Here is a 69,700-nt window from a genome sequence, read left to right on the forward strand (position 1 = left end):
GAGGTGCATTTGGACCAAGAGTTCCGGGATCTTTTAGCCCCCAGAACTACTTTCCCCTGAACTAAAAGGTTGTCTGCGTTTCGACCGCGGGCTGAAGTCCCGGGTAGATTGTGTAAATCAGGCCAGAGAGGTATGGAGGGAAAAAAAAGTAAATGCACTTCACCACCAGACCAGTAGAGGGCAGTAACACAAAGAGGAATGCCATTCATCACAGATGACACCATAGAAGCAGACGGACAGGCAGGTATCATTCTGAGCAACACAACAGTTAGCCTGTTAGCATGAAGAGACTCAGCTGGTCTGTTTTAGATGGTGCTATATTTCATCACAGATGGATTCACTGAATCAACACGTGAGAGGAGATAAGCGCGAGTAGCAAAGACGTTTCAACACGGCTTTAAAATCCTTTTGAACTCAAAAAGCTGTGATCGCAGAGATCGACCGGTGTTTTGGTTTAAACAGCGACCCTGTTAACTGGAGACTCAAAAGATTGACAAAAAAATTTTTTAAAGATAAAATGGTACAAAAAAAATTGAATTTTTTTTTTACAAAATAAAATTTCAAAAAAAATTATTTCACACAAAAAAAAAATGTGACAAAAAAATAGTTTCCAACAAAGTTTTGAAAAAAAAATTCGAAAATTTTTTTTTGAAAAAAAAGTTTTTTTTTTGTTTTTTTTTATAATTTTGAAAAAAAAACGTTTTTGCAAAAAATTTTTTTACAAAAAACATTGCCTGTCGAAAAAAGTTAATTTTCCTCAAATTTGAAATTGTGCTCCAAAAGCAGAAAAACATGAAAAAAAGTGAAAATTTTGTGCCTACGGTTAAAAACATGTAAAAAGCAATGAATGAATCAACACGTGAGAGGAGATAAGCGCGAGTAGCAAAGACGTTTCAACACGGCTTTAAAATCCTTTGGAACTCAAAAAGCCGTGATCGCAGAGATCGGCCGGTGTTTTGGTTTAAACGGCGACCCTGTTAACTGGAGACTCTCAGCCGGATGCATCCCTCATAAACGTCTTTAGACCATCATTAAATATCTGATGAGGATATTTTGAAATCTTAATAAAAACTAAACTAGTTTGCATTCCCAGGAACTCCCTCTGTGTTTCAACAGCTGTGTAAACTCCACAAACACTGACACGTTCAGCTGAAGGGCTCCAGTTTACAGGGTCACTTTTAAAACCGGAACACCGGGAGGAGAGACGCATTCACGGTGGGCTGAGAGAAGACTACTGTTACAAGCTGCTAAATCAAGAGAATCACAGCTTCTTCTTTTGAAAAGTACACACACATACAAAAAAGATAGAACAAATAAAAACTAATGAAAGAAAGAGAAATCAAGTGAATCACAGGCCCTGCCCCCGGAAAGTCCAGGGACCTTTGAAAAGTACTACCCCCCTAGCAGGGGCTTTTTAGGGGGGAGATTATCTACCCCTGAACTAAATTTAGACCCTGGGTCCACTGGTCCAAACGCACGTAGTTCAGGGTAAAGTTCCTGTGGTCGCTGAACGCCTGGTAAACTCCTGGTGTTTGTAGTCATCCTATGACGTGTCCTTCTGGGTTGTATGATACAGACAGCTCTCCCTCCACTTGCTCGCTCATGTCTCTCAGTGTGAATGAGGAGTGTCTGAATCGTTCCATGTTTGTATTCGCTCTGTGCCAAATTTATAGAAATGTTAAAATTCAGGAAATGTTGAATTAACTTTACTAAATGAATAAATATGTATATGTAAAGTACTAATATCTTTAAAAGAGCTCTGCATTACTTTCACTTTGCATTTAAAGCTGCATAAAACATATCTCAAAGTTAGTGGAGCAACAGGAAGCACATCATTGGACTTATATTTAAAAGATGGACACACAGCACTGCTCTGCCGCCCCCTGGTGGCCTGGAGCATATGTAGCAGCTTTAAATGATCAGAGTTGACTTTGTTTTTGTAAAAGACTTCATGAGGTGGAATAATGACTCTTCTGTGAAAGTTTCTAAGAGGGAAACATTAAATATGAATTTTTAAAATAAATGAAACCTTTAGATAAGCTCTGGTTTGTTTATGATGTAACGCAGCTGTTGTAAACGTTGTTGTTCATAGTTTTGATTTCCTGTTGACTGCACAGCTTTCCAAAAACGGAAATGTGATACTGCACTTATATCTGTACATTTTTTTATTCCCCTGTATTGTATTCATGTCATTAAAGTGTCTGTTTGATAATCATATGCTCTGAAAACTGTGTCAATAAAACCTCAAACCAAGTGTGAACTGGAGTTTTATATCTTTTAGATGTGCAGTTCCTCAAATGACCACTTGAGGCTGTGTCCTAAAGAGAGTCAATCCCCACTGAGCTCCATTCTGAGATGTCCACTACATACATATACTACACACTGCACCTTTAAATACTACACACTGCACCTTTAAATACTACACACAGCACCTTTAAATACTACACACTGCACCTTTAAATACTACACACTGCACCTTTAAACACTACACACTGTACCTTTAAAAACTACACACTGCACCTTTAAATACTACACACTGCACCTTTAAATACTACACACTGCACCTTTAAACACTACACACTGCACCTTTAAATACTACACACTGCACCTTTAAATACTACACACTGCACCTTTAAACACTACACACTGTACCTTTAAATACTACACACTGCACCTTTAAATACTACACACTGCACCTTTAAACACTACACACTGTACCTTTAAATACTACACACTGCACCTTTAAACACTACACACTGTACCTTTAAATACTACACACTGCACCTTTAAACACTACACACTGCACCTTTAAATACTACACACTGCACCTTTAAATACTACACACTGCACCTTTAAATACTACACACTGTACCTTTAAATACTACACACTGCACCTTTAAATACTACACACTGCACCTTTAAACACTACACACTGTACCTTTAAATACTACACACTGTACCTTTAAATACTACACACTGCACCTTTAAATACTACACACTGTACCTTTAAATACTACACACTGTACCTTTAAATACTACACACTGTACCTTTAAATACTACACACTGCACCTTTAAACACTACACACTGTACCTTTAAATACTACACACTGCACCTTTAAATACTACACACTGCACCTTTAAATACTACACACTGCACCTTTGAATACTACACACTGCACCTTTAAACACTACACACTGTACCTTTAAATACTACACACTGCACCTTTAAACACTACACACTGTACCTTTAAATACTACACTGCACCTTTAAACACTACACACTGTACCTTTAAATACTACACTGCACCTTTAAATACTACACACTGCACCTTTAAACACTACACACTGCACCTTTAAACACTACACACTGCACCTTTAAATACTACACACTGCACCTTTAAATACTACACACTGTACCTTTAAATACTGCTATACCTCCTGCCCTGTGTGTGTGTGTGTGTGTGTGTGTGTGTTTGTTTGTTTGTGTGTGTGCGTGTGTGTGTGTGTCCCTCCTCTTTGATTGCATCCTGATTATTTTCAGCTGTTAGATTACCCTCTGTGTCTTTAGTCACTGTGTTTCCTTCCTTGGTTGTCAGTTCATTTTAAGTCTTACCTTTGTCCTCCCATGTCCCCTGTGGTTTCCTGCCTTCAGTGAATTCTGTTGGACTCTGGATTTTCTGAGTAAGTTTTGTTAAGTTTTGCCCTTTTTTAAAATTTGACTACCTTTATTTTGAAGTCTGCATTTTGGGTTCCCTTAGTTTGTTTTTTGCTTCAGCTGTGACACTCACTGTATCTTTAAATACGACACTGTATCTTTAAATGTGTTTAATTAGGGCTGTATTTTCTGACAAATATTCAGTAGACAGAAGAAACACAGCACTTTACACCAGAGAGAAATGAAGCACACTCAACCCACTCGATGCTCATGACTTTATTTTCTGTGGTCACGTACAGATCGTCAAATATCAGTCACAGTTTGAATTCTGAAATCAGAAGACAAGCTGAGACCACAAAAACAATATGACTCCCCCTTCATGTAATAATGGTTTGGCCAATCACAGCGTGTGCATTCAAAAGTTCTACTGGCTAGCCCCGCCCCCCTCCTGTCACTGTGACCATCAGGCAGAAATGTGTTGCCACCATAATAGACTGTAAATAAAATGGACAGCGTTGCTCCGCCTCTTCCACACCCTGAAACTGCCTCTAAAGGGGGTAAGGAGAGAGACGGGGGAGGAGCTAAGTTACAGTGAGGGATGCTTGTACTCATTACTCCCCTCCCCATACTGAGTCCTTCCTGTCTCTCTCTTGTGACTGAGTCAGAACCACACTGGGGATATGATTCAGAGTTTCAGAGGTTAATATTTATGTTCAGTGAAACTTCAGCTGCCGGTGTTTCAGTGTAAATGGTGACCCTGTTAGCTGGCGACTCAGCCGAATGTGTCTCTTGAGTTTTTCCTTTAAAGGTGACATATTCTGCTCTTTTTCATCAACATATATTGGTCTAAGAGGTCCCCAAAACATGTCTTTAAAGTTTATTGCTCATAAAAACTCTTTGAAATCAGATTCTGGTCTGCCTGTAAACCCCTCTTCTTCAGCCCTCCTCAGAACAGGCTATTTTCTGTGTCTGTGCCTTTAAATGAGAATGAGCTCTCTGACCACGCCCCCTCAGGAAGTGGGTGTGGCCTCGGCTGTCCAGCACGTTGATCTAATGTTTACATGTTGGCTGAATATACACGGCTGCTCACAGACCTGCGTTACTTCAACCCTCTGAATCTGATCCAGAATCTGATCCTGATGGAGAGGCGCCTGCAGCAGGACCTTTCTGAACCATTGGTCACAGATTTAGTGTTTCTTGTTGTTTTATTTGTCAGCATGTCCACGTGTGTCTTGGTACACAGCTACCAACATGTAGCTATGTGGCTATGCTAACTAGCGCTAGCTAGATCTTCAAATCTGCAGACGTGGGGAGTCAAACCGACCTTTGTGTTTATTAAGACAGCCTACAACTAGCATGCCTCCCTCCTAAGCTCCTTGTTAGCACACATGTGTGCAGGGAATGAAAAACGGAGGAGGGGTTGAGTTGTATTTTATACAGTCTATGGGCTGAACAAGCTCCGAGCTCTGACTTCCTGTTACAGACCGGATGGCGTTGTGACGTATGAAAAACACTGAAAACTGAAACGGCTGGTTTCAGCACACATTTACAGAAAGGTGGAGAAATCAGAACAGGGGCAGAATGGAGTCTTTGACTTTTCAGGGGGTTTGTAGACAGGGACACAGATTTCAGGGAGAGAACCATTCAAAAGTCCATTTGGCATGATATGTCACCTTTTAAAGACCGATCTGATGAGTTTATGTCGACATAAAAACCAAACCACGATGCGTTCAAGGACTCTTTCTGTGTTTAACCAGATAGTCACCACTTAACAGGGTCACACTTGAAGCCAGAACACCGGCTGCTCAGTCAACGTAGCGATGAAGCTAATCAAAATCAAAACATATAAAAATGTTTACATTTCAAACCACGTCGTAAAAATGTGAAAACAGTCAGATCCTTTCTGGACATGCAGTGGACCTCGAATCCTGAAACCACCAAACACAGAAACCTGAAACCAGGAACTTTGAGATCCTTCATTTACATGTGGACTTCTTTAGGCCCCCATCCTCCCCGATCTCGCGCCGTCACTGAAACGTCGGGGCGAACCGCTTCTCTGCGGCGTGCGCGGTGATGTGGCGCCGCAGGTGGCTGCCGGAGATGAAGGTCTTGCCGCAGTACGAACACCGGAACTGTTTGCAGTCCGTGTGGACGCTCATGTGGACCTTCAGGGATCCCGACTGGGCGAAGCGTTTGCCGCAGTGGACGCAGCCGTAGCGCTTCTCTCCCGTGTGGACGCTCTGATGGCGTTTCAGGTTGCTGGAGTCGGAGAAGCGTTTCCCGCAGAGCACGCAGACGAACGGCTTCTCGCCCGTGTGGACCCTCATGTGGGTCTTCAGGTTCTTCAGGCAGGCCAGGGTTTTCCCGCAGTAGTTGCACACGAACGTCTTCCCCGCGCCGTCCTCCCGACTGTGATGGGACGCCCCATCCTGAGGCCTCCAGCGCTCCCTCCTGGTGAACGGGTTCTGTCTCTCCCTCATCTCTTTCCTGGAGGAAGGCAGCGGCGCCCTCTGCTGGTCGTTCTGTAAACCTGCTGCTACAGGCTGACTCATCTCGCTGACCGGGAAAGAGAAGCCGCTGCTGCTGCCTGAATCAGACGCAGCCGCTACGGTCTCATTTGTGTTTAAGACGTAGGAGCAGCTCGGGTCCTCATGCAAAGGATTCTGGGTAATCATGGAGCCGTTCTGAAGCTGTGGCTCAAACATCATACAGTCATAGCTGCTGCTCTCTGACGCCTGGGCGGTGTTCGCCGTGTTCTGGACGGACACTGAAGTGGAGCTGACTTCCTCACTGGTCCATGCTTGAGTCGAACTGCCGCCCTCGTCTGCTACTTCCTGTTTGGTCAGCGGGGGCGGAGCTTCCTGGTCTGTTTTCTGTCCTTCAACAACAAGGCAGAGATCTTCTAGAGAGAAAAATATACACATTAAACCTGATGTTCTCGTGATTAACGGGTCTCCAGTTACCTGAAATAACAACATCAAGCTCAGACACATTCTGTCATGGTGTCCACTTAAAAACTGTACTCACTGTCCGGACCAGGCAGGGACCAGGACTCATCATCGTCCTCCACTTTGATCACAGCAGCCACCAGTTTGACCGGCTCACCTTCAGCCGGCTGTAATCAGAGCAGAGAGAGAGACCGTCAATGACAGAGTGAGGGAGAGAGGATGGAGTCTGACAGAGGACAGGAAGGACTGTGGGCTCTACTCACAGCCCCCTGTGTGAGGTCTCGTCCAGGGTCTGGGGAGGGACTGATGTCTCCACTCCGCTGAGTCTCCTGGGTAGACACTCTGCACAAGACCGCCTCACCTGGAGGAGGGGGTCACAACAAGACTTCAGAGTCATGCTTTAACCACTCTTATAACGGGACATGTTAACGGTTAATGGACTCTTATAACGGGACATTTTAACGTTAATGGACTCTTATAACGGGACATGTTAACGGTTAATGGACTCTTATAACGGGACATTTTAACGTTAATGGACTCTTATAACGGGACATTTTAACGGTTAATGGACTCTTATAACGGGACATTTTAACGGTTAATGGACTCTTATAACGGGACATTTTAACGGTTAATGGACTCTTATAACGGGACATGTTAACGGTTAATGGACTCTTATAACGGGACATTTTAACGGTTAATGGACTCTTATAACGGGACATGTTAACGTTAATGGACTCTTATAACGGGACATTTTAACGTTAATAGACTCTTATAACGGGACATGTTAACGGTTAATGGACTCTTATAACGGGACATTTTAACGGTTAATGGACTCTTATAACGGGACATTTTAACGGTTAATGGACTCTTATAACGGGACATGTTAACGGTTAATGGACTCTTATAACGGGACATTTTAACGGTTAATGGACTCTTATAACGGGACATTTTAACGGTTAATGGTCTCTTATAACGGGACATGTTAACGGTTAATGGACTCTTATAACGGGACATTTTAACGGTTAATGGTCTCTTATAACGGGACATTTTAACGGTTTATGGTCTCTTATAACGGGACATTTTAACGGTTAATGGTGTCTTATAACGGGACATTTTAACGTTAACGGTTAATGGACTCTTATAACGGGACATTTTAACGGTTAACGGTTAATGGACTCTTATAACGGGACATTTTAACGGTTAATGGTCTCTTATAACGGGACATTTTAACGTTAACGGTTAATGGACTCTTATAACGGGACATTTTAACGGTTAATGGACTCTTATAACGGGACATTTTAACGTTAACGGTTAATGGACTCTTATAACGGGACATTTTAACGGTTAACGGTTAATGGACTCTTATAACGGGACATTTTAACGTTAACGGTTAATGGACTCTTATAACGGGACATTTTAACGGTTAATGGACTCTTATAACGGGACATTTTAACGTTAACGGTTAATGGACTCTTATAACGGGACATTTTAACGGTTAACGGTTAATGGACTCTTATAACGGGACATTTTAACGTTAATGGGCTCTTATAACGGGACATGTTAACGTTAATGGACTCTTATAACGGGACATTTTAACGGTTAACGGACTCTTATAACGGGACATTTTAACGGTTAATGGACTCTTATAACGGGACATGTTAACGGTTAATAGACTCTTATAACGGGACATTTTAACGGTTAATGGACTCTTATAACGGGACATTTTAACGGTTAATGGACTCTCATAACGGGACATTTTAACGTTAACGGTTAATGGACTCTTATAACGGGACATGTTAACGTTAATGGACTCTTATAACGGGACATTTTAACGGTTAATGGACTCTTATAACGGGACATTTTAACGTTAACGGTTAATGGACTCTTATAACGGGACATTTTAACGTTAATGGACTCTTATAACGGGACATTTTAACGGTTAATGGACTCTTATAACGGGACATTTTAACGTTAATGGACTCTTATAACGGGACATTTTAACGGTTAATGGACTCTTATAACGGGACATTTTAACGTTAACGGTTAATGGACTCTTATAACGGGACATTTTAACGTTAATGGACTCTTATAACGGGACATGTTAACGGTTAACGGTTAATGGTCTCTTATAACGGGACATTTTAACGGTTAATGGTCTCTTATAACGGGACATGTTAACGTTAATGGACTCTTATAACGGGACATGTTAACGTTAATGGACTCTTATAACGGGACATTGTAACGGTTAACGGTCTCTTATAACGGGACATGTTAACGGTTAACGGTCTCTTATAACGGGACATGTTAACGTTAACGGTCTCTTATAACGGGACATGTTAATGGTCTCTTATAACGGGACATGTTAACGTTAATGGTCTCTTATAACGGGACATGTTAACGGTTAATGGTCTCTTATAACGGGACATGTTAACGGTTAATGGTCTCTTATAACGGGACATGTTAACGTTAACGGTCTCTTATAACGGGACATGTTAACGTTAACGGTCTCTTATAACGGGACATTTTAACGTTAATGGACTCTTATAACGGGACATTTTAACGTTAATGGTCTCTTATAACGGGACATTTTAACGTTAATGGACGCTTATAACGGGACATTTTAACGTTAATGGACTCTTATAACGGGACATTTTAACGTTAATGGTCTCTTATAACGGGACATTTTAACGTTAATGGACGCTTATAACGGGACATTTTAACGTTAATGGACTCTTATAACGGGACATTTTAACGGTTAACGGACTCTTATAACGGGACATGTTAACGTTAATGGACTCTTATAACGGGACATGTTAACGGTTAACGGTCTCTTATAACGGGACATGTTAACGGTTAATGGACGCTTATAACGGGACATTTTAACGTTAATGGTCTCTTATAACGGGACATTTTAACGTTAATGGACGCTTATAACGGGACATTTTAACGTTAATGGACTCTTATAACGGGACATTGTAACGTTAATGGACTCTTATAACGGGACATTGTAACGGTTAACGGTCTCTTATAACGGGACATGTTAACGGTTAACGGTCTCTTATAACGGGACATGTTAACGGTTAACGGTCTCTTATAACGGGACATGTTAACGTTAACGGTCTCTTATAACGGGACATGTTAACGTTAACGGTCTCTTATAACGGGACATGTTAACGGTTAACGGTCTCTTATAACGGGACATGTTAACGTTAACGGTCTCTTATAACGTGACATGTTAACGGTTAACGGTCTCTTATAACGGGACATGTTAACGTTAACGGTCTCTTATAACGGGACATTTTAACGTTAACGGTCTCTTATAACGGGACATGTTAACGGTTAATGGTCTCTTATAACGGGACATGTTAACGGTTAACGGTCTCTTATAACGGGACATGTTAACGTTAATGGACTCTTATAACGGGACATTTTAACGGTTAACGGACTCTTATAACGGGACATTTTAACGGTTAATGGACTCTTATAACGGGACATGTTAACGGTTAATAGACTCTTATAACGGGACATTTTAACGGTTAATGGACTCTTATAACGGGACATTTTAACGGTTAATGGACTCTCATAACGGGACATTTTAACGTTAACGGTTAATGGACTCTTATAACGGGACATTTTAACGGTTAATGGACTCTTATAACGGGACATTTTAACGTTAACGGTTAATGGACTCTTATAACGGGACATTTTAACCTTAATGGACTCTTATAACGGGACATGTTAACGGTTAACGGTTAATGGTCTCTTATAACGGGACATTTTAACGGTTAATGGTCTCTTATAACGGGACATGTTAACGTTAATGGACTCTTATAACGGGACATGTTAACGTTAATGGACTCTTATAACGGGACATTGTAACGGTTAACGGTCTCTTATAACGGGACATGTTAACGGTTAACGGTCTCTTATAACGGGACATGTTAACGTTAACGGTCTCTTATAACGGGACATGTTAACGGTTAATGGTCTCTTATAACGGGACATGTTAACGTTAATGGTCTCTTATAACGGGACATGTTAACGGTTAATGGTCTCTTATAACGGGACATGTTAACGTTAACGGTCTCTTATAACGGGACATGTTAACGGTTAATGGTCTCTTATAACGGGACATGTTAACGTTAATAGACTCTTATAACGGGACATGTTAACGGTTAATGGTCTCTTATAACGGGACATTTTAACGTTAATGGACTCTTATAACGGGACATTTTAACGTTAATGGTCTCTTATAACGGGACATTTTAACGTTAATGGACGCTTATAACGGGACATTTTAACGTTAATGGACTCTTATAACGGGACATTTTAACGTTAATGGTCTCTTATAACGGGACATGTTAACGTTAACGGTCTCTTATAACGGGACATTTTAACGTTAATGGACTCTTATAACGGGACATGTTAACGGTTAACGGTCTCTTATAACGGGACATGTTAACGGTTAATGGACGCTTATAACGGGACATTTTAACGTTAATGGTCTCTTATAACGGGACATTTTAACGTTAATGGACGCTTATAACGGGACATTTTAACGTTAATGGACTCTTATAACGGGACATTGTAACGTTAATGGACTCTTATAACGGGACATTGTAACGGTTAACGGTCTCTTATAACGGGACATGTTAACGGTTAACGGTCTCTTATAACGGGACATGTTAACGGTTAACGGTCTCTTATAACGGGACATGTTAACGTTAACGGTCTCTTATAACGGGACATGTTAACGTTAACGGTCTCTTATAACGGGACATGTTAACGGTTAACGGTCTCTTATAACGGGACATGTTAACGTTAACGGTCTCTTATAACGGGACATTGTAACGTTAATGGACTCTTATAACGGGACATTGTAACGGTTAACGGTCTCTTATAACGGGACATGTTAACGGTTAACGGTCTCTTATAACGGGACATGTTAACGGTTAACGGTCTCTTATAACGGGACATGTTAACGTTAACGGTCTCTTATAACGGGACATGTTAACGTTAACGGTCTCTTATAACGGGACATGTTAACGGTTAACGGTCTCTTATAACGGGACATGTTAACGTTAACGGTCTCTTATAACGGGACATGTTAACGGTTAACGGTCTCTTATAACGGGACATGTTAACGTTAACGGTCTCTTATAACGGGACATTTTAACGTTAACGGTCTCTTATAACGGGACATGTTAACGGTTAACGGTCTCTTATAACGGGACATGTTAACGTTAACGGTCTCTTATAACGGGACATGTTAACGGTTAACGGTCTCTTATAACGGGACATGTTAACGGTTAACGGTCTCTTATAACGGGACATTTTAACGTTAACGGTCTCTTATAACGGGACATTTTAACGTTAACGGTCTCTTATAACGGGACATGTTAACGTTAACGGTCTCTTATAACGGGACATTTTAACGTTAATAGACTCTTATAACGGGACATGTTAACGTTAATAGACTCTTATAACGGGACATTTTAACGTTAATGGACTCTTATAACGGGACATTTTAACGTTAATAGACTCTTATAACGGGACATGTTAACGTTAACGGTCTCTTATAACGGGACATTTTAACGTTAATAGACTCTTATAACGGGACATGTTAACGGTTAACGGTCACCTCCAAAGGTCCGGTTCCTCCTCGGCTCGTTGCCCGGGTGATGAGCAGGCGGCAGAGCTCGCGCGTTGCCGCTCGCGGCGGCCGCGGCGCGCAGCGTGGCCGCTCGGTTAGTCCGGAGCTCCAGGAGCCTCAGTTTTCTCCGCAGGACCTCGTTCTCTTTCCGGGACCGGGAGACCTCCAGCTGCAGGACCGAGTACCCGCTGTCCACGAGCTCACAGATCTCCGCCACGGCCGTGTTCGCCAGAACCTCCATGATGGAGGCGAGCTGCGCGTGGAGGGCAGCAGCCGGGGACATGGTCTTCACAAATCCACAGAGTCTGGGTTTTAAAAACAGAAGAGTCCAGATCCCAGAGGGGGGACAGAGACTGGAACCAGGTTACAGAGACAGGAACCAGGTGACAGAGACTGGAACCAGGTTACAGAGACAGGAACCAGGTCTCCAGGTCCTTGTTTTAAAGATGTGGATCCCCACGGAGTGTAAACAGACCCGAGACCAACCCGGAAGTGATGCGTGAATACGCAATAAGAGAAGCCCGGACTGCGCATGTGCAAAACATCGTTTCACATTATCTTTGATTTTCTAAAAACTGATCAAGTTAAAAGAGAAGAAAACAGACTTTTATTTTAGAACTTCAGGTTTTAAATCCAGTGTGAGATCATTTCAAGAATTATTATTATTATTATTATTATTATTTTATTTTGCTTTCCTTCTGGAATCACTGACACCTCTCTGTGGTCGTTTAAAGCAGGGGTTCCCAAAGTGTGGGTTGGAACCCCCTGGGCGGTCTCCAGACACTAATGGGGGGTCGTGAGATGTCTTGGAGAAGGTTTTTTTTTTTTTAAGTTATCTACAAATAGTACATTTGACCCATTATAGTAAAAAATGTGGACAAAAATAGTAGCTAACCTTTAAATAAAACCTTGAAAATATAAAGTGTAATGAGTTTTCTGCCTTTCTTTGTTTCCAGATGTCCCCTAAGTTTAGAGTTAGTGAACAGTTAATGATCTAAAGCATCAGTAGCAGCAGGTTCATTCATAACACACAGGAAACACAGACACATGCTCATATAGGGAGGGTCACTTTCTGCAGACCAGCTAAATGAAGACACATTAAATCACTGTGAGGGACAGTGGGGGTCATGAGTCTTTTAAAAGTGTGTGAACCCCTGATTTTAAAGTGTGTTTGAGGTCATGTTTGTCTGTTAGTTGAATGGCATCCCTCTATTGAAGTTGTTTTAGTGTGTTTTCTGCATAGATGTTTTTGGCCTCTTATCTCTCCTTTTGAAGCACTTTTAGGACTGTTTTAAGTCTCTTTGCAGTCATTGTGGTTTTGCCTCTCTAAAACATTGGGTTCACAAAGTGTGGGTCAGGACCCCCTGGGGGGCAAACCAGTCCCCTTGTGTGGAGGGAATCCTTCATGTTTGCCGGTCATACAGTAAATATTTGACTCCCAGAGGCGAGGCTTCTGAACAGGTAGAGATATGTAAAGCTTTGACTGGGTTGATTGGATCCTGGAGCAGTGGCAGTTCTGGGGAGGGGCTTACAGGGGCTGGGGCCCCTGTAAGACTGAACCTGAACTGCACCCCCCTGTGGCCCCTCCTCCACACCAAACAAATATTACACAATAAAAAAAAGCTTCGGCATCGTGCCGATGTTACAGGTGGAACACATGCGTGTGGTACTTGGTTCCAGTCCCTTAGAGTGCTAAGGGACTCATGTTGAGTGTGAACAGCTGCTGTCAGTCTGCATGTTGATCTAGTACACAGTAGTATATATGTCTAGTATAAAGGGATGCACTGATGTTTTGCCAGTTTGCTCACAGCCGGTCCTCGTCCTTCTCAGTCTCTCTTGTCAGGGTTGAATGTGTCCCTCTGACAACACCCTTGGTCCCAGCCTGCCCCCCCCAGTAAAATTGGTCTAGAACCGCCACTGTCCTGGAGATGTGGTTACAGCAGTTGCACAGGGTTCTTGTGGCCTTTGGTGATGGGGGGCCCAAAATCCCTGGCGGCGCCCCTGATCAGGCCACACCATTTTTTTTTATTTTTTTAAATTCCCTTAAAATGAATTTGTGACACATTTTGTTTTTTTTTACAAATGACAAGAAAGCATTTTGAAAAACACATTTTATTAACAAGGAATGACAAAGTGTTTGTGACTCACACAGGGTCCTCTCTTTTTAAATATCTATCAACATGTTTTATGAAACTAGTTTTATCTGGACGCTCGAGACCAGACCGGGACAGAGACTAGAGGAACTGTAGGTCTCACTCCAAAGTCAGGTTTCAAGACTTTAACATGCCCAATGCTGCGTTGCGTTCTGGCTGCGTCTCAGATCCGGCAGGTCTCCGACCTGCCGGATCTGAGACGCAGCCAGAACGCCGGAACGGAGCAAGCATGGAACAGGACCGAAGCGGATCTGGTGGAAGGCCTGTCAGATGTTCAGTTTTCATTCACAGCTTGAACAATTTAATTTTGATGAAACAACCTTTACCCAGTAATCAGTTATCACAAGAGTCATGGGCGGCACGGCGTGCCCCCCTTCAGTCAGACTGAGTGACCAAACATCCTGCAACATGGCATCCTTCAGCAGAGAGACAACGAGCAGAGGAGGAACAAGGTAGAACTTCTTAAATCAAGGTGGTCACCCACATACCAAAGACAGAAATCAGCTGTGGTAGAACACAAAGCCCTGAAAGGAAAAGCCCTTTCTTTCACTCTGTTGTCTTTTAATCAAGGTTTTGAGTCTCTCAGATCCCTGCGTGGGGAACAAGGAGAGAAACTGAGTGAGTGGGAATAGATGTTGTCTGAATGAGAAGGATGCAAAGGGTGGAAAAACACCCCAAAAAATATGGCGAGCGCTCCAGAAGAACCCCAACATTGATCCAGTATATGACCAGAACAAGAGGTGCTGCAGCTGCAAAGGAGGAAGTGGAATCCCTCAGGGAGTGGGGTGTGGCTTTGGAGTGCACCTGTCGTTACATCACCACAGGAGCTAATTCAAACCCCTCGTCACAGTGAGATCTAGCCGCCATGACGCCACATGCAAACCCTCCGTAGATGAACTTCTGATCAGTGATGGACAGGAAGTGGCAGTAGGATTGCTTTTTAAATATTTGAAACTCAGGACACGTGTTATTTGAATAAACATTTACAGAACGGGACATTTACAGGAACAGGAAGCGTGCACATGCTCAGTGGCTCAGACGTTGGGGTGACATTTCTTCATGTGTAACTTGAGGCTGTACTTGACGATGAAGCTCCGGGAGCAGTGCGAGCAGACGTACGGCCGCTCCCCGGTGTGGACGCTCTGGTGCGACTTCAGGTGAGCCGACTGGGTGAACTTCTTGCCGCACTGGCTGCAGCTGAACGGCCGCTCCCCCGTGTGGATCCGCATGTGGACGTCCAGGTTCTGCGTCGTGGCGTAGGACCTGTTGCAGATGGAGCACACGAAGCGCTTCCCTCGTGAGCCGAGGCCCGCCTGAGACGGACCCGACTGATCCCTGTAGAGGGCGTAGTTCATCATGTCGGCTTCGTCGTACTCGAACGCAGAGTTGCTGCTCTCAGAGAGCTGGCAGTCCGTGGAGGTGGAGCCGGTGACGCTGACCAGCTTCAGACCGAAAGCGTCAGCGTCCAGGTTTTCATTCTGATGGAACTGAGTAAAACCCATCTGACTTTTGGACTGCTTAGTCCACGTCAAACTGAGGTCTAGTTCTGCTCTGTTTGAAGGAGACCGGGACTCCATCAGAGCGCCGTTTCCAAAGTAAGCTGTTTGTCTGTTGGAGCTCGGAGGAACCATCGAGCACTCCTGGACCAGCTGAATATCCGGGTCCATCTGTGAGGAGTAGGAACAGACCGACTCCCCGGCCTCCATTTCATCCCCGTCGATGTGGACGGAGCGGCCCGGCTCGTGGCGAGGAGAGTCCAGATTGAAGACGGGGACGCTCTTCTTCTGCGTCCCTGCTGACGCTGGAGATGTTTTCAGGGTGAGCCGCTTCCTCTCAGACTCCTCCTCTCCCGGCCAGACTCTCTTCAGACTCCGGCTGACTGGAGTCGTTGTAACACCCTCTCCTCCATCAGACGGTGTTCTGTTATCTGCAAGAGAAGATGAGACGCATCAAGGAGTGGAAGCTGGAGGTAGGAAGACTTTCAGTCCCTCCAGGAAGTTAAGATTCCGCGATCGCAACTATCAACGCAAATTCAACCAATCAGGGCGATTTCTGCGCGGCCCTGCAAATTAGATCAATCACCTTAACCTCAGCCCCTGTACGTCATCGGTTTCCTCATCAATTTCACTTCCTTGGAACATAAACGAAGTCCTATTCTCTGAAAAATGGCCAAAAAAAAATCACAAACTCTGCCGGGGTATGTAAACTTTTGAGCACAGTTCATATTTTTGTTGTTATTTTGAACGACCTCATTAAATGGACCTTTGGCTCATTGAAAAAATTATTTGTGGCCCTTTTTTAAGATTTGTATTTGAGAACCCCTGTTATAGACCTTGTCGCAACAGTTGCTGGTCTGACTCTCGGCCATGCTTGCTGCATGCCTTGCCCCGCTCCCTTGCTCAGTCTTAAGAAATGAAGCTAATGTGAAAGTCAGAGGTGTGACTGTACGACAGATTTGGGTGTCTGTGTGGAAGTCTCAGTTCAGTACAGTCCTTTTTATTAGTAACGTAAAGAACTTTGTGAGAACACTGTGTAAAGCAGAATCAATGCGCGTAGTCTGATGAGCACGTCCTACAAAACAACGTGGACCGTGAGCCTTTTGATTGGTCTGCAAGACGCCATTGTATTTCCTGTATTTACACTGCACATCCACTGTCGGACGTCTCCTCTCCATTCTTCCCCGTAATCATTCCTGAATGATAAACAGCGACATGTATCCTCTCTCAATTAACATGATGCGTTCGGAATCGCTGTGAAAAAGTAAAGAGAGAACGTAGCAGGACGTGAAACGGGTAACCTGACATTCAGACATTCGACCAACGCAAAACCTTGTTGTAGCTCCGACTGGTGCTCAAGCTGGTTCAACTTGCGGACCAACTTTGCACCAGTTTGTTTTTCCACCGGCTTGAGCCCGTGGAAGAGCCACGTCATGACGTCACTGCTGGATAACATCGATGGTGGACAACGTAGCATGCTTGTTGGTGTTGCTCCTGGCTTTTCAGAATCGCACGAGGTCCTGAAGAGAACTTATCCAACTTTAGCAACACTTCTGTGCTGCTCCTCGTGCTTTACATAGACGGTGACTTCATATGAGAAGACCCCTCGCCCCCCACCCCTCGCTTAAGCGGTTCACGGTTCTAGACCAGCAAAGAGTTGGTGATGCTCTGAAACCTGTTTTCCTGACCGGGAGCTGGTTCTGTCATACCCCCTTTTGGACCGAGGCAGTTTCAGGGCCGTTTCGGTTCTCTAAATTGAGAACCAGTTTTTCGTGTTTCGACTGCGAGTAAAACCGGGAAAAACCGGTTCCAGAGCGGCTCCAACTCTTTGCTGGTCTAGAACCGCGAACCGCTTACATCAGGGACGAGGGGGGCGGGGTTGCCGTGATCAAAAACACAACCCAAACGTGTTTCCTCCATCGTCCTGCAGAGAACAAATCAAAGAGACTAATGGATTCCAAGACAAAGCAGCGGTCGTCATGGAGACGAGCTGCCGTTGTCCGCCATCGTTGTTGTTGTGAGGGAAAGTTCACGCTAGCGCTGCTGGGAGAAGCGGTCACGTGAATCTGACGTCATGGCGTGCCTCTTCCACGGGCTCGAGTGGTCCCTCGTGTATACAACCCGGTTCACGTTGGTCCAAAAGAGGTCTGCGTGATGTCACTGAGACCACGCCCATGTTTGGTACTGTCTGTGGGGTGAATCCGTCTGATTGGACAACACAGCTGTGAAACATCCAAAGACTCCCCCCGAGACACCGTCCAGTTTACACTCACCTTCCTCAAAGGTGTCGTTGCTGTCAGAGTCTTCATCTTTGATCAACACCACGTCTGGAAGCTGAAGAGATTAAATAAATATGAGAACAGGCGCCAGTCACAACACTTCTGGAATATGATCAAACAGGAAGTTAGGTAAACACAGAGAGAGAGATAACGAGCCAAACGAGATAAGTCCTCAGTCGTGATTGGCCGACTCATTTCTGAAGGTTAATTAAGTCTGAGATGAGATCAGGGATGTCTGTGATTGGTTCATGAATGTGTGAGCATCATCCCTGCTTTTGTTCGGGAGCACACAGAGAGAGTTTGTGTTTTTAATCATCTTCCAATCTTCTTTTCAAATGACCTTAAAGAAGCTCAGATCTTCAGTTTCAGAGATAAGAAGATGATTAGAACTCCAGGGGAACGAGAGCGAGATAAAAGGGAATGAAAAAAGGTTATCTCCAGATAGAGGCGCCGCTGTGCGCACTGAGCATGTGCAGCAGAGATAAGGAAATGATAAGCCTGCTATCTGGAGATCATGTGGGATTCTATATAATTACACCCACATGGTTTCTATTTGATTAAATTCCCTTCAGACTAACAGACGGCCGTGAAAAGGTGTCGTGTCTTTAAGTATAATAAGATGTTTCTGTTTTAAAAGGAGAACCAATGAGAGCTCAGAGAATCCAAGCAGAGGGGGCGGCCAGTAGAGGGCGCTCCTCACTGGAACGACATGTTTGTTGACATTTTAATGAGATTTGAAAAGAGTAACTTAACTTGTGATGTTTTCTTTTTTGTTTTAATTTGGAAATTTTGGATGTGTGTATGTTTGTATGTCCATATAGTTCTGTTTGTGTATATTTTTATTATTAACATTTTTATCAAACTTTTATCATTTTTATTTTTTCACCTTTTTACATTTTTTTCCTAATTTAATGTTAAAGCTGTAAATAAAAAAACTCACGTGTTGATTCAGTGAATCCATCTGTGATGAAATATAGCACCATCTAAAACAGACCAGCTGAGTCTCTTCATGCTAACAGGCTAACTGTTGTGTTGCTCATAATGATACCAGCCTGTCCGTCTGCTTCTATGGTGTCATCTGTGATGAATGGCATTCCTCTTTGTGTTACTGCCCTCTACTGGTCTGGTGGTGTAGTGCATTTACTTTTTATTTCCTCCATAGGTCACTGGCCTGATTTACACAATCTACCCGGGACTTCAGCCTGCGGTCGAAACGCAGACAACAATGGGGGACCAGGAACCTTTTAGTTCAGGGGGAAGTAGTAAGACCCTGGGACTCTTGGTCCAAAAGCACCTATAGTCCTCTCAGGGCTTCCATAGCCCTGTCCCTCAGCAGTACCAGCATGTGTATTAATGTATTGATGTTTACATCAGTAAGAACTGATGGAAGGATCAGTCAGCTCTGTAATGAGTCAAAGAGAATCAGCTGTCTGTCAGAGGATGTAAATGTTGGACCGGAAACAGACCCCAGGCTGTGTTTACCTCCTCACGCATCTCTACCGCCGCTCCTGCCGCTCCTGCCGCGTCGCCGTCTCGCCGCTGCTGCTCCTCCGCGGCAGGAGCGACTCCCGGTTCTGCCGCCTTCCCCCCGCCGCTCCCCAGGACCACTATGGACTCTATGAGGTGCAGCTTCTTCTTCAGGTCCTCGTTCTCCTTGTGGCTGCGGGTAATCTCCTTCTGCAGCGCCGCGTAGCCTTCGTCCAGCACCTCGCAGATCTCCGACACCGCCGCTTTGGTTAACGCGCCCATGATGACGGTGAGCTGCGCGCGCAGAGCTCTGCTGGTTAAAACCGACATCTCACAGAAACCGGACCGGACCGGACCCCCCTCCGAACGGGACCAGCGGGACTCTGAGGGACTCTGAGGCGCGCGGGGGAGTCGGGAACGTTTCCGTGAATCTGTTTGACGCTGAAGCTGCGCGTCGGAAGCTGCGCGTCAGTTACTACAAAGGAGACTTTCACTTCCTGTCTGAGAGCACTTCCGGATCACTTCAAAATAAAAGCCTGTTATATAGAAGAAAACATGGAAGAAAAACAAAAATAATAGGATATTATTCATTCTAATAATTTTAACAGTACTGCCTAAAGTATGATGATTTTATTCTCGTTGTATAACAAGTTTAAACTCATAAAATATTAATTTAATCACATAAAACTGTCAATATTTTCCTGATATTATAACTCCATTATGACTTTATATTCATGTTAAGACTTTGTTTGTTGTGCTTAACCAAGTGAAAGTGTTCCTTATGAAATATCTCAGAACTGTTTTTGTCATTTGACCAAAATGTTTGCCAACACTGAAATGCAAGACAAATACTGCTTTAAAATTATCCTGCTTTACATAAATGAAAAATAAATAACGTGTGGAACAGGAGAAGGGTCTCAATTTAGAACATAGAACTTTTTTTTAGAACCCTGAGATGTACGAATTTGTACTTTTCTCTATACTGGGACATTTTGCCACAATTTTGATAAAATAATACAATTCTAAATTCTATTTTTTAGAATTTTGAGGATAAAATCAGAATTTCTGAGTTTGAATTGTGATTTAAACCAAGAACTTAAAAAAATAAGCCAGAATTAAAAAAAGGTCAGAATTCTAACTTCAATCTAAAAATCATCAGATTTTTAATCTTAGAATCTGAGTAAAAGTTTGATTTCTTCCTTATCTCTAAAATACTGAGAAAAAAGGTCCGAGACATTTTTTCTCAGAACTTTGAAAAAGTCAGAATTCTGACTAAACAAACAGAAAAATGTCAAAATTTCGATTTTTTATTTTTTTATTTTTGAATCTGAGAAAAAGTTTTTATTCTCTCTTTTCTCCAAAATGATTAAGAGTCAAAATTCAGACTTTAATTTAATAATCTGAGAAACAAAGATTAATTTTGAATTCTGACCTTTTCTCAGACTTCAGAAAAAAGTTGAATTCTGAGAAAAAAATGTTTGAAATCAGAAATTAATATAAAAGCCTGTTACAAAAAGTCAGAATTCAGACTTGAATAAAAGAATCCAATTATTATTTTTAAAATTATGAATGCCTCCTTTTTCATAGTATTGATAAAAAAAGTAAGAATTCAGACTGTAATTTAGAAATCTGAGACAAAAATTCAAATCTTTGACTTCCAGAAAAAAAATCAAGAAAGTCAGAAATCTGATTTTGAATCTTGGAATCTAAGAGAAAGTATGATTTCTCCCTTTCCTCCAAAAATACTTAGAAAAAGTCAGATTTTTGATTTTAGTCTAGAAATCTGAGATGATTAATAAAACATGGAGAAAGACGGTTTGTTGTTGTAGTTAAGTGAAATACGATCTGGTGATAACACAGAGTGTTTTATTCTGAAAATAAACCAGATGTTTTCATTTTGTTTTGGTGAAACCTGACTTCCTGTCCCGCTCCATCTGCTCTGTTGAGATTGATGCGTCGTGCTCCGGCATCCGGCACAAATAGAAGTCTTGTGTATCTGATCCGGAGTGGATCCAGTGGAAGTTAACACATTGACTAGAATAGAAACCTATCAGATCTGGAGCCAGACCGGATACGGATCTGGTGGAACTTGGCCTTAAGACTTCCAAATCAAACCCGTCTGTTTCTGAAATACAAACAAAGAATCCACCAGAAGAGACAACCCGCTCAGTAAAAGATCCACCCTTTTTAATTTCAGATAAACACCAAGCAACAAACAGTCACATGCTTCTCACAGGGGCCGGCTCTCTGCAGGAGTCTTTGTGGACGCTCGAGCCCAAAGCACTGACGTGGACCAGGACAGTCCACGCTCTCTTTGAGGTAAGAATAAATAAGAACCTGGTTGTAGTCCCGTTTGGTATCAGAGATCTTCTAAAGGAGGTCAGATGGTAAAAAGTATCTAAGGCCTGTCACGACTGAGAGGGGAAGCATCCTTTGATTTCTCTGAGACAGCTTTAGACGGTCTTGAAGTGGTAAAAAACAGTAAAAAGGTAGTCCAGTAAGGCTCTGGTCCGTCACAGTTTTGAGTGCCGATGTTTCAGCTGGTCACACCTCGGTGTTCAGCTCAGACCTCCTCCAGGTCCCGTACTTCCTGCTGGTCTAAACGTCCATCTGATGGTGTTTCTGCTGATGGATCCTCAGGTTCTGCTTCCCGGCGAATCTCTTCCCACACTGCTCGCAGGCGAACGGGCGCTCCCCCGTGTGGACGCTCTGATGCGTCTTCAGGTGTCCCGACTGCGTGAAGCGCTTCCCGCACTGAGCGCAGCTGTACGGCCGCTCGCCCGTGTGGACGCGCACGTGCGTCTCCAGGCTCCGGGACGACGTGAAGCACTTCCCGCAGTAGCTGCAGACAAAACGCCTGTCCCTGCAGTACCTGTTCAAGTCCAGTGGGTCCAGTCTGGACGCGGCGAGGCCGAGCGCCATCGGGAAGGCCGCAGCGTTCAGATCTGACACCTTGTCCAGCAGCGTGGACCTGTGAGAGACTGGCATCATGCTCGACAGGCCCTGATTGGTCCAGGAGGGGCATGGATCCAGATCTGTGTCGTAGGAGAGGGAGCTGATCAGAGACGCCCCGTGCTTCAGCTCAGAGGGTCCAGACAGGGAGGCGGGACTTACTCCAGACCCGAAAGAGAACGACCTCCGTGTCTCGACTGCAGGCAGAGCTTCACAGTCCGACTCTGAGGCCAAGTCCAACACCACATCTGAGCTGCTCTCGGCGCCCCCTGCAGGACCAGGAGACCCTGGTGCACTGTTGGATTCTGAGGGTCTGTCAATGTCTGGGTCCCACGGCCTGATGTCCGCCACAGAGTCTGAGAGCATCCTCCCAGAGGGGCCTTCTTCACTGTCATCTGCTCCAATCAGCTGAACCCCGACTCCTTCAGACACACAGATACAAAAACAGGAGTTTAGACACAAGCTGTGATCCTGGACCAGGATTAAAGACCATCAGTGGGTTCGGATCAGGTGAAATAATGTCATTTAGGGGGAGGGGGGGAGGAGGGGGAACCTTACCCCTGAACTACATGCGTTTGGACTGGTGGACCCAGGGTCTAAATTTAGTTCAGGGGTAGATAATCTCCCCCCTAAAAAGCCCCTGCTAGGGGGGGTAGTACTTTTCAAAGGTCCCGGGACTTTCGGGGGGCGGGGCCTGCAATGCTGAACGTGTCTGATTGGTAGATTAACCTCAGTGTTTTTATTCCTCCCTACGTCCACAATAACATCACACACATCTGTGATTCTCTTGATTTCTCTTTCTTTCATTAGTTTTTATTTGTTCTATCTTTTTTGTATGTGTGTGTACTTTTCAAAAGAAGAAGCTGTGATTCTCTTGATTTAGCAGCTTGTAACAGTAGTCTTCTCTCAGCCCACCGTGAATGCGTCTCTCCTCCCGGTGTTCTGGTTTTAAAAGTGACCCTGTAAACTGGAGACCTTCAGCTGAACGTGTCAGTGTTTGTGGAGTTTACACAGCTGTTGAAACAGAGGGAGTTCCTGGGAATGCAAACTAGTTTAGTTTTTATTAAGATTTCAAAATATCCTCATCAGATATTTAATGATGGTCTAAAGACGTTTATGAGGGATGCATCCGGCTGAGAGTCTCCAGTTAACAGGGTCGCCGTTTAAACCAAAACACCGGCCGATCTCTGCGATCACGGCTTTTTGAGTTCAAAAGGATTTTAAAGCCGTGTTGAAACGTCTTTGCTACTCGCGCTTATCTCCTCTCAAGTGTTGATTCATTCATTCATTTCTTTTTACATGTTTTTAACAACAGGCACAAAATTTTCACTTTTTTTCATGTTTTTCTGCTTTTGGAACCCAATTTCAAATTTGAGGAAAATTTAACTTTTTTCGACAGGCTCCGGGGTCAACTTTTTTGTCAGATGTTTTCTGTCAACATTTTTTTTTTTTTGCAAAAACGTTTTTTTCCCAAAAGATTTTTCTCATAATTGTTTTTTTCTAAAAAAAAATATTTAAATTTTTTTTTTTTTCAAATTTTTTTTTCAAATTTTTTTTTCAAAACTTTGTTTGAAACAATTTTTTTGTCCCATTTTTTTTTGTGTGAAATGTTTTTTTTTTAAATTATATTTTGTAAAAAAAAAAATTGTCAATTTTTTTTGTCACATTTTATCTGTAAAAACTTTTTTTGTCAATCTTTTGAGTCTCCAGTTAACAGGGTCGCCGTTTAAACCAAAACACCGGTCGATCTCTGCGATCACGGCTTTTTGAGTTCAAAAGGATTTTAAAGCCGTGTTGAAACGTCTTTGCTACTCGCGCTTATCTCCTCTCACGTGTTGATTCAGTGAATCCATCTGTGATGAAATATAGCACCATCTAAAACAGACCAGCTGAGTCTCTTCATGCTAACAGGCTAACTGTTGTGTTGCTCAGAATGATACCTGCCTGTCCGTCTGCTTCTATGGGGTCATCTGTGATGAATGGCATTCCTCTTTGTGTTACTGCCCTCTACTGGTCTGGTGGTGTAGTGCATTTACTTTTTTTCCTCCATACGTCACTGGCCTGATTTACACAATCTACCCGGGACTTCAGCCCGCGGTCCAAACACAGACAACAATGGGGGACCAGGAACCTTTTAGTTCAGGGGGAAGTAGTTCTGGGGGCTAAAAGACCCCGGAACTCTTGGTCCAAATGCACCTTTAGCCAAACAGGTTTCTCACCCTGGTTCAGTCTTATTTCCTAAAATCTCTCTCTCCTCTCTTCCCTCATAAAAACCTGGAGTAAGGGAAAGGGGGAGGTAGAGCGTATAGCAAAACCCAGCAGGTTGCTCTGCCTCCCCTGTCCTCTTCAAACATCTCTACTTTTTGTTCTCTCTTCTACCTTCATTAAAATGCGGGCGGAGGGGGAGGTGGAGCGTCCAGCCTGTCTGGGTTGGAGTGAGCTCTCTCTTATTCAGTGTTGGTCGGTGAGGATCCTCCTCTCTTACCGTCCTCGTTGTGCAGCAGCCTGTCTGTGTCATCACCATTCACTTCCTCTTTTGTCACTTCCTCCTTTATTACAACAACATCTTGATCACATGACTCCTCTCCGGCTGCTGACGGAGAATCCTGAAAGAAAAAAGGGATTTGTAGTCCTTCTTTGGTAGATTGTAGTTTTTACCCAGCAAACTCAGGTGACACAGGTAAAGTCGGAGCAGTCAGATTCTGAGCACCGTGTCCTCCTCCTGACACTTTCCATAAAGGTCATGAAAAAGACATACGGGCATTTGTAACACATTACAGACGTGACAGGGGCGTAAAGAGCTTGACCTCTCACCTCTTGGGCTGCAGGGCTCAGCTCTATGGTCACCTCCGACACGGGGATCCTTCCACTTCTTTTAGCACTAGCTTTTGGCACTCCTGGCGGTAAGGCATGTTCTGGGTGAGAAACAAAAGAGACTGTTACAATACTGGCTGCTGTCGTCTGAATAGAGGCCAACAAAGGGTCATTAAATGTTCGTCTGTGGGTTTCAGTGATCCCAGGTTTGTGGAGCCTCCTATCACTGACATGTGTTTTCCATAGACCGTAGACCCCGCCCATCTATTTCTGAAGCGCTGTGTGGAGACCGATCGTTGGCGGGTACCATATTGGAAATGCTGAACTAAATTTTTTCTCAACAGTTAATTTAACATCAGGAACAACCAATCACACATCATATCGGATCACTCCACATGAAGGAGAATAGAACAGAATGGAACACATCAAAGGAGAATAGAGCGGAATGGAACACATCAAAGGAGAATAGAATGGAATGGAACACATCAAAGGAGAATAGAATGGAATGGAACACATCAAAGGAGAATAGAATGGAATGGAACACATCAAAGAAGAATAGAATGGAATGGAACACATCAAAGGAGAATAGAGTGGAATGGAACACGTCAAAGGAGAATAGAACAGAATGGAACACATCAAAGGAGAATAGAGCGCAATGGAACAGATCAAAGGAGAATAAAGCGGAATGGAACACGTAAAAGGAGAATAGAACGGAATGGAACACATCAAAGGAGAATAGAACGGAATGCAACACATCAAAGGGGAATAGAATGGAATGGAACACATCAAAGGAGAATAGAATGGAATGGAACACATCAAAGGAGAATAGAGTGAAACACATCAAAGGAGAATAGAATGGAATGGAACACATCACAGGAGAATAGAACAGAAAGGAACACATCAAAGGAGAATGGAACACATCAAAGGAGAATGGAACACATCAAAGGAGAATGGAACACATCAAAGGAGAATAGAACAGAATAGAACACATCAAAGGAGAATAGAATGGAATGGAACACATCAAAGGAGAATAGAGCGGAATGGAACATATCAAAGGAGAATAGAGCAGAATGGAACAGATCAAAGGAGAATAGAACAGAATGGAACAGATCAAAGGAGAATAGAACGGAATAGAACACATCAAAGGAGAATAGAATGGAATGGACCACTGCGAGAATAAAATAGAATGGACCACATCAAAGGAGAATTGAATGGAATGGAACACATCAAAAGAGAATAGAATGGAATGGAACACATCAAAGGAGAATAGAATAGAATGGAACACATCAAAGGAGAATAGAGTGGAATGTTTACGAGTCATCAAAGCCAAATGGAACAGTGATTATGGTTTTGTAAAACCTTCACAGTAACTGTAAACTTGGTCAATGATACAGACTCTGTTCCTGAACTCCCATCTCCGTTTTTAACAGACCCTGATCTGGTGCCCCCCTCAGTGAAGCTTTTGGGAACTACAGAGAGTTCATTCATCTCATGACACCCCCATGGATGATTTAGAAACCCTCCTGAGGGACTGGAACTCACCGACGGTGAAGTCCAGCAGCCCCCCTTGGGTCGCGGTCCCCCTCGCGATGATGGTCTCGATCAGGCCCAGCTTCCTCCGCAGCGCCTCGTTCTCCTCTCTGCTGCGGGAGATCTCGAGCTGCAGGACGGCGTAGCCCTCGTCCACCAGCCCGCAGACCTCCGCCACGGCCGCCTTGGTCAGAGCCTCCATGATGGACGTCAGCTGGGAGTGAAAGGACGTGTAGCCCGTCATCTCTCACGGGGCGTTCAGGGACACTAAAGAGGACACGGTGCGTTCAGGGACACTAACACAGTCCAGTTTAGACCTCTAAAGGATCCTTCCTTAGACCCGGGACCTGGGAGAGGGGTACCGGGGAAACCGAGAGATGCTCCGGTTGATGGTGGTTGTTTGTTGTCAGTCGGTTGGCTCCTCCCCTCCGTGTCGTTAAACAACTTCCGCAATAAATCTTTCAAAATAAAAGCCCTCAGTGAGGGGACAAAACGTGATGAGACACTGAAGGTAGAACCTCAATCCTAGTCGGAAATCCGGTTCTGATCCAGAACCACTACACCATGGGGTTAGGACGGTTTATTAGGGACACTATGAAAAAATGAAATAAAATTGAATAAGTAAAATAACTCAAAATTCTCGAGTTTATGAAGTCGCAAATCTATCGGAAATCAAACTTGAAATTTTGGAGTTTTTAAAGTGGTAAATTTTCAAGAAAAAAACTAAAAAAAAATTGAGTTTATGAAGTCGTAAATCTGTGAGAAATCAAACATGAAATTTTCGAATTTTTAAAGTTTGAAATTTTCGAGATGGAACTTAAAACTTCTGAGATAAAAAAGTCGTAATTTTTTTGAGAAAAAAAGAAGTTGCAAATCTATATGAAATGAAACTTTCTGATTTTGTAATTACAGTGCATGTAAGCATTGACAGTGTAAAAAAAGAGAAATCAAACTTGAAAATTTGAAGTATTTAATGTTGTACATTTTTGAGCAAATACTTAAAATTTCCAGTTTTTCAAGACGTAAATCTGTGAGAAATCAAACTTGAAAATTTAGAATTTTTAGAGTTTAAAATTTCCAAGATAGAACTCAAAATTTCTGAGATTATAAAATTGTAGATTTTCGAAAAAATACTTAAAATTTCTGAGTTTATGAAGTCGTAAATCTTTGAGAAATCAAACTTGAAAATTTGGAGTTTTTAAAGTTTGAAATTTTCGAGATAGAACTTAAAATTTCTGAGATTATGAAGTTGTAGATTTTTGAAAAAATACTATAAAATAAATAAATCTATGAGAAATCAAACTTTATTTCACAATTATTTTTATTGATTTTGTACTTACAGTGCATGTCAGCATTGACAGTGTAAACAAAGAGAAATCAAACTTGAACATTTTGAGAATTTAAAGACGTAAATCTGTGAGAAATCAAACTCAAGCTGCCCTTTGCCCGTTTCAATGCACCATGGACTTCCTTTACAGCCTCATTAAATTAGTAAAGATAGAAAGATATTCACAGATTGGACCTTCTCTGATCAGTTACTTGTTAATGAAAGGAGTTTAAAAACACAAAGTAGACCTCTTTCCTATCAATAATGAGCTACAGAGTAATTTTCATTAATATGAGCCGTCTCTCACTGCCGAAAAGATACACTACTAAACCAAAATCAATGTCATCACTCCTAAACAGTGCAGACTCCTGAAAGTCACTGCAAACTTTAATCATGTCCTTCTGATTAGACTTCAACACTTGGTTTGAAAATACAGTTTTTTTTTAGATTGTTTACTGAACATTACGTAATAGCATAAAGTTAAATTTAGCATCGCATAATCAGAAGCAAAACTCAAAACAACACAACAGATATTAAGACGTCAAAGTTCCGCCCACATGTTTGATTGACAGGCGAGGAAATGCCACAACAATCAGCTCTCAGCAACAAACAGGAAGACAAAACAAGTGGAAGAGTTAAAACACAAAACTGAACCCACTGTCCCTGAAATGACTTCAGTCTACTTCACTTTACAAAACTCAGCTGATCCAACAAATAATCCAAAGGAATAAATCCAGAGTCCAGCATGTAGAGGCTGAGTGAATGTGGTCTGGACTCTGTGGAGGAGAGTCATGGTTTCAGAGACGCTGTAGAAGGACAGAATACCTGCTCTGTGATCCAGGTACACTCCTACTCTGGAGGAGTGAGGACCTGAGTGAGGAGTCTTCACATTGTTGAACATGAAGTTATATCTGTTGAGGAAACAATCTAAAGCCCAAGATTTGTCATTGCGTCCAAACACACATTCAGTAGAGTTCCCTGCTCTGGGGATATTCTTGTATGCGACTGCTACAGAAACTCTTCCTCTCTGCTCCACCTCCCAGTAACAACGTCCAGTCAGACCCTCTCCACTCAGGACCTGAGGATCATCAGTGAATCTGTCAGGGTGACTAGAATAAGACTGAGGTTGTCTCATAAATGTTGCTTTTCTGTTCCCATCAGATAATAACAGCTCTGTGTTTGCTGTGTTTGGATCCAGTGTGATGTCACGTGAGTATTTTAAGAACTCAGCTCTGGTCTTGGGCTCTGGTTCTGGTTCTGGATCTGACAGTAAAACATCCACTTCAGTCCCTGTCTGTGAGATGTTTGTCCATCCCTCTCTCAGAACGTCCTGTAGTTTATCTCTGACTCCTGACACAGCCGCTGTCACATCCTCAAAGTACCTCAGAGGACGGGTCTTGATCCTGGATGAGTGTGTAGATCCACTGAGTCCTGACAGGGAGGGGTAGTCCTGTAGAAACTGGTTGTGGTCCTCTGTGTGTGCCAGCTTCTGCAGCTCAGCGTCTCTCCTCTTCAGCTCAGTGATCTCCTGCTCCAGCTTCTCCTGAAACTCTTTGACTCGACTCACTTCAGTTTCCTGCTGGGATCTGACCTGCTGCTTCACATCAGAGCGTCTTTTCTTCATGAGACGGATCAGCTCAGTGAACATCTCCTTACTGTGCTCCACTGCTTTATCAGCGGAGCCGTTGATAGCCTCCACCTCCTGTTGAAGCAGCTTCACATCTTTCTCTCTGTCCTGGATTCTCTGCTGGATGTTCAGTCGACTCCCCTCGAGCCCTCTCTGCCTCTCAGTCCTTTCTGCTGCAGCTGAGACCGTGTCGTGGCCTTTATGTTCGTCCACAGAGCAGAGATAACAGATAGACTGCTGATCAGTACGACAGAATATCTTCATCACCTCATCATGACGAGAGCAGACCTTCTCCTGGAGCTTCTTGGAGGGCTCCACCAGCTTGTGTTTCTTATAAGCCGGAGATTCAAGATGAGCCTGGAGGTGTTTGTCACAAAATGAGATCAGACACTGCAGACAGGACTTACTGGCTCTCAGTTTCCTCCCGGTGCAGACGTCACAGGCCACATCTTCAGGTCCAGCATAGCAGTGATCAGCAGGAGCAGCTTGGAGTCCAGTCTTCTTCAGCTCCTCCACTAAATCTGCTAACATGGTGTTTTTCCTCAGGACAGGCCTCGGTGTGAAGGTCTGTCTGCACTGAGGACAGCTGTAGACTCTCTTCTCATCCTCTCCATCCCAGTGACTTTTAATACAGTTCATGCAGTAGCTGTGTCCACAGGAGGTAGTCACCGGATCCTTCAGCAGATCCAGACAGATGGAACAGCAGAATCTCTCTTGGTCCAGCTGGTTCTGATCCATTTCTCCTCTCAGTGACGGTCAAAGAGTTCCTCTAACTCCAGATAGAAACAGTGTCTGAGCTCTGATGGACGACAGCCGTCTGCTCTTGTTGACTCTCTGCAGTGAATGAGGACTTTCAGCTTTTCAGAGTCTGCTTTGTAAAATGAAGGGGAGGGATGGATCAGAGTTCACTGCAGAGGAAAGATGCAGAGTGGTAAAAGTCAGGGTGTGTTTAACGTCTCTTACTGTATGCAATAAAAGTAGATGGACATGGGACTCTTACACTTTGCTCCCAACAATCAGGCGTTACATTTGATTCTCTTTGTCACATTTTCCAGTTATTTAAAAGAAGAGAAACACATCAGTGTGTCATGTTTGAAACACATTGTTCAGTTTTGTAATCGTTCTTCTTGCATGCAGATCCTCAAGGCCTCTTAAAGACCTGCTGATCCAACTCTTGTCCTGAGTTCGGCCTTTACGAGCACAAAGTAATTACAATATACGGCTTTAAGTGTTATAAAATCATATAACTGCACAGATATGGAACAAAGTACAACATTCACACCAGGTTATATCACTTTGTTTAGATAAATCATTCACCAACAAGCGTGCAAAGGTGAACTCATTAATCCACCCTCCACTGAAATACGCTGTTGGAGGAGTTCTTAGTTTCATGATGCTCCAAATGTTTCCAATGGGGGACGAGTCAGGACTGCAGGCAGGCCAGTTCAGCACCTGGACCCTTCTACTACAGAGCCATGCTGTTGTAATATGTGCAGAATGTGCCAGTGGGATGTTCTCACTTTCAGGAGGACGTGTGTGATTAGTGTTGATAACAACATGAGTCAGATGCACCTTTTCAGGGTCTTTGTAAACCTTTAGGCGTGGACAAAGTGACTGAACGATATGATTCACTGTAAGAACAATACTTTTCAGTCTTCTCTGCAAGAATCAACCTCTGCTGCATCTGACTCCAACGTTCCCCTGACACTCTTTCAGTGTATTTCCTGACTGCTCTGTCTCCTTTCTGAAGTGTCTTTGCTCAGATTTAAAGACGTAAATCAGCAACAACTGAGGTCCACATGTCTAACAGCCAAACCTGATCCATCTCCGATCCGTCACAGCTCCGGATCTGATTTCTATTCTAGTCAACGTGTTAACTTCCTATTGATCCGCTCCGTCGCCTTCAGGCTGCGTCTCTGATCCGGCAGGTCTGAGTCCTCCGGATCAGAGACTCAAGACTTGTATTTCTGCCGGGTGCCGGAGCACGACGCATCAATCTCAACAGAGCAGATGGAGCGGGACAGGAAGTCAGGTTTCACCAAAACAAAATGAAAACATCCAGTCGAGTCACGAGTCCTGCAAATCGGGGCTCAAGTTGGACTCGAGTCAGAGTCCTGGACTCGAGTACTACAACACTGCCTCCAGTTCATCTGTAACTGGCTCATTGTTGAACCCTTTTCAGAATCAGAATCAGAAATACTTCATTTATCCCACGGAGGGAAATTGAGTCACTACAGTTGCTCTATTCACAATATCTGGGTCTTTGTTCATAATTTAACATAGAGTGGTCTAGACCAGGGGTTCTCAAACTGTTTGGAACCAGGGACCCCTTACAGGTGAGAAAATTGTCCAAGGACCCCCTCATAATTGTAACACAGATTAAACACATTAGTGATGTGTCATGATCAAAAGCTGCGGCTCTGAGAGTCGATGCTTTATAGTGGATCAGAAGAGCCGGCTCACATCCAGAGAGAGCCGGCTCCCAGTTTGTTCCTTCCCCTGCTTAGCTCTCTCAGTGCTCAGCCCCAGCTCTGCTCACAGCAGAACTTTGTTTTGATTGGTCAGCATGGCGGCCATGCGGCCAATCACATGTGAGGATATAGGATCTAGGTGATGGAGGGGAGGCTGTGTATCGTGGCTTCATCTGTTCCTTCTGAGAGGGTTAGGGTTAGGGTTCTTCTCAAAGACCGGGCAAATACTCACTGAGAGGAGAAACCGGATCAGACCATCCAAGCTGAGGACATTAATAATGTTTGATCCAGTTTGGTTCTGGTCCTGTTTGCTTGAGTTTGGTTCTGGTTCTGGTTCTGTTTGGTTCTGGTTCTGTTTGCTTAAGTTTAATTCTGGTTCTAACCCTAACCCTAAACCTAATCCTAACCCTAACCCAAACCCAAACCCTGACCCTAATCCTAACCCTAGCCGTAATCATAACCCTAATCCTAATCCTTATCATAACCCAACCCAAACCCAAACCCAAACCCTAATCCTAACCCTAATCCTAGGATCAGGGTAAGGATGGTTTTGTAACAGAATAAATGCACAAAATTGGTCAATTATAAGTCTTCTCATAAAAACACTGTTAAAGGGGTTTCAACACAAACCTTTAGTTTTTGCAAAGTTAAGGTAAAATATGACTACAAAAGATCCTAAATTAAGAACTGCTCAGGAGTCAAAAGAGCCGGCCCTTCTTTGGGAGCCGAGTTAAAAGAGCCGGCTCTTTTTTGGGAGCCGAGTTAAAAGAGCCGGCTCTTCTTTGGGAGCTGAGTTAAAAGAGCCGGCTCTTCTTTGGGAGCCGAGTCAAAAGAGCCGGCTCTTCTTTGGGAGCCGAGTTAAAAGAGCCGGCTCTTCTTTGGGAGCCGAGTCAAAAGAGCCGGCTCTTCTTTGGGAGCCGAGTTAAAAGAGCCGGCTCTTCTTTGGGAGCCGAGTTAAAAGAGCGGGCTCTTCTTTGGGAGCCGAGTTAAAAGAGCCGGCTCTTCTTTGGGAGCCGAGTTAAAAGAGCCGGCTCTTCTTTGGGAGCCGAGTTAAAAGAGCGGGCTCTTCTTTGGGAGCCGAGTTAAAAGAGCCGGCCCTTCTTTGGGAGCTGAGTTAAAAGAGCCGGCTCTTCTTTGGGAGCCGAGTCAAAAGAGCCGGCTCTTCTCTGGGAGCCGAGTTAAAAGAGCCGGCTCTTCTTTGGGAGCCGAGTCAAAACAGTCGGCTCTTCTTTGGGAGCCGAGTTAAAAGAGCCGGCTCTTCTTTGGGAGCCGAGTTAAAAGAGCCGGCTCTTTTTTGGGAGCCGAGTTAAAAGAGCCGGCTCTTTTTTATGGAGCCGAGTTAAAAGAGCCGGCTCTTCTTTGGGAGCCGAGTTATAAGAGCCGGCCCTTCTTTGGGAGCCGAGTTAAAAGAGCCGGCTCTTCTTTGGGAGCCGAGTTAAAAGAGCCGGCTCTTCTTTGGGAGCCGAGTTAAAAGAGCCGGATCTTCTTTGGGAGCCGAGTTATAAGAGCCGGCCCTTCTTTGGGAGCCGAGTTAAAAGAGCCGGCTCTTCTTTGGGAGCCGAGTTAAAAGAGCCGGATCTTCTTTGGGAGCCGAGTTAAAAGAGCCGGCTCTCTGAAAAGAGCTGAACTTCCCATCACTAAAGCTCATGCTTAATACCATTTGCACTCTTAGTTCCCCTTGGAACTATTTGTATTGTAAAAGGTATCAATGTAAATCCTTCAGACCTGTTCCATAGTGATAAAAAGAGAACACTTCAATCTGAATCAAGTAAATCCCACTTGTATCCTTTAAAACAGAGGGTCATTTCATTCCTTGTGGACTCAACATGACAGCATTTATACATTTCAAGTAATTCCTGTTCAGAGACTCTTGTTCAATGATTTTCCACACAATCAGTTAGTTTGACCACAAAGTCTGTGTGTCATCTTTTTATTGATTAAGATCAGGATATTTACAGTCTCATTAAACCTCTTAGTGCCTCATTAAAACAGCAACATGTGCTCAGACAAACAAATCAAAGTCCATGTGATTACAGATTTCTTTACATGAAGTGGTGACGACAAAATATATCTGATAAATGAAAGTAGAAGAAGAAGTTTCAATTCTGTTTGAGCTACTTTACCCCCAAATACACAGAAAGGATCACACAGTAAAGCTCACTCCTCTGTTTGATGTTTGTCAAATGGAGTTGCTCCTCCAGCTCTCCTTGTGGTTCGTAGTCCTCTCTCTCTCTCTCTATCTCTCTCTCTCTCTCTCTCTCTCTCTCTCTCTCTGAGCGCTCAGTCAGAACAATCAAAGCAACAGAAAAAGCAAGACAGTAAACCGACACAGCATTCACCGCAATCATCACAGGCGCAATCCTCACAGGAGCAATCCTCACAGGAGCAATCCTCACAGGAGCAATCCTCACAGGAGCAATCCTCACAGGAGCAATCATCACAGGCGCCTCCTCCAACAGCTTCAGGTCCAACATAGTGGTGATCATGAGCAACAACGTAAGGAGCAACCTGACCAACAATCACTGTCAGCTCCTCCACTAAATCTGCTAACATGGTGTTTCTCTCCAGGACAGGCCTCGGTGTGAAGACCTGTCTGCACTGAGGGCAGCTGTAGTCTCTCTTCTCATCCTCTCCATCCCAGTGGGTTTTAATACAGTTCATGCAGTAGCTGTGTCCACAGGAGGTAGTCACCGGATCCTTCAGCAGATCCTGACAGATGGTGCAGCTGAGTTTCTCTCGGTTCAGCTGGTTCTGATCCATTTCTCCTCTCAGTGACGGTCAAAGAGTTCCTCTAACTCCAGATAGAAACAGCTTCTGAACTGAGAGAGGTTCTCAGACTCAGGTATGACTCAGAGTCTGTTGGAGACGAAAGACCGGATGTGTTTGTTGTAACATGTCCTTGGACGAGTTCTGGTTTAACCGAAGATCGCACAGCTTTTCATACACATCACTGAATCATCACCCTATCGTGGCCACGTGAGTGAGTCCATGTTCATTTGGCAGCATTGGATTGGACAGCATTACTTCCTGTAATACGGCCGTAACTTGCCAAACAGGAAGTCTGGATATCCAGTTCTTGTGACTCATAACATCTCTTACTGTGTGCAATAAAAGCAGACGGACATGGGACTCTTACACTTTGCTCCCAACACTTGAAGTATAAAGTCATTACAATATACAGCTTTAAATATTATAAAACTATATTGATCCTCTGTAGAAGAGGCGCTGGTGTACTGGAGGCCACACTTGAGACCTCAGAGAGATGTACAGTAAAGGCGGGTACACACTACAGGATAATCAGGCTGGTTTTTGTCCCGATCTCCTCCTTACGATCGACGCCAGCAAAGGCCTGATTGTCTGATGTTTGCAAACGACATGGTGTGTGATGTTCCTGTGTGTGTGTGGTGTGTTTAGAGTGATTGCGTCCGGTGGGAGCCGCTCGGAAGGCCTCAGAGTAGGGGTGTGTCAAAGTATGGATACTACGATATAATACGATATTTAAACAATAACCATACAGCCGTTCTAAACAGATTCTCTCACAAAAGCCTGCTACAATTTGGATTTACAGAGTCACTACTTCAAGCCTCCACATGGTGGCGCTTAGCATGAAGAAGAGTGGGTGCTGCGGTAGAGAGTACTCTTTGAAAAGAAAGAAGAAGAAAATGATGCAAGGTGGAGGATTAACAAACAGCAGAGGAAAATCACCTGAAAGATGCACCGCCGAATTTCAAATCTAAAGTCTTGGCCCACTTCGGCTTTTACTGACAATGAAACCACACTTGATAAAGAGTTCGCAGAGCTTACCGTGGAGGAGAGGACGGTTCACGATGCTAATGCTAACGTTAGCTGTCCTTACAGCTGGCACAGTGCCTGAAGCGGCTCAGCTTGGAAGGAGCCGCAGAGACTAAATGGGGTTGTGCTTGCGACGCGTCTTGCCATTAAATCAAAGAGAATTTTAAATTGTATTCATATTTGTGTCTCGTGTATAAGATTTTAAAAGGCTTGGCCCCGCCTCCACTGCGTGAGTTTATCAACTTTCACTCAGTGGACTCGTTAAATCCACAAGAATATCTTTGTTTAGAAATTGTAATGTACCCTTTCACCGTACCGCCTTTGGGCAGTCAGCTTTTTCTGTGAAAGCCACAACTCAGTGGAACACCGGAGGATATTAAGAACAGTGAATCTCTCAGCAGCTTCAAAACCAGACTGAAAAGTCTGCTAAAGGACACTCAACACTGCAACCACTGATTTGATACTTTTAACTTGATATACAGAATTGTTTGTAGGATTGTTTGTTTGTTTGTTTGTTTGCATTTTAACAATGTGATGTTTTAATTGTGACCTGCCAAGGGACTGCAGATGTAAATTAGCTTTAAGCTAACTCTGGTACAATGCATCAGATGGTGACATTTATGTTAAATATTGTTCATGGTCCCTTTACAAATAAATATAATAAAAAAATATAATAAAAAAAAGTTCAAAGTAAGTTTTCTATTCCCCCAAATCCCCAAAAAGATCGAAATAAACGATGAAAATGACGATGAAGGTGGCAGTCAACAAAAAAAATACTCAACCCACTCCCCCTCTGTGTCTGTACCTCCCGCCCCCAACTGATAGATAACAGGTAGATAAAAGGTAAACCACACCCATGAACCCAAAACCGGAAATGAAGTAAGCAATAAAAAAGGAAATAATCATGACTAAAGAATAAGACAGAAAATCAACATTATGGCCCCGACAGTGCCACTTTGAGAACTGCTCCAAAAACGAAAGTGAAAGTTAAAAATTGCACTCGCAGAGGTGAGCTCTAGTGACCCAGTAACACGCTGTCTGCGTATCGTTGGCATGGAGACAAGTCGCTGTATACACGTGCTGACCCGACCAAAACATATAGGGAAGGAATCACAGTTCGGGGGCCACAAATAGGCGGCCTATTAGGAGACCTATTGAGGGCCTCTGATAGATACAAAGTATCTACTGGTCTAAGACTTAGACCAGTAGATACTTTGTTTTACTTGGCTGTCGTTCATGTGAAATGGATTCAGTGCAGTCAATAAATTCTGAATTTCTTCAGTGACACAGATATCGTGATGTATCGTGGATGATATTTCTTACAATGTATTGTGATAATATCGTATCGTGAGGGACCTGGTGATACCCAGCCCTACCTCAGAAGGAGAGATCGTAAATAATGAACATGTTTAATATTTGCGACTTCAAATCCTGTAGTGTGTGTGATGTCACGTGTACCGGAGCGAAAGCCAATCAAGACGCGAGCTGACTCAGCTGACTGACGGAAGAGGAAGTAAAGACAAACAGAAACATGGCGCCGGTGAAAAACAAAAGTCTCTTGGACCTCTGAACTGGTTGATTTGTGGCAACAGCATGAATGTTTAGACAACGTTTCGTCCCAAACCTACAACTACAGGACGGACAAAGAGAAGAGTTTCATCCGCCATGTTTGTTTACACCGAAGTCACGTTTTACTACGCGAGATTTGGAATATTGAGCGTGAAGAACCTGACACTCTGCTGAAGAATCAGTTAGGATCAGAAGAGAGAGATCTTGTTGTCATCAAGTGTGTGGTCGGTCTCTGAATGTGTGAAGGTTTGAAGGATCCTGTAACGTGAGCCGGCCTTAAGATGGTGATTTGTTCTAAAAGGGGTTCCAATCGTCACAGCTGGTCCGGTGAGAACTTGAGATGTTATTGTCGGCTCACACACTCACTCTCTCTTTAGGTTTCCACTCCTTTTATTTTCTTTGACATTGAAGGTGAATGTTGTTTCTAAAAGGAAGAATACAAACATACATAAACATGAAGTCATACAACATAATTAGAAACTTTATCCAATTATAAACTATGAAAAACAACTTCCTAGGGACAGTCAACAAATTACCATATGTATGACAGGCACTACCTCGATCACACACACACACACACACACACACACACACACACACACACACACACACACACACACACACACACACACACACACACACACACACACAACACAAGAAGGTGTTGTTGGTCCCTAAGTAGACCTTGCAGGCTCATGTTGCATGTCAGACACGGTGGCACTGAATCAAATAACTCTAAAACTGTATCTATACAACACAACACACAAACATTAGAGATGATCATGAACTACTAAACCCAAACTGATGACTGAACTATGATGAAAACTACTCACACTCTTCTGGAGGCACAGAAACTATGGAATAAAGGATGGGGAGGGAACAGGAGGCGTTCCCTCCGACCAGCTGCTTCACTCTGAATGTCAGTGAGATGTACGCATGTGTGGCTCTGTGCATCCTGCTTTTGGTCCTTCAAAGTAAAGGTCGTCTGCAGGTGAATTTAGAACGACCGAGAACAACCCCGAAACCTTAAAGTGATACTTCATTTTTTTTGAAGTGGGGTCGTATGAGTTACAGTACACTAGTGCTCCTGCTAGCCACAATGAGTGCCGGTGAGCTCTTCCCCTTTAAGGAGAACATTCCCAGAGGACCGGCAGGTAAGCTAGGCTACAATTCTCTGCAGACGGGGTCGCCTATTTCACATGATTTCACTAAAGTTAAGAAAATATGGTCCAGGTACTCATCACGGTGCTAATGCATGCATCAGTAGAAAAACTTGGAGCTCTTCAGTTTGCCGTCAGTCTTTGTTTTGGGACTATTTTCAGACGCACCTTGCAGACCGGTGTTCTTCCGCTGCATGAGCACGGATACACGCCGATCAGCTGTTTGGATCTGTCTGCACTTTAAGGAACAAAAACTACAAACTGCAGAAATGAGTGATTCTGACAGCGACGATGACATGCCGTTTACTGTGGACACAAGAGGATCCCTCCATGAACCAGGGTTTACAGAGGAAGAACTCCAGATGCAGACCCAACGTACCAACGAAGAAGAAGAGAGGGGAGAAAGTTCTGTGCTAACGAGTGAGCAGGAGAGATCCCACGTTACCTGGTGGTGCCGGTGTGTAAACTGTGAGCCCATGCCAACAAACCCAGAGAGCTTCTGCTGTCAGGAGAGGGACTTAGTGACAACTTCAGGACCTTTCTGAATCAGAGGATACCAGCGGCTCACATACGGCTCCAGTCTGCATCACTCATCATCCAGAGTTCCCTGCCTTACAGGAGGTCTGCTTGTTTGAACAGCCGGGATAAAGACAGGAACGTCCCATCTTTTAAATGTGCAGAAAAGTGAGTTTAATTCACTCTAAAGACCGAGACCGCTACTTGATCCTGCTCCGTGCTTGTTGATCCAAACAGCTGATCGGCGTGTATCCGTGCTCATGCAGCGGAAGAACACCGGTCTGAGAGGTGCGTCTGAAAATAGTGCCAAAACAAAGACTGACGGCAAACTGAAGAGCTCCATGTTTTTTCTACTGGTGCATGCATTAGCACCGTGATGAGTGCCTGGACCATATTTTCTTAACTTTAGTGAAATCATGTGAAATAGGCGACCCCGTCTGCAGAGAATTGTAGCCTAGCTTACCTGCCGGTCCTCTGGGAATGTTCTCCTTAAAGGGGAAGAGCTCACCGGCACTCATTGTGGCTACCAGGAGCACTGGTGTACTGTAACTCATACGACCCCACTTCCAAAAAACTGAATTATCCCTTTAAGAGGAATTGAATAAATACGATTAAACATGTTTTCCATGTAAACGCGAAGGAGAATATTTTAATTCAGAATTAAAAAACATCATGTAACCGTGGCCAGTGTATATCTGTAATGTTTGCTTTATTTTATTTTATGTTCATTTTTATCTTGTTTTTCACCTTTAACATTTTTATTATTAATATTTTGTTTATATATGCAAGTACATCGTTGTATTATTCTGTCCTGTGTTGTCAGCTGCTGGAACAAAATAATTTCACCCAATGGGGGATCAACAAAGTGAATCTAATCTATTCTATTCTAATATAATCAGATCTAATCTAATCTAGTTGAAGGTAATTTGGCAAAGGTTTTCCAAATCAACACATGTAGCTCACCCTTCATCTCTGCCCAGCAGAGGGCGCTTATGTCTCACACAAATCAGTGTCTTTAATCACCTTCTGTATTAACTTCCCCTCATCTTCACTGTTCTCATGTCAGCCGTTGTGATGCTGCGTTCAGGGCACAAGTGAAAAACAGGAGAAAAGTGATTTTCAAACTTTGTTTTTATTTGAAACAAAATTAATTCTGTACACAAATTTCTGTAAACGTGATTATAGATTTCCTACAAATGAAAAGAGTGATGAGAACAAATATGGACATTATACACAACAGCATATAAATGCATCAATACTAATGATGAACCAACATTTACAGCAGAGACGAGTTGATGTTTTCATGCAGAGAAATGTCAGTTCAGTGAAAGCCTCCATGGTTAAACAGACACAGGAAGGAGTGTTAATTCAACAAACTCAAATATTTACACAACAAAGGAGAAGATGTCAAAGTCCCGCCCACCAAGTTTGATTGACAGCTGACACCAATCAGCTCTCAGCAACAAACAGGAAGACAAATCAAGTCCAAGAGTTAAAACACAAAACTGAACCCACTGTCCCTGAAATGACTTCAGTCTACTTCAGTTTACACAACTCAGCTGAGGATCCCAAAGACCAGTAAATCCCAAGTCCAGCATGTAGAGGCTGAGTGAATGTGGTCTGGACTCTGTGGAGGAGAGTCATGGTTTTAGAGACGCTGTAGAAGGACAGAATACCTGCTCTGTGATCCAGGTACACTCCTACTCTGGAGGACTGAGGACCTGAGACAGGAGTCTGCACATTGTTGGACCAGAAGTTATATCTGTTGGAACAATTTAAAGACCAAGATTTGTCATTGCGTCCAAACAAACATTCAGAGTCCCCTGCTCTGCTGATATTCTTGTATGCGACTGCTACAGAAACTCCTCCTCTCCACTCCACCTCCCAGTAACAACGTCCAGTCAGACCCTCTCCACTCAGGACCTGTTCATAATCAGTGAATCTGTCTGGGTGACGAGAATAATACTGATGTTTAAACATAAATGTTGCTTTTCTGTTCCCATCAGATAATAACAGCTCTGTGTATGCTGTGTTTGGATCCAGTGTGATGTCACATGAGTATTTTAAGAACTCAGCTCTGGTCTTGGGCTCTGGTTCTGGTCTTGGTTGTGAAAGTAAAATATCCACTTCAGTCCCTGTCTGTGAGATGTTTGTCCATCCCTCTCTCAGAACATCCTGTAGTTTATCTCTGACTCCTGACACAGCCGCTGTCACATCCTCAAAGTACCTCAGAGGATGGGTCTTGATCCTGGATGAGTCTGCAGGTCCACTGAGTCCTGACAGTGAGGGGTAGTCCTGTAGAAACTGGTTGTGGTCCTCTGTGTGTGCCAGCTTCTGCAGCTCAGCGTCTCTCCTCTTCAGCTCAGTGATCTCCTGCTCCAGCTTCTCCTGAAACTCTTTGACTCGACTCACTTCAGTTTCCTGCTGGGATCTGACCTGCTGCTTCACATCAGAGCGTCTTTTCTCCATGAGACGGATCAGCTCAGTGAACATCTCCTCACTGTGCTCCACTGCTTTATCAGCGGAGCCGTTGATAGCCTCCACCTCCTGTTGAAGCAGCTTCACATCTTTCTCTCTGTCCTGGATTCTCTGCTGGATGTTCAGTCGACTCCCCTCCAGCTCTCTCTGCCTCTCAGTCCTTTCTGCTGCAGCTGAGACCGTGTCGTGGCCTTTATGTTCGTCCATTAAACAGAGATAACAGATAGACTGCTGATCAGTACGGCAGAACATCTTCATCACCTCATCATGACGAGAGCAGATGTTCTCCTGGAGCTTCTTGGAGGGCTCCCCCAGCTTGTGTTTCTTAAATGGAGCTGCTTCAAAATGAGGCTGGAGGTGTTTCTCACAGTAAGAAGCCAGACACTGCAGACAGGACTTACTGGCTCTCAGTTTCCTCCCGGTGCAGACGTCACAGGCCACATCTTCAGGTCCAGCATAGCAGTGATCAGCAGGAGCAGCTTGGAGTCCAGTCTTCTTCAGCTCCTCCACTAAATCTGCTAACATGGTGTTTTTCCCCAGGACAGGCCTCGGTGTAAAGACCTGTCTGCACTGAGGACAGCTGTAGACTCTCTTCTCATCCTCTCCATCCCAGTGACTTTTAATACAGTTCATGCAGTAGCTGTGTCCACAGGGAACAGCTACAGGATCCTGCAGTAGATCCAGACAGATGGAACAGCAGAATCTCTCTCGGTCCAGCAAGTTCTGATCCATTTCTCCTCTCAGTGACGGTCAAAGAGTTCCTCTCTCTCTGGACAGAATCAGTGTCTGAGCTCTGACTCACAATGACTGTGTGCTGAATGAGGATTCCAGTCTTCAGTGTTAGACACTCTGCTGTGTTCACACCCATCCTTCTACCTGCAGAGGTATGAAGGGGAGGAGTGGAGAGATTCTTTGATTGGGTGGGGTTCAGGTTTTACTTCTTCCATTAAGAGGAGCTTTTACAGGAAAGGGTGTGTCAGGTCTGTTGTACAGTGAGCGATTATTAGAGATGGACTCGAGCCAGGACAAAGAGAGACTGCTGGTACCTCCCTCCTTTTTTAACATTGATTGTGGTGTGACCTCTCATGTTTAATCTGAACCTTCTTTTGAGGTGTTGAAATAGTTTTGTAGAGCTGTTTGTTGTTGGTGCCAGAATAAAACACCTTGTTGGCCGCTTGTCTTGAAAAGATGTTCCTAATTCTTAGCCTTAGCTGAGAGCTGTACTCACGCAAGAAGGCGGCACGCACTGGTGCAGCGGCTCTCAACTCCCTTCTTTGGTGCATTTTGTGTGCATGTTTTTTTCTGCGTATTCAGAAGCACACAGTGGGTCTCATTCATGAAACGTGAGTAAATCTGTGTGTAGATTTGCACATAAAAGCTCACGCTACTAAAACTCCACTCCGGATTCATGAACGGCGCGGGGAAACTCAGATTTGAACGTAAACACGTGTGTAAGATCATGAATGCCAACCCATCGTAAACTGACAGCACGCTCCCGGTGATCATCAATCAGCATAAATCCCCGCCCATGAATACAAATAACGACCATATAAGGACACAGACCTGTGCATCTGGTCGGCCTGCCCTGCAATCATGGCGCAAGGAGAGAAGGATAGAGAGCGACAAAAGAACTTCTCCGAGGCGGAGATTGAAAGGATTTTGGGCGAAGTGGAATGTAGGAAGCACGTTTTATTTTCTATGGATATAAAATGTTAAGTCTCTACATATAGAACACATGCATTTGTATAGAAGACTACATTCTTACTGACAAGCCAGCCGTCTCTCACAGCTCCATTCTCCAAACGGGTGCAGTATGAAGCTGTCATGCGTCCCACCGGGCCACTGAGCCACAACGTTGAGCAACACACAGTTTGCATCACATTCACGGAATGAAAGTTTTTCCGGTTTATGTATGCAAATGCATCATCAGATGGAGCCTTGATGCGTATGTGTGTGCAGTCTATGGCACCGATGACATTTGGTATGTTGGCCAGCGCGCTAAACCCCGCTTTACCTCGATTTGCCGTTGTGAGCCATCGGGGGAATTGAATGTACTCCGGCCTTAATTCAATAATGCCGGCAAGTACTGCCGGTAAAATGTGGCTCATTGATGATTCCAGATCTATCTGCAATCTCCTGCTGGAAGGTCCTGTGGCTACGAATCTCAGCACGGAGAGTAACCTGCAAATATGCGGGTATATGGCGTGGCTTCTTTTAGTTGGCCTCGTCAGATTAGGCTCCAGTTAGTCTGTGTGGTTTTTAACAAGTAGTTCACCTTCTATATAAACCTAATCTAGATCTCAAATCTTTAACTGACAACTTATTTGTTGTAAATTATTTGCAGTTACTATGTGACTTGGCACATTCAAAAATAACTCTCGAATCTGAATCGCACTGCTCTTCATACTGTGTATGTTTGTTTAAATAACCTGGTGCAATTTTATCCATGCAATAACTTACCTTACTATCTATTTATCAGATAGAAGTGTACATATTGTGTATACATCTGTAATAATTGTCATATTTTATTTTATTTTCTTCTATTTTATTTTCTTCTATTTTCTTCTATTTTATTTTCTTCTATTTTATTCTATTTTATTTTATTCTATTTTATTTTATTCTTTTTTATTTTATTTATTTTATTTTATTTTATTTTATTGTATTCTATTCTATTCTATTTTATTCTATTTTATTTTATTGTATTCTATTCTATTCTATTTTATTTTATTCTATTTTATTTTAATTTATTTTACCTTTATCATTGCTATTATTATTGTTATTATTTTTTTTAACTATGTTAGTACATTGTTGTTTTCCCCTGTCCCGTGTTGTAAGCTGCTGTAACAATAGAATTTCCCCCAATGGGGGACCAATAAAGTATATCTAATCTTATCTTATCTTGAAAATATGTTATATATATATTTTTAATATTTTGTCATATTTAAATTACGTGTCTCAAAGGCATCTGCGTATTGTGTACATAACAGAGAGCAGTACGTATTTAAATTGTAATGTCTGACAGTGAAAGCAGTATAATGTGTATTCCTACATTTACACAAGTTCTACACACAGTCGGGAGCAGGTGTAGATTTTGTGAGCAGTTACTCACAGATCAGCACGAATAAAAGATTGATGAATGCAGAAATCTGCATACATTTCTGCTGCACCAGATTTACACACAAATTCGTGCTGCTCACGTTTCATGAATGAGACCCAGTGAACGCAGCCCGGTCTTTACAAGTCCAAGTCTTGAAAAGGAGTGCTCTACATTTCATACTGTGGACTAACTTTTTGGGGGAATCAGGGTTGAATCTCAGTTTTAGTAAGTTCCCTTTTTGGCCCTTGGCGTCTTCCATTTGAGGACATTTAAATAGAGTTAAGACTACAGGTTTAGGTGTGTTGGTGATGTGCATGGGTGTGTGAGACATGGTTCTGTTGTGGGTGTGATGAGAGATTACTACATGGTGAGTCATTCCCACTCTCTTGTATAAGTTTGAAACTTGGTCCAGCAGGTTTTTATGAAACCCTGGAATGAAATCAAGAAGTTCGGACTTTGTTCCTGTTTGTTTATTCAGGATGTAAACCTTCAGTTTGTTCACACATCCCATCAGTAAATCTGTTCAGAGACTCTTGTTCAATGATTTTCCACACAATCAGTTAGTTTGACCACAAAGTCTGTGTGTCATCTTTTTATTGATTAAGATCAGGATATTTACAGTCTCATTAAACCTCTTAGTGCCTCATTAAAACAGCAACATGTGCTCAGACAAACAAATCAAAGTCCATGTGATTACAGATTTCTTTACATGAAGTGGTGACAACAAAATATATCTGATAAATGAAAGTAGAAGAAGAAGTTTCAATTCTGTTTGAGCTACTTTACCCCCAAATACACAGAAAAGATCATTTCAACCACAAATAAATCTCAATGAGGGATTCAATGGAAAAGAAGAACAGTGACTGAAAAGTTGTAGTCTTATTATACTTCCTCTTTTTACTGGACATTACATTATAGCATAAAGTTAAATTTAGCATCGCATAATCAGAAGCAAAACTCAAAACAACACAACAGATATTAAGACGTCAAAGTCCCGCCCACATGTTTGATTGACAGGCGAGAAAATGCAACAACAATCAGCTCTCAGCAACAAACAGGAAGACAAAACAAGTGGAAGAGATAAAACACAAAACTGAACCCACTGTCCCTGAAATGACTTCAGTCTACTTCAGTTTACAAAACTCAACTGAGAATCCATCAAATAAACCAAATACAGAGCGATAAATCCTGAGGCCAGCATGTAGAGGCTGAGTGAATGTGGTCTGGACTCTGTGGAGGAGAGTCATGGTTTTAGAGACGCTGTAGAAGGACAGAATACCTGCTCTGTGATCCAGGTACACTCCTACTCTGGAGGACTGAGGACCTGAGACAGGAGTCTCCACATTGTTGAACATGAAGTTATATCTGTTGAGGAAACAATCTAAAGCCCAAGATTTGTCATTGCGTCCAAACACACATTCAGTAGAGTTCCCTGCTCTGCTGATATTCTTGTATGCGACTGCTACAGAAACTCTTCCTCTCCGCTCCACCTCCCAGTAACAACGTCCAGTGAGACCCTCTCCACTCAGGACCTGAGGATCATCAGTGAATCTGTCTGCGTGACTAGAATAAGACTGAGGTTGTCTCATAAATGTTGCTTTTCTGTTCCCATCAGATAATAACAGCTCTGTGTTTGCTGTGTTTGGATCCAGTGTGATGTCACGTGAGTATTTTAAGAACTCAGCTCTGGTCATGGGCTCTGGTTCTGGATCTGACAGTAAAACATCCACTTCAGTCCCTGTCTGTGAGATGTTTGTCCATCCCTCTCTCAGAACATCCTGTAGTATATCTCTGACTCCTGACACAGCCGCTGTCACATCCTCAAAGTACCTCAGAGGACGGGTCTTGATCCTGGATGAGTGTGTAGATCCACTGAGTCCTGACAGTGAGGGGTAGTCCTGTAGAAACTGGTTGTGGTCCTCTGTGTGTGCCAGCTTCTGCAGCTCAGCGTCTCTCCTCTTCAGCTCAGTGATCTCCTGCTCCAGCTTCTCCTGAAACTCTTTGACTCGACTCACTTCAGTTTCCTGCTGGGATCTGACCTGCTGCTTCACATCAGAGCGTCTTTTCTTCATGAGACGGATCAGCTCAGTGAACATCTCCTCACTGTGCTCCACTGCTTTATCAGCGGAGCCGTTGATAGCCTCCACCTCCTGTTGAAGCAGCTTCACATCTTTCTCTCTGTCCTGGATTCTCTGCTGGATGTTCAGTCGACTCCCCTCCAGCTCTCTCTGCCTCTCAGTCCTTTCTGCTGCAGCTGAGACCGTGTCGTGGCCTTTATGTTCGTCCACAGAACAGAGATAACAGATAGACTGCTGATCAGTACGACAGAATATCTTCATCACCTCATCATGACGAGAGCAGACCTTCTCCTGGAGCTTCTTGGAGGGCTCCACCAGCTTGTGTTTCTTATAAGCCGGAGATTCAAGATGAGCCTGGAGGTGTTTGTCACAAAATGAGATCAGACACTGCAGACAGGACTTACTGGCTCTCAGTTTCCTCCCGGTGCAGACGTCACAGGCCACATCTTCAGGTCCAGCATAGCAGTGATCAGCAGGAGCAGCTTGGAGTCCAGTCTTCTTCAGCTCCTCCACTAAATCTGCTAACATGGTGTTTTTCCTCAGGACAGGCCTAAGTGTGAAGGTCTGTCTGCACTGAGGACAGCTGTAGACTCTCTTCTCATCCTCTCCATCCCAGTGACTTTTAATACAGTTCATGCAGTAGCTGTGTCCACAGGAGGTAGTCACTGGATCCTTCAGCAGATCCAGACAGATGGAACAGCAGAATCTCTCTTGGTCCAGCTGGTTCTGATCCATTTCTCCTCTCAGTGACGGTCAAAGAGTTCCTCTAACTCCAGATAGAAACAGTGTCTGAGCTCTGATGGACGACAGCCGTCTGCTCTTGTTGACTCTCTGCAGTGAATGAGGACTTTCAGCTTCTCAGAGTCTGCTTTGTAAAATGAAGGGGAGGGATGGATCAGAGTTCACTGCAGAGGAAAGATGCAGAGTGGTAAAAGTCAGGGTGTGTTTAACGTCTCTTACTGTATGCAATACAAGTAGATGGACATGGGACTCTTACACTTTGCTCCCAACAATCAGGCGTTACATTTTATTCTCTTTGTCACATTTTCCAGTTATTTAAAAGAAGAGAAACACATCAGTGTGTCATGTTTGAAACACATTGTTCAGCTTTGTAATCGTTCTTCTTGCATGCAGATCCTCAAGGCCTCTTAAAGACCTGCTGATCCAACTCTTGTCCTGAGTTCGGCCTTTACGAGCACAAAGTAATTACAATATACGGCTTTAAGTGTTATAAAATCAAATAACTGCACAGATATGGAACAAAGTACAACATTCACACCAGGTTATATCACTTTGTTTAGATAAATCATTCACCAACAAGCGTGCAAAGGTGAACTCATTAATCCACCCTCCACTGAAATACGCTGTTGGAGGAGTTCTTAGTTTCATGATGCTCCAAATGTTTCCAATGGGGGACGAGTCAGGACTGCAGGCAGGCCAGTTCAGCACCTGGACCCTTCTACTACAGAGCCATGCTGTTGTAATATGTGCAGAATGTGCCAGTGGGATGTTCTCACTTTCAGGAGGACGTGTGTGATTAGTGTTGATAACAACATGAGTCAGATGCACCTTTTCAGGGTCTTTGTAAACCTTTAGGCGTGGACAAAGTGACTGAACGATATGATTCACTGTAAGAACAATACTTTTCAGTCTTCTCTGCAAGAATCAACCTCTGCTGCATCTGACTCCAACGTTCCCCTGACACTCTTTCAGTGTATTTCCTGACTGCTCTGTCTCCTTTCTGAAGTGTCTTCGCTCAGATTTAAAGACATAAATCAGCAACAACTGAGGTCCACATGTCTAACAGCCAAACCTGATCCATCTCCGATCCGTCACAGCTCCGGATCTGATTTCTATTCTAGTCAATGTGTTAACTTCCTCTGGATCCGCTCCATTGCCTTCAGGCTGCATATCTGATCCGGCAGGTCGGAGTCCTCCGGATCAGATACACAAGACTTCTATTGTTGCCGGATGCTGCAAATCAGGGCTCAAGTTGGACTTGAGTCAGCGTCCTGGACTCGAGTACTACAACACTGCCTCCAGTTCATCTGTAACTGGCTCATTGTTGAACCCTTTTCAGAATCAGAATCAGAAATACTTCATTTATCCCACGGAGGGAAATTGAGTCACTACAGTTGCTCTATTCACAATATCTGGGTCTTTGTTCATAATTTAACATAGAGTGGTCTAGACCAGGGGTTCTCAAACTTTTTGGAGCCAGGGACCCCTTACAGCTGAGAAACTTGTCCAAGGACCCCCTCATAATTGTAACACAGATTAAACACATTAGTGATGTGTCATGATCAGAAGCTGCGGCTCTGAGAGTCGATGCTTTATAGTGGATCAGAAGAGCCGGCTCACATCCAGAGAGAGAGCCGGCTCCCAGTTTGTTCCTTTCCCTGCTTAGCTCTCTCAGTGCTCAGCCCCAGCTCTGCTCACAGCAGGACTTTGTTTTGATTGGTCAGCATGGCGGCCATGCGGCCAATCACATGTGAGGATATAGGATACAGGTGATGGAGGGGAGGCTGTGTATCGTGGCTTCATCTATTCCTTCTGAGAGGGTTAGGGTTAGGGTTCTTCTCAAAGACCGGGCAAATACTCACTGAGAGGAGAAACCGGATCAGACCATCCAAGCTGAGGCATCTGATTTTTCTCAATGCCAAGCTGAGGACATTCATAATGTTTGCTTGAGTTTGGTTCTGGTTCTGTTTGCTTGAGTTTGGTTCTGGTTCTGTTTGCTCGAGTTGGTTCTGGTTCTGTTTGCTCAAGTTTGTTCTGGTTCTGTTTGCTCGAGTTTGTTCTGGTTCTGTTTGCTCGAGTTTGTTCTGGTTCTGTTTGGTCGAGTTGGTTCTGGTTCTGTTTGCTCGAGTTTGGTGATGGTTCTGTTTGCTCGAGTTGGTTCTGGTTCTGTTTGCTCGAGTTTGTTCTGGTTCTGTTTGCTCGAGTTTGGTGATGGTTCTGTTTGCTCGAGTTGGTTCTGGTTCTGTTTGCTCGAGTTTGTTCTGGTTCTGTTTGCTCGAGTTTGTTCTGGTTCTGTTTGCTCGAGTTGGTTCTGGTTCTGTTTGCTCGAGTTGGTTCTGGTTCTGTTTGCTTTAGTTCTAAATCAAGAAGTTCAGACTTTGTTCCTGTTTGTTTATTCAGGATGTAAACCTTCAGTTTGTTCACACATCCCATCAGTAAATCTGTTCAGAGACTCTTGTTCAATGATTTTCCACACAATCAGTTAGTTTGACCACAAAGTCTGTGTGTCATCTTTTTATTGATTAAGATCAGGATATTTACAGTCTCATTAAACCTCTTAGTGCCTCATTAAAACAGCAACATGTGCTCAGACAAACAAATCAAAGTCCATGTGATTACAGATTTCTTTACATGAAGTGGTGACAACAAAATATATCTGATAAATGAAAGTAGAAGAAGAAGTTTCAATTCTGTTTGAGCTACTTTACCCCCAAATACACAGAAAAGATCATTTCAACCACAAATAAATCTCAATGAGGGATTCAATGGAAAAGTTGTCGTCTTCTTTCACACAAAACTTTCACTTCTAGGTTTAAATAAAAAAAAGCACTAAGAGAAGTTTCAAACATTTCATTCAAGTCTCAAACATTCCACAGTAAAGCTCACTCCTCTGTTTGATATTTGTCAAATGTAGTTGCTCCTCCAGCTCTCCTTGTGGTTCGTAGTCCACTCTCTCTCTCTCTCTCTCTCTCTCTCTCTCTCTCTCTCTCTCTCTCTCTCTCTCTCTCTCTCTCTGTCTCTCTCTGAGCGCTCAGTCAGAACAATCAAAGCAACAGAAAAAGCAAGACAGTAAACCGACACAGCATTCACCGCAATCCTCACAGAAGCAATCCTCACAGGAGCAATCCTCACAGGAGCAATCCTCACAGGAGCAATCCTCACAGGAGCAATCATCACAGGCGCCTCCTCCAACAGCTTCAGGTCCAACATAGTGGTGATCATGAGCAACAACGTAAGGAGCAACCTGACCAACAATCAGTGTCAGCTCCTCCACTAAATCTGCTAACATGGTGTTTCTCTCCAGGACAGGCCTCGTGTGAAGACCTGTCTGCACTGAGGACAGCTGTAGTCTCTCTTCTCATCCTCTCCATCCCAGTGGGTTTTAATACAGTTCATGCAGTAGCTGTGTCCACAGGAGGTAGTCACCGGATCCTTCAGCAGATCCTGACAGATGGTGCAGCTGAGTTTCTCTCGGTTCAGCTGGTTCTGATCCATTTCTCCTCTCAGTGACGGTCAAAGAGTTCCTCTAACTCCAGATGGAAACAGCTTCTGAACTGAGAGAGGTTCTCAGACTCAAATCAAGAGAGGGATGACTCAGAGTCTGTTGGAGACGAAAGACCGGGTGTGTTTGTTGTATCATGCTCTTGAACAAGTTCTGGTTTCACCAAAGATTGCACAGCTTTTCATACACGTCACTGAATCATCACCCTATCGTGGCCACGTGAGTGAGTCCATGTTCATTTGGCAGCATTGGATTGGACAGCATTACTTCCTGTAATACGGCCGTAACTTGCCAAACAGGAAGTCTGGATATCCAGTTCTTGTGACTCATAACATCTCTTACTGTGTGCAATAAAAGCAGACGGACATGGGACTCTTACACTTTGCTCCCAACACTTGAAGTATAAAGTCATTACAATATACAGCTTTAAATATTGTAAAACTATATTGATCCTCTGTAGAAGAGGCGCTGGTGTACTGGAGGCCACACTTGAGACCTCAGAGAGACGGACAGTAAAGGCGGGTACACACTACAGGATAATCGGGCTGGTTTTTGTCCCGATCTCCTCCTTAAGATCGACGCCAGCAAAGGCCTGATTGTCTGATGTTTGCAAACGACATGGTGTGTGATGTTCCTGTGGGTGTGGGGTGTGTTAAGAGGGATTTCGTCTGGTGGGAGACGCTCGGAAGGCCTCAGAATAGAGGTGTGCCAAAGTATGGATACTACGATATAATATATTTAAACAATAACCATACAGCCGTTCTAAACAGATTCTCTCACAAAAGCCTGCTACAATTTGGATTTACAGAGTCACTACTTCAAGCCTCCACATGATGGCGCTTAGCATGAAGAAGAGTGGGTGCTGCGGTAGAGAGTACTCTTTGAAAAGAAAGAAGAAGAAAATGATGCAAGGTGGAGGATTAACAAACAGCAGAGGAAAAACACCTGAAAGATGCACCGTCGAATTTCAAATCTAAAGTCTGGGCCCACTTCGGCTTTTACTGACAATGAAACCACACGTGATAAAGAGTTCGCAGAGCTTACCGTGGAGGAGAGGATGGTTCACGATGCTAATGCTAACGTTAGCTGTCCTTACAGCTGGCAAAGTGCCTGAAGCGGCTCAGCTTGTAATGTGCCGCAGAGACTAAATGGGGTTGTGCTTGCGACGCGTCTTGCCATTAAATCAAAGAGAATTTTAAATTGTATTCATATTTGTGTCTTGTGTATAAGATTTTAACTGGCTTGGCCCCGCCTCCACTGCGTCAGTTTATCAACTTTCACTCAGTGGACTCCATTAAATCCACAAGAATATCTTCATTTAGAAATTGTAATGTACCCTTTCACCATTCTGCCTTTGGGCCGTCAGCTTTTCTGTGAAAGCCAAAACTCAGTGGAACACCGGAGGATATTAAGAACTGTGAATCTCTCAGCAGCTTCAAAACCAGACTGAAAAGTCTGCTAAAGGACACTCAACACTGCAACCACTGATTTAATACTTTTAACTTGATATACAGGATTGTTTGTTTGTTTGTTTGTTTGCATTTTAACAATGTGATGTTTTAATTGTGACCTGCCAAGGGACTGCAGATGTAAATTAGCTTTAAGCTAACTCTGGTACAATGCATCAGATGGTGACATTTATGTTAAATATTGTACATGGTCCCTTTACAAATAAATATAATAAAAAAATATAATAAAAAAAAGTTCAAAGTAAGTTTTCTATTCCCCCAAATCCCCCAAAAGATCGAAATAAACGATGAAAATGACGATGAAGGTGGCGGTCAACAAAAAAAATACTCAACCCCACTCCCCCTCTGTGTGTGTACCTCCCGCCCCCAACTGATAAATAACAGGTAGATAAAAGGTAAACCACACCCATGAACCCAAAACTGGAAATGAAGTCAGCAATAAAAAAGGAAATAATCATGACTAACGAATAAGACAGAAAATCAACATTATGGCCCCGACAGTGCCACTTTGAGAACTGCTCCAGTAAAGTATCTACTGGTCTAAGACTTAGACCAGTAGATACTTTGTTTTACTTGGCTGTCGTTCATGTGTATCCGTGCTCATGCAGCGGAAGAACACCGGTCTGAGAGGTGCGTCTGAAAATAGTCCCAAAACAAAGACTGACAGCAAACTGAAGAGCTCCATGTTTTTTCTACTGGTGCATGCATTTGCACCGTGATGAGTGCCTGGAACATATTTTCTTAACTTTAGTGAAATCATGTGAAATAGGCGACCCCGTCTGCAGAGAATTGTAGCCTAGCTTACCTGCCGGTCCTCTGGGAATGTTCTCCTTAAAGGGGAAGAGCTCACCGGCACTCATTGTGGCTACCAGGAGCACTAGTGTACTGTAACTCATACAACCCCACTTCAAAAACACTGAACTATCCCTTTAAGAGGAATTGAATAAATATGATTAAACGTGTTTTCCATGTAAACGCGAAGGAGAATACTTTAATTCAGAATTATTTAATTCTGAATTAAAAAACATCATGTAATCATGGCCAGTGTATATCTGTAATATTTGCTTTATTTTATTTTGTTCATTTTTATCCTATTTTTCACCTTTATCATTTTTAGCGTCAGCTGCTGGAACAAAATAATTTCACCCAATGGGGGATCAACAAAGTAAATCTAATCTATTCTATTCTAATATAATCAGATCTAATCTAATCTAGTTGAAGGTAATTTGGCAAAGGTTTTACAAATCAACACATGTAGCTCACCCTTCATCTCTGCCCAGCAGAGGGCGCTTATGTCTCACACAAATCAGTGTCTTTAATCACCTTCTGTATTAACTTCCCCTCATCTTCACTGTTCTCATGTCAGCTGTTGTGATGCTGCGTTCAGGGCACAAGTGAAAAACAGGAGAAAAGTGATTTTGAAACTTTGTTTTTATTTGAAACAAAATTAATTCTGCAAACAAATTTCTGTAAACATGATTATAGATTTCCTACAAATGAAAAGAGTGATGAGAACAAATGTTGTTTTTTATACACAACAGCATATAAATGCATCAATACTAATGATGAACCAACATTTACAGCAGAGACGAGTTGATGTTTTCATGCAGAGAAATGTCAGTTCAGTGAAAGCCTCCACGGTTAAACAGACACAGGAAGGAGTGTTAATTCAACAAACTCAAATATTTACACAACAAAGGAGAAGATGTCAAAGTCCCGCCCACCACGATTGATTGACAGCTGACACCAATCAGCTCTCAGCAACAAACAGGAAGACAAATCAAGTCCAAGAGTTAAAACACAAAACTGAACCCACTGTCCCTGAAATGACTTCAGTCTACTTCAGTTTACACAACTCAGCTGATCCCAAAAAAACACTGAGTCCAGCATGTAGAGGCTGAGTGAATGTGGTCTGGACTCTGTGGAGGAGAGTCATGGTTTTAGAGACGCTGTAGAAGGACAGAATACCTGCTCTGTGATCCAGGTACACTCCTACTCTGGAGGACTGAGGACCTGAGACAGGAGTCTGCACATTGTTGGACCAGAAGTTATATCTGTTGGAACAATTTAAAGACCAAGATTTGTCATTGCGTCCAAACAAACATTCAGAGTCCCCTGCTCTGCTGATATTCTTGTATGCGACTGCTACAGAAACTCCTCCTCTCCACTCCACCTCCCAGTAACAACGTCCAGTCAGACCCTCTCCACTCAGGACCTGTTCATAATCAGTGAATCTGTCTGGGTGACGAGAATAATACTGATGTTTAAACATAAATGTTGCTTTTCTGTTCCCATCAGATAATAACAGCTCTGTGTATGCTGTGTTTGGATCCAGTGTGATGTCACATGAGTATTTTAAGAACTCAGCTCTGGTCTTGGGCTCTGGTTCTGGTCTTGGTTGTGAAAGTAAAATATCCACTTCAGTCCCTGTCTGTGAGATGTTTGTCCATCCCTCTCTCAGAACGTCCTGTAGTTTATCTCTGACTCCTGACACAGCCGCTGTCACATCCTCAAAGTACCTCAGAGGATGGGTCTTGATCCTGGATGAGTCTGCAGGTCCACTGAGTCCTGACAGTGAGGGGTAGTCCTGTAGAAACTGGTTGTGGTCCTCTGTGTGTGCCAGCTTCTGCAGCTCAGCGTCTCTCCTCTTCAGCTCAGTGATCTCCTGCTCCAGCTTCTCCTGAAACTCTTTGACTCGACTCACTTCAGTTTCCTGCTGGGATCTGACCTGCTGCTTCACATCAGAGCGTCTTTTCTCCATGAGACGGATCAGCTCAGTGAACATCTCCTCACTGTGCTCCACTGCTTTATCAGCGGAGCCGTTGATAGCCTCCACCTCCTGTTGAAGCAGCTTCACATCTTTCTCTCTGTCCTGGATTCTCTGCTGGATGTTCAGTCGACTCCCCTCCAGCTCTCTCTGCCTCTCAGTCCTTTCTGCTGCAGCTGAGACCGTGTCGTGGCCTTTATGTTCGTCCATTAAACAGAGATAACAGATAGACTGCTGATCAGTACGGCAGAACATCTTCATCACCTCATCATGACGAGAGCAGATGTTCTCCTGGAGCTTCTTGGAGGGCTCCCCCAGCTTGTGTTTCTTAAATGGAGCTGCTTCAAAATGAGGCTGGAGGTGTTTCTCACAGTAAGAAGCCAGACACTGCAGACAGGACTTACTGGCTCTCAGTTTCCTCCCGGTGCAGACGTCACAGGCCACATCTTCAGGTCCAGCATAGCAGTGATCAGCAGGAGCAGCTTGGAGTCCAGTCTTCTTCAGCTCCTCCACTAAATCTGCTAACATGGTGTTTTTCCCCAGGACAGGCCTCGGTGTAAAGACCTGTCTGCACTGAGGACAGCTGTAGACTCTCTTCTCATCCTCTCCATCCCAGTGACTTTTAATACAGTTCATGCAGTAGCTGTGTCCACAGGGAACAGCTACAGGATCCTTCAGCAGATCCAGACAGATGGAACAGCAGAATCTCTCTCGGTCCAGCAGGTTCTGATCCATTTCTCCTCTCAGTGACGGTCAAAGAGTTCCTCTCTCTCTGGACAGAATCAGTGTCTGAGCTCTGACTCACAATGACTGTGTGCTGAATGAGGATTCCAGTCTTCAGTGTTAGACACTCTGCTGTGTTCACGCCCATCCTTCTACCTGCAGAGGTATGAAGGGGAGGAGTGGAGAGATTCTTTGATTGGGTGGGGTTCAGGTTTTACTTCTTCCATTAAGAGGAGCTTTTACAGGAAAGGGTGTGTCAGGTCTGTTGTACAGTGAGCGATTATTAGAGATGGACTCGAGCCAGGACAAAGAGAGACTACTGGTACCTCCCTCCTTTTTTAACATTGATTGTGGTGTGACCTCTCATGTTTAATCTGAACCTTCTTTTGAGGTGTTGAAATAGTTTTGTAGAGCTGTTTGTTGTTGGTGCCAGAATAAAACACCTTGTTGGCCGCTTGTCTTGAAAAGATGTTCCTAATTCTTAGCCTTAGCTGAGAGCTGTACTCACGCAAGAAGGCGGCACGCACTGGTGCAGCGGCTCTCAACTCCCTTCTTTGGTGCATTTTGTGTGCATGTTTTTTTCTGCGTATTCAGAAGCACACAGTGGGTCTCATTCATGAAACGTGAGTAAATCTGTGTCTAGATTTGCACATAAAAGCTCACGCTACTAAAACTCCACTCCGGATTCATGAACGGCGCGGGGAAACTCAGATTTGAACGTAAACACGTGTGTAAGATCATGAATGCCAACCCATCGTAAACTGACAGCACGCTCCCGGTGATCATCAATCAGCATAAATCCCCGCCCATGAATACAAATGAACACCATATAAGGACACAGACCTGTGCATCTGGTCGGCCTGCCCTGCAATCATGGCGCAAGGAGAGAAGGATAGAGAGCGACAAAAGAACTTCTCCGAGGCGGAGATTGAAAGGATTTTGGGCGAAGTGGAATGTAGGAAGCACGTTTTATTTTCTATGGATATAAAATGTTAAGTCTCTACATATAGAACACATGCATTTGTATAGAAGACTACATTCTTACTGACAAGCCAGCCGTCTCTCACAGCTCCATTCTCCAAACAGGTGCAGTATGAAGCTGTCATGCGTCCCACCGGGCCACTGAGCCACAACGTTGAGCAACACACAGTTTGCATCACATTCACGGAATGAAAGTTTTTCCGGTTTATGTATGCAAATGCATCATCAGATGGAGCCTTGATGCGTATGTGTGTGCAGTCTATGGCACCGATGACATTTGGTATGTTGGCCAGCGCGCTAAACCCCGCTTTACCTCGATTTGCCGTTGTGAGCCATCGGGGGAATTGAATGTACTCCGGCCTTAATTCAATAATGCCGGCATGTACTGCCGGTAAAATGTGGCTCATTGATGATTCCAGATCTATCTGCCATCTCCCACTGGAAGGCCCTGTGGCTACGAATCTCAGCACGGAGAGCTCCTGCAAATATGCGGGTCTATGGCGTGGCTTCTTTTAGTTGGCCTCGTCAGATTAGGCTCCAGTTAGTCTGTGTGGTTTTTAACAAGTAGTTCACCTTCTATATAAACCTAATCTAGATCTCAAATCTTTAACTGACAACTTATTTGTTGTAAATTATTTGCAGTTACTATGTGACTTGGCACATTCAAAAATAACTCTTGAATCTGAATCGCACTGCTCTTCATACTGTGTATGTTCGTTTAAATAACCTGGTGCAATTTTATCCGTGCAATAACTTACCTTACTATCTATTTATCAGATAGAAGTGTACATAGTGTATATACATCTGTAATAATTGTCATATATATATATATATATATATATTTTTTATTTTATTTTATTTTATTCTATTTTATTGTATTTTATTGTATTTTATTGTATTTTATTCTATTTTATTTTATTCTATTTTATTCTTTTTTATTTTATTTTATTTTATTCTATTTTATTTTATTTTATTCTATTTTATTCTATTTTATTTTATTTTATTCTATTTTATTCTATTTTATTCTATTCTATTTTATTCTATTTTATTTTATTTTATTCTATTTTATTTTATTTTATTTTATTTTACCTTTATCATTGCTCTTATTATTGTTATTATATTTCTTTAACTATGTTAGTACATTGTTGTTTTCCCCTGTCCCGTGTTGTAAGCTGCTGTAACAAAAGAATTTCCCCCAATGGGTGACCAATAAAGTATATCTAATCTTATCTTATCTTATCTTGAAAATATGTTATATATATATTTTTAATATTTTGTCATATTTAAATTACGTGTCTCAAAGGCATCTGCGTATTGTGTACATAACAGAGAGCAGTACGTATTTAAATTGTAATTTCTGACAGTGAAAGCAGTATAATGTGTATTCCTACATTTACACAAGTTCTACACACAGTCGGGAGCAGGTGTAGATTTTGTGAGCAGTTACTCATAGATCAGCGCTAATAAAAGATTGATGAATGCAGAAATCTGCATAAATTTCTGCTGCACCAGATTTACACACAAATTCGTGCTGCTCACGTTTCATGAATGAGACCCAGTGAACGCAGCCCGGTCTTTACAAGTCCAAGTCTTGAAAAGGAGTGCTCTACATTTCATACTGTGGACTAACTTTTTGGGGGAATCAGGGTTGAATCTCAGTTTGAGTAAGTTCCCATTCTGGTCTTTGGCGTCTTCCATTTGAGGACATTTAAATAAAGTTAAGACTACAGGTGTAGGTGTGTTGGTGATGTGCATGGGTGTGTGAGACATGGTTCTGTTGTGGGTGTGATGAGAGATTACTACATGGTGGGTCATTCCCACTCTCTTGTATAAGTTTGAAACTTGGTCCAGCAGGTTTTTATGAAACCCTGGAATGAAATCAAGAAGTTCAGACTTTGTTCCTGTTTGTTTATTCAGGATGTAAACCTTCAGTTTGTTCACACATCCCATCAGTAAATCTGTTCAGAGACTCTTGTTCAATGATTTTCCACACAATCAGTTAGTTTGACCACAAAGTCTGTGTGTCATCTTTTTATTGATTAAGATCAGGATATTTACAGTCTCATTAAACCTCTTAGTGCCTCATTAAAACAGCAACATGTGCTCAGGCAAACAAATCAAAGTCCATGTGATTACAGATTTCTTTACATGAAGTGGTGACAACAAAATATATCTGATAAATGAAAGTAGAAGAAGAAGTTTCAATTCTGTTTGAGCTACTTTACCCCCAAATACACAGAAAAGATCATTTCAACCACAAATAAATCTCAATGAGGGATTCAATGGAAAAGAAAAACAGTGACTGAAAAGTTGTAGTCTTATTATACTTCCTCTTTTTACTGGACATTACGTAATAGCATAAAGTTAAATTTAGCATCGCATAATCAGAAGCAAAACTCAAAACAACACAACAGATATTAAGACGTCAAAGTCCCGCCCACATGTTTGATTGACAGGCGAGGAAATGCCACAACAATCAGCTCTCAGCAACAAACAGGAAGACAAAACAAGTGGAAGAGTTAAAACACAAAACTGAACCCACTGTCCCTGAAATGAATTCAGTCTACTTCAGTTTACAAACTCAGCTGAGGATCCAGAAGAATAAATCCTGAGTCCAGCATGTAGAGGCTGAGTGAATGTGGTCTGGACTCTGTGGAGGAGAGTCATGGTTTCAGAGACGCTGTAGAAGGACAGAATACCTGCTCTGTGATCCAGGTACACTCCTACTCTGGAGGACTGAGGACCTGAGACAGGAGTCTTCAATTCGTTGTGCAAAAAATTGTAACATGTTTTTTTACAATCTAAAGCCCAAGATTTGTCATTGTGTCCAAACAAACATTTAGTAAAGCTCCCTGCTCTGCTGATATTCTTGTATGTGACTGCTACATAAACTCCTCCTCTCCGCTCGACCTCCCAGTAATAACGTCCAGTCAGACCCTCTCCACTCAGGACCTGACACTTATAAGTGAATCTGTCTGGGTGACTAGAATAAGACTGATGATGATCCATAAATGTTGCTTTTCTGTTCCCATCAGATAATAACAGCTGTTTGTTAGCTGTGTTTGGATCCAGTGTGATGTCACGTGAGTATTTTAAGAACTCAGCTCTGGTCTTGGGCTCTGGTTCTGACAGTAAAACATCCACTTCAGTCACTGTCTGTGAGATGTTTGTCCATCCCTCTCTCAGAACATCCTGTAGTTTATCTCTGACTCCTGACACAGCCGCTGTCACATCCTCAAAGTACCTCAGAGGACGGGTCTTGATCCTGGATGGGTCTGCAGGTCCACTGAGTCCTGACAGTGAGGGGTAGTCCTGTAGAAACTGGTTGTGGTCCTCTGTTTGTGACAGCTTCTCCTGAAACTCTTTGACTCGACTCACTTCAGTTTCCTGCTGGGATCTGACCTGCTGCTTCACATCAGAGCGTCTTTTCTCCATGAGACAGATCAGCTCAGTGAACATCTCCTCACTGTGCTCCACTGCTTTATCAGCGGAGCCGTTGATAGCCTCCACCTCCTGTTGAAGCAGCTGCAGGAGTTCAGTCTTCTTCAGGTCCTCCACTAAATCTGCTAACATGGTGTTTATCCCCAGGACAGGCCTTGGTGTGAAGGTCTGTCTGCACTGAGGACAGCTGTAGTCTTCCTTCTCATCCTCTCCATCCCAGTGACTTTTAATACAGTTCATGCAGTAGCTGTGTCCACAGGAGGTAGCCACTGGCCTCTTCAGTAGATCCTGACAGATGGAACATCTAAGTTTCTTTCTCTGGTGATCCATTTCTCCTCTCAGTGACGGTCAAAGAGTTCCTCTAACTCCAGATAGAAACAGTGTCTGAGCTCTGATGGACGACAGCGGTCTGCTCTTGTTGACTCTCTGCAGTGAATGAGGTTTTTATATCTATGCTGTTCACACCCATTCTCTCAGCTGCTGACGTATGAAAGGGAAGAGAGACATATTTTGATCAGGTGGAGCCCGAACCTTTAGGGAGAGGACAGGATTTCAGGTTTTACTGCGTTCCACAGAGAGCAGCTTGTTACTAAAGACAGGGCGTGTAATGTTTCATAAATATATACGACAGAGGTTTTCAGCTGCTCAACAGTTCAGGGTCTGCTGTGTCGTGTTCTCTGTGTCATGATGCTCCAAATGTTTTCAATGGGGGACGAGTCAGGACTGCAGGCAGGCCAGTTCAGCACCTGGACTCTTCTACTACAGAGCCATGCTGTTGCTGCATAATGTGGTTTGGTGTTGTCTTGCTGAAAGATGTAATCTCTTCCTGAAAAAGGCATTGTCTGTTTCTATGTTTGGCAAACATCCTGAATCAGAGTGAAGTCCCTTTCCATGGACGTCAGTGTTAAACGGCTGAGTCTATCTTGTCACAGTGAACGCAGCCCGGTCTTTACAAGTCCAAGTCTTGAAAAGGAGTGCTCAACTATTTATACTGTGGACTAATTTTTGGGGGAATCAGGGTTGAATCTCAGTTTTAGTAAGTTGCCATTCTGGTCTTTGCCGTCTTCCATTTGAGGACATTTAAATAGAGTTAAGACTACAGGTGTAGGTGTGTTGGTGATGTGCATGGGTGTGTGAGACATGGTTCTGTTGTGGGTGTGATGAGAGATTACTACATGGTGAGTCATTCCCACTCTCTTGTATAAGTTTGAAACTTGGTCCAGCAGGTTTTTATGAAACCCTGGAATGAAAACAAGAAGGTCAGACTTTGTTCCCAGTTATATGGTTAATTTTCTTCACCAGACAAGATCTCTCTTGGAAGGAGAGCTTGTGTACAATTATAGCCGCTAAGAAGACCTACTTTGCAGTCCAGGGGTTGAAATCTACTTTGCCAGCTGTTTAAGATGAGACCACTTTGAAGCAGAAGTTGGGATGTGTGACCTCTCTGCTTGAATGAACCCTCATGTGAAGAGTGGTGGCAACAGGATCCCTTTTTCCAAGTTGTTTCCTCGTACTTCTAGGTTTTTTAGTGTCTGACAGCTTCTGACTGTTGACCCAATAGACATCATAGACAGCTGCAAACAGACATTCTCTTTGTTTATGTCGAAGTCTTGAGCTACTTCTTCCAAGATGAAGGTTGTGTTGCTTTGTGTGTCTAAGAGTGCATACACTGTGGATGAGATCCAGACTGGTACCATTGAAGAAGTTTGTGTGCTCATGCCTTCTTGCATGACTCTGTTTGTAGTTGCTGTTGCAGCGTGTTCTTTGGTGTCCGCTTTGTCTTTAAAGTTGATGTCTCCCATTTGAGGTGTCAACCTTTGATTAACTTTATCCCTTTCTTTGAACTTGTCGTCATGCAAACATGTCGGATGTCTCTTCTAACACCTTTCACATGAGCTTCTGTTCTCACATTTCCTCGAGTGATGACGAGTTTTAAACATCAGGAGCAGAGCTTCTCTACCTCTACAACCTCTACTCGATATTGCACTGTCTTTTCAGGGAACCTTCTGCATCTGGCAATAAGATGTCCTGTTCCTTTGCAGAAAATGCATGATAGGATGCTGCTTTGTGTTGTGTTTGAGTACAGTGTTTTTGCTAGAATAGTCTGGCTGCATTACATTAACTCCATCCATCTATCTTCCTCCGGGTCGCGGGGGCAGTGTCCTAAGCAGGGAAGCCCAGACACTCCTCTTCCCGGCCACTTCCACCAGCTCATCTGGGAGGATACCGAGGCGTTCCCAGGCCAGCTGAGAGATAAAATCTTGCCAGCGTGTCCTGGGTCATCCCGGTGGCCTCCTCCCAGACGGACATGCCCGAAACACCTCCCCAGGGAGACGTCCGGGAGGCATCCTGACCAAACGCCCGAACCACCTCATCTGGCTCCTCTCGATGCGGAGGAGCAGCGGTTCTACTTTGAGCCTCTCCCGGATGTCTGAGCTCCTGACCCTCTCTCTAAGGCTGAGCCCAGACACCCTGCAGAGAAAGCTAATTTCAGCCACTTGCCTTTGGCTGCTGCCCAATCCCCACTGCACCTGACCCCTGTGACTCCCCCCGTGGGTGGTGAGCCCACGGGAGGATGAACCCATGTCTTCCATTCGGGCTGGGCCCAACTGGGCCCCATGGGTGAAGGCCTGGCCACCAGGCACTTGCCTGTGGGCCCCAACCCCAGGCCTGGCTCCAGGGTGGGGCTCCGGTGGCCCTCTGGACAGGGTACACTTGTTCGTGGTGTTTTTCTTCATCAGGTGTCCGTGGGCCGCACTTTGTCTATCCCCTCACCGAGAACCTGGTTGCCTTGGGAGACCCTACCAGGGGCAATTGCCCCAAGACAACATAGCTCCTAGAATCATTAGGGCACTCAAATCCCTCCACCACGTTAAGGTGGCGACCCATGGACATTAACTCTTATTTATTAATTCAAAACATGCAATCATTTATAACATACAAAACCGGAATACATTAAAGAAACACCTCTACAGTCATAACACCTTTATGATGCATTCTTGTTGAGATTGTGAGTCTTTATGAAAGGGTGTCACCCTGGCAGTGCAACAAACTTCAATGATTCCCCATTCAACAGGAAGTTTTTGTAATTCCTTTTCACAAATTTCAGTTCACTCTAAATTTCACATCTATGATCCCCCTCCAGCCCTGAACACATTTATATGGTCAAAGTGCCTCCTCCAGTGCTCCATGGTTTTATCAGCTCACTGTGACTGAACTTATTGACACTATTACTGTTCTTCACTAAAAGCAGTGGACAATCCATGAGCCTATGATGTTGGGGTTCAGATGGATGAATTAATCTTGATTTTCTTGAAATATTTTGTCTATTCTTCATCAAGACTGGAATCAAGTATGAATGTGAGCTACAGAGAATTTAGCATATAGTCGTACCTAAAGTCTCTGAAAGTAATATGGGAGGTAGATCTTCAGTTATCAGGCCCCTCTCCTTTGGAATCATCTACCAGTCAGGGTCCGGGAGGCAGAAGCAAATCCTGCAGTTTGGCCGACAGTAAAGGCTGCTCAGCCGGCCTTTGCTGTTGGTCAAAGTGCAGGATTTGCTTGGTTTGATCTACATCCATGCCCTGTTGAAGTTTTGGTCAGTGTGTTCAGGTTTTGTTTGGTGCATACTTTTAGTATTGTTGTATGGTCACATCATCTACTTATGCACTGATGGGAGGAAGACACGGCCCATGCTTCAAGCATGTAATGCAGTGACGGTCAAAGAGTTCCTCTCTCTCTGGACAGAATCAGTGTCTGAGCTCTGACTCACAATGACTGTGTGCTCAATGAGGATTCCAGTCTTCAGTGTTAGACGCTCTGCTGTTCACGCCCATCCTTCTACCTGCAGAGGTATGAAGGGCAGGAGTGGAGAGATTCTTTGATTGTGTGGGGTTCAGGTTTTACTTCTTCCATTAAGAGGAGCTTTTACAGGAAAGGGTGTGTCAGGTCTGGTGTACAGTGAGTGATTATTAGAGATGGACTCGAGCCAGGACAAAGAGAGACTGCTGGTACCTCCCTCCTTTTTTAACATTGATTGTGGTGTGACCTCTCATGTTAAATCTGAACCTTCTTTTGAGGTGTTGAAATAGTTTTATAGGGCCGGTTGTTGTTGGTGTTTCTCTGCCTTCTAATTTGGGATCATTTCAGTTGATCTGTTTCAGTGCTTGCTGGGCGGCCTGGCCTTTGCAATGTGGTCTCATGATCAATTAATATGATTTTACCTCAATTAGGATTAATGATGAAGGGCCGGAATCCAACAACCAAAGGTCAACAAGATCAACACCAGATGGGGATCAGCTGACCGCTCTGCTCCTCTCTTTACCCGAGTGTCCAAAATATACGGCCGTAGATCAGATGACACGACTACAGAGTGGATCATCCATCTTTGGTCTCTGGTGGTGTTTGTTATGGCCAATCCATGGCTAGCACAGAAGTCCAAAAACAAAGCCCCACTTGGGTTCAGATCAGGCAGGCTGTTCCTCCCAGTCACCCCCCTCCAGGTGACTCTTTCATTGCCTATGTTGGCTTCGTCGTCCCCCAGAAGAGCTACAGAGTCCACAGTTGGAATTCCTTCCAGAACCCCGCCCAGAGACTCCAAGAAGGCCATTCGGTGCGTCCACACAAATAACAGTCATAGCCGTACTCCTCGCAACCTGAAGTTGCATAGAGGTGAACCCTCTTGTTCCCCAGGGGAGAACCCAAACACCAGGGCACCCAGCCGGGGGTTTGTTAGTATCCCTAGACCCTCTTGGCAACTCACCCCCTGAGCAACTCTGGAATGAGAGAGAGTCCAGCACCTCTCCAAGAGTTTGGTTTCCTGAGCTGCTGCAGTGAGTGGAAGCAATGTCTGACTTTATCTGACTGGTACCACTCCACCTCCCGCACCAACTCCGGCTCTTTCCCCACCAGGGAGGCGATGTTCCACGTCCCAAGGGCCAGTCTACTCTACCATGGTTTAGCACACCTAGGTCCACGCATTCTCTCAAAGAGTGGTGACCCTCTTCCTATCTTTCTTTCTGAGAGACTCAGCCGCTCTGTAGTGTCCTTTTTATACCCAGTCATGTGACTAACCTGTTGATCATTAACCTCATTAGTTGGAGAAATTCCTCCAGGTTGTTGGGTTTTTTTTTTAGCATTACACGTTTTTTTTGTGATCGGACTCGGTGTGTTGGTGATGTGCATGGGTGTGTGAGACATGGTTCTGTTGTGGGTGTGATGAGAGATTACTACATGGTGGGTCATTCCCACTCTCTTGTATAAGTTTGAAACTTGGTCCAGCAGGTTTTTATGAAACCCTGGAATGAAATCAAGAAGTTCAGACTTTGTTCCTGTTTGTTTATTCAGGATGTAAACCTTCAGTTTGTTCACACATCCCATCAGTAAATCTGTTCAGAGACTCTTGTTCAATGATTTTCCACATAATCAGTTTTCAATCAGGATTTTTTGGTGAAGTACTTCAGACCTGTAATCTTGCTAGAGTCCAGCAGGTGGAGCCAGAGCTGGATAAATAGTATCCAGTCCTCAGGTCGACAGGGACAGGTGTGCTCTCTGTTACTCATTGTCAGGGTAAAAAATGTCTGGTCTGCTGACACTCTCAGATCTTTAATGTCCAGGTTAAAGGCTCACCTGTGTACAGCTGTCTTCGATAAGATTATTAAAACAAACTATTTATTAACATTTAAACTTCTACAGTGAGCAGCTGATTACTGATTCAGCTCTGAACATTATCTGAAAATGAGACTTTATTCTCTGAGTACACTGGACTGTAAAATTAACTTTGCCTGTGAAGATTCTCACCACAGACTTCCACTACCTTTGTCATGTCTGTTTTTAATGCAGTGACTTCCACTACAGAGCCATGTCTGTTTTTAATGCAGTAACTTCCACTACCTTTGCCATGTCTGTTTTTAATGCAGTAACTTCCACTACAGAGTCATGTCTGTTTTTAATGCAGTGACTTCCACTACAGAGTCATGTCTGTTTTTAATGCAGTAACTTCCACTACAGAGTCATGTCTGTTTTTAATGCAGTGACTTCCACTACAGAGTCATGTCTGTTTTTAATGCAGTGACTTCCACTACAGAGTCATGTCTGTGTTTAATGCAGTGACTTCCACTACAGAGTCGTGTCTGTGTTTAATGCAGTGACTTCCACTACAGAGTTGTGACTGTTTTGAATGCAGTGAACTATCAAAATGTATTTTATCAGTATTTTATCAGCGTCTCATTGGGGGTGTAAATTTAACATGATGACATTAAGTTAAATTTAGTGAGCTAATCACCTTTAATGTCCTTATTTAGGCCCCTATCTTCCCTTTGCAGCTACAGAGTCGGGCCTACAGGTGACAGATTAACCTCAGGTATAAAGAGCTGTTAAAGTTGTTATAGTTAGCTTAAGTTAGTCCTTAGAGATCCTCCTCATGTGTGTCTGAAGACTCTAAATGTCTCTGAAGAACCGCCCTCCTTTTTTAACTTCCAAACCGTTAACTGCTAATGCTAACGGATATCGCGAGCGCTAATGCTAACGATGTGAATGGAAAACGCTGTTCACTTATGCTAACAGTGTTAGCCGTGCTACTCGGCGGTTAAACTCGTTGAAACAGGTTTTTGTGATGTAGCTTATCTTGTGAGCTAATTATGAAACTCCTGTTAGAGACTGTATGATACTTCTGTTGTTTTAAATCACTCTTAACTGTGTGTGTTTATTCTTAAAATGTGAATATGATGGATTAGCGCCGCTGAAGGGCTCAATATGACACAGCATTTTTGGACATTTTATGTCAAATATGTTAGAAAAGAGGATGTTCCCTCATCATTTTACTGTGAAATATGTTTTTCTATTCTTCTCAGAATATACACATAGCTAAGCTGTTTTTGGAAACACTATAATTAGTAATGTTTTATTAGTTTAGTGGTCTTTATGTAAAATGGCGTACCAAGAGTCATTTCATTTATTTATTTATTTATTTATTTATTTATTTATTTATTTATTATTTAAAAGGACCATGCATATTAATTAACACTTCTGTAAATATGCCAGAGTTAGCCTGGATCAACCAGTGACTACCAGGAACAGGCTGGTTGACGACCAAGAACAGAGTGGAGACAGCTGGAGAGACAGCGGACAGCCCGGAAAGACGGCATCGGGGCAGTGAGGGTTAGCAGCCCAACCTGCATCTTCTGAGAGGAAGAACCCACAGCAAGCTACAGATCAACCTACGGAAAAATACCCCCAGGGATTCCCGAGAGGGGGGGAGAATGAGAATCCCAATCGGACAGACCTAAGGAAACCGACACATGGTGATGGAAATACGACAACGACTATGGAATGCGTATGCGGCAAGGTTTGCAAGAACCGGCATGGTCTGAGGATCCACCAGGCCAAGATGAAATGCGTGCAGAAGGTGCTAGCGTCACAGCGCACAGGAACGACTCCTGGTGAGACGCAGGAGGAGCCAGGCCCGGAATCACCCCACAGTGCCCGGAGCCTCCAGGTGATGCAGGAACCAGACCCACGCAGAGTATCAGAACATCGCCGGGTGAAGTGGCCCCAAGCCAACAAGGAGAAGGAGTGGCTGCAGTTCGACGACGACACCGATTCCATCTTGGAAGCAACAGCCAAGGGTCAAGCTGACCGACGCCTCCAGACAATGACCACCATCATCATCAGCCTAGCAGCTGAAAGGTTCGGTCTGGAGGAGAAGAGAGCTGCAAAACTCCCCTACACGATGAACAACAGAGCGAGCAAGATCCACCAGCTCAGGCAGGAACTCAAGAGCTTGAGGCGGCAGTACAAGGAGGCGAGGGAGGAGGAGAGGGGACCTCTGGCAGAGCTGCGAAGCATCATCCGCAAGAAGCTCACTACCTTGAGGAGAGCAGAGTGGCACAGGAGGAGGAGGAAAGAGAGGGCAAGGAAACAAGCTGCCTTTATAGCAAACCCATTTGGGGTCACAAAACAGCTGCTGGGGCAGAAGCGCAGTGGCCAACTCACCTGCTCTAAAGCTGAGATCGACTGCTATCTCAGAGATACCTTCAGCGATGAATTCAGGGAGAAAGATCTGGGTCACTGCAAATCCTTGATTGATCCACCTGTACCAACTCTGGATTTCGATGGGAAGGAGCCCGGCTGGAAGGAGGTCCAGGAGGTGGTCAAGAAAGCAAGAGCAAGCTCAGCCCCAGGGCCGAGCGGGGTACCTTACAGGGTTTACAAGAACTGCCCGAAGTTACTCCGCAGGCTCTGGAGCATCCTGAAGGTGATCTGGAGGAGGGGCAAGGTAGCCCATCAGTGGAGGCATGCAGAAGGGGTATGGATTCCAAAGGAGGAGGAGTCACAGAACATCGATCAGTTTAGGACCATCTCGTTGCTCAGTGTCGAAGGGAAGATATTCTTCAGCATTGTTGCTAGACGCCTGACAGACTACCTCCTGAGGAACTCCTACATTGATACCTCGGTCCAGAAAGGAGGGATCCCAAAGGTACCGGGGTGTCTGGAGCACACAGGTGTGGTCACCCAGCTAATCAGGGAAGCCCGGGAGAACAAGGGGGACCTGGTTGTGCTGTGGCTGGACCTAGCAAATGCCTATGGGTCTATACCCCACAAGCTTGTTGAAGAAGCACTGAACCGGCATCATATCCCAGGCAAGTTTAGGGACCTCATTTTGGACTATTACAACAGTTTCAGTCTGAGAGTCTCTTCTGGGTCAACAACCTCAGAATGGCACAAGCTTCAGGAAGGGATTATCACTGGGTGTACCATCTCAGTGATACTTTTTGCGCTCGCCATGAACATGCTGGTGAAGTCCGCAGAGGTTCAGTGCAGAGGGCCCCTCACCAAGTCTGGAGTCCGACAGCCACCCATCCGGGCCTTCATGGATGATCTGACAGTGACCACTACATCTGTCCCAGGGAGCAGGTGGATCCTGAAGGGCCTCGAGGAGGTGATCACCTGGGCTCGCATGAGTTTCAAGCCAGTGAAGTCGAGATCACTAGTGCTGAAGAAGGGGAAAGCCATC

General features: G+C 43.7%; 8 protein-coding genes across 9 annotated transcripts in view; all 8 read right to left on the reverse strand.

Annotated features, from left to right (window-relative positions):
• Window positions 1-3,916: 3,916 nt before the first annotated feature.
• On the reverse strand, window positions 3,917-12,783 carry LOC117808674 (zinc finger protein 623-like). 2 transcript variants are annotated; one of them, XM_034678362.1, is made up of 4 exons: window positions 12,246-12,782; window positions 6,868-6,965; window positions 6,684-6,771; window positions 3,917-6,558 (listed from the first exon to the last, which is right to left on the reverse strand). In XM_034678362.1, the coding sequence occupies exons 1-4, from the start codon at window positions 12,538-12,540 to the stop codon at window positions 5,684-5,686; spliced, it is 1,356 nt and encodes a 451-aa protein (XP_034534253.1). In that variant the 5' UTR covers window positions 12,541-12,782; the 3' UTR covers window positions 3,917-5,683. The 2 variants fall into 2 exon arrangements, with proteins under 2 accessions (XP_034534253.1, XP_034534254.1); XM_034678363.1 differs by having other exon boundaries at window positions 5,313-6,555; window positions 12,246-12,783.
• A 2,014-nt stretch (window positions 12,784-14,797) lies between these two features.
• LOC117808676 (zinc finger protein 16-like) lies at window positions 14,798-20,157 on the reverse strand. Its single transcript, XM_034678365.1, has 3 exons — window positions 19,668-20,157; window positions 18,180-18,240; window positions 14,798-16,337 (listed from the first exon to the last, which is right to left on the reverse strand). Exons 1-3 carry the CDS (start codon window positions 19,980-19,982, stop codon window positions 15,445-15,447), a joined length of 1,269 nt encoding a protein of 422 aa, XP_034534256.1. The 5' UTR covers window positions 19,983-20,157; the 3' UTR covers window positions 14,798-15,444.
• A 1,660-nt stretch (window positions 20,158-21,817) lies between these two features.
• LOC117808675 (zinc finger and SCAN domain-containing protein 5C-like) lies at window positions 21,818-27,451 on the reverse strand. Its single transcript, XM_034678364.1, has 4 exons — window positions 26,961-27,451; window positions 25,419-25,519; window positions 25,090-25,210; window positions 21,818-23,026 (listed from the first exon to the last, which is right to left on the reverse strand). The coding sequence occupies exons 1-4, from the start codon at window positions 27,190-27,192 to the stop codon at window positions 22,251-22,253; spliced, it is 1,230 nt and encodes a 409-aa protein (XP_034534255.1). The 5' UTR covers window positions 27,193-27,451; the 3' UTR covers window positions 21,818-22,250.
• Window positions 27,452-28,295: 844 nt separating this feature from the next.
• On the reverse strand, window positions 28,296-31,635 carry LOC117808668 (tripartite motif-containing protein 16-like). The gene has a single exon (XM_034678358.1). It carries the CDS (start codon window positions 30,638-30,640, stop codon window positions 28,955-28,957), a length of 1,686 nt encoding a protein of 561 aa, XP_034534249.1. The 5' UTR covers window positions 30,641-31,635; the 3' UTR covers window positions 28,296-28,954.
• An 8,916-nt stretch (window positions 31,636-40,551) lies between these two features.
• LOC117808670 (tripartite motif-containing protein 16-like) lies at window positions 40,552-42,646 on the reverse strand. The gene has a single exon (XM_034678360.1). It carries the CDS (start codon window positions 42,618-42,620, stop codon window positions 40,947-40,949), a length of 1,674 nt encoding a protein of 557 aa, XP_034534251.1. The 5' UTR covers window positions 42,621-42,646; the 3' UTR covers window positions 40,552-40,946.
• A 2,898-nt stretch (window positions 42,647-45,544) lies between these two features.
• Window positions 45,545-47,911, reverse strand: LOC117808667 (tripartite motif-containing protein 16-like). The gene has a single exon (XM_034678357.1). The coding sequence runs from the start codon at window positions 47,796-47,798 to the stop codon at window positions 46,110-46,112; it is 1,689 nt and encodes a 562-aa protein (XP_034534248.1). The 5' UTR covers window positions 47,799-47,911; the 3' UTR covers window positions 45,545-46,109.
• Window positions 47,912-54,263: 6,352 nt separating this feature from the next.
• On the reverse strand, window positions 54,264-56,286 carry LOC117808677 (tripartite motif-containing protein 16-like). The gene has a single exon (XM_034678366.1). It carries the CDS (start codon window positions 56,275-56,277, stop codon window positions 54,613-54,615), a length of 1,665 nt encoding a protein of 554 aa, XP_034534257.1. The 5' UTR covers window positions 56,278-56,286; the 3' UTR covers window positions 54,264-54,612.
• Window positions 56,287-59,245: 2,959 nt separating this feature from the next.
• The window catches only part of LOC117808673 (tripartite motif-containing protein 16-like), a 12,853-nt gene continuing 2,398 nt past the window's right edge, over window positions 59,246-69,700 (reverse strand). Inside the window, exon 2 of the mRNA XM_034678361.1 lies at window positions 59,246-60,579. Coding sequence (XP_034534252.1) covers window positions 59,815-60,579 — 765 coding nt within the window. The 3' untranslated portion in view covers window positions 59,246-59,814. The remainder of the gene's footprint in view (window positions 60,580-69,700) is intronic.

Source organism: Notolabrus celidotus, unplaced genomic scaffold (genome assembly GCF_009762535.1).
Source record: "Notolabrus celidotus isolate fNotCel1 unplaced genomic scaffold, fNotCel1.pri scaffold_137_arrow_ctg1, whole genome shotgun sequence".
NCBI classification, from domain to species: domain Eukaryota; kingdom Metazoa; phylum Chordata; class Actinopteri; order Labriformes; family Labridae; genus Notolabrus; species Notolabrus celidotus.

Excerpts from the sequence above, each read along its gene's own strand:
- LOC117808674 (XM_034678362.1), bottom strand. The coding sequence starts at position 12,540 with ATGTCCCCGGCTGCTGCCCTCCACGCGCAGCTCGCCTCCATCATGGAG. Across the intron at positions 6,966-12,245 it reads GAGGAACCGGACCTTTGGAG|GTGAGGCGGTCTTGTGCAGA; the intron begins GTGACCGTTAAC and ends CCCCTCCTCCAG. Across the intron at positions 6,772-6,867 it reads GAGACCTCACACAGGGGGCT|CCGGCTGAAGGTGAGCCGGT; the intron begins GTGAGTAGAGCC and ends CTCTGATTACAG.
- LOC117808676 (XM_034678365.1), bottom strand. The coding sequence starts at position 19,982 with ATGTCGGTTTTAACCAGCAGAGCTCTGCGCGCGCAGCTCACCGTCATC. Across the intron at positions 18,241-19,667 it reads CGGTAGAGATGCGTGAGGAG|CTTCCAGACGTGGTGTTGAT; the intron begins GTAAACACAGCC and ends TAATCTCTTCAG. Across the intron at positions 16,338-18,179 it reads CAACGACACCTTTGAGGAAG|ATAACAGAACACCGTCTGAT; the intron begins GTGAGTGTAAAC and ends CTTCTCTTGCAG.
- LOC117808675 (XM_034678364.1), bottom strand. The coding sequence starts at position 27,192 with ATGACGGGCTACACGTCCTTTCACTCCCAGCTGACGTCCATCATGGAG. Across the intron at positions 25,520-26,960 it reads GCTGCTGGACTTCACCGTCG|AACATGCCTTACCGCCAGGA; the intron begins GTGAGTTCCAGT and ends TTTCTCACCCAG. Across the intron at positions 25,211-25,418 it reads TGAGCCCTGCAGCCCAAGAG|GATTCTCCGTCAGCAGCCGG; the intron begins GTGAGAGGTCAA and ends TTTTTCTTTCAG.
- LOC117808668 (XM_034678358.1), bottom strand. The coding sequence starts at position 30,640 with ATGGATCAGAACCAGCTGGACCAAGAGAGATTCTGCTGTTCCATCTGT.
- LOC117808670 (XM_034678360.1), bottom strand. The coding sequence starts at position 42,620 with ATGGATCAGAACTTGCTGGACCGAGAGAGATTCTGCTGTTCCATCTGT.
- LOC117808667 (XM_034678357.1), bottom strand. The coding sequence starts at position 47,798 with ATGGATCAGAACCAGCTGGACCAAGAGAGATTCTGCTGTTCCATCTGT.
- LOC117808677 (XM_034678366.1), bottom strand. The coding sequence starts at position 56,277 with ATGGATCAGAACCTGCTGGACCGAGAGAGATTCTGCTGTTCCATCTGT.